Genomic DNA, 72,089 nt, shown 5'->3' on the forward strand with positions numbered 1-72,089 from the left:
AAAATGGTGGCGACGGGGAAAATGGCTTGGTCTTATAGGGCAAGGACATGTGACATACACTGCCAATCACACATGCCCTTGCTTGTGTGAAAAAAAGCACTTCGCTCCGTGTGTGCGCTGCTGATAGGCTGACAGATTGCACCTCCCCACTGCAAATGCGGGAAAGAGAAAAAAAATGGAGATCTTCATTGTTCCTGCAGAGATCCATCCCCTGCCCCTCCCCCCGCCCCGCTGTACACTCAAACTGCGTATTAACATTAATTTTCATCATTACTGAGAAAAAATCCAATTATGATTTTGGTGCACGAACAGTTATCGAACATAACCTCGAACAGCCGAATTTTTCTCAAATTGTTCGTGTTCGCCGACCGGCTCGAACACCGCCCAAAACAGCTCGAATTTGAGATTGGCGAACAGTTCGAGTAGAACAACGCTCATCTCTACAAGGCAGTGCTGCAGTCCTGTCAGATTGTGACTGATGTGGTCATTTCGGAGATGGAGGAAGAGATGCAGGAGCTGAACAATGTGATTACATTGAGATTACATTGGCGATGCTGTTTTTTATACTAAAGAAAGGTCCTATTGTTTGGGGTTTTTTTACGTTATTTTTTAAGACAAATGCATTCACCGGGAAATGTAATTTTAACATTTTACAACCTTATCTGGCAATGTGGTGTGTGACACATCCTGTTTCATTTATTATGGAGGGACTCTGAAAGTCATAAAGCCTATTTTTATATGGCCATCAGGCGGACCTTACTATTCTTAAAAGGCCAGCAGTTGGCCCTCGCTATTGTTAGAGAGCCATCAGCTGGCTATGCTTTATTGTTCCCATTATTAACAAGTGGGTCTCCTATACTGTTATTGTGTATGCAGTGACTGCAAGGGCTGCCAAAAATTCGGAAGCAACCAAATACCCCTTTGAAGACACATAGAGGAGGGTCTCAGTAAAAAAAATGTTCCCATTATAAAGGAGCGGGTCTCCTATAGTGATAATGCCCATGCTCTGACTGCAAGGGCTGCCAAAATTTTGGAAAACCTCCACTAACAATTTAAAGACACATAGAGCAGGGCCACAGTAATGAGTACGACATGTTCCTGTTAGAAAGGAGAGGGTCTACTATGCAGTTATAGGGTATGCAGTGAGTCCAACGACGGACCAATTTTAGGAAAAACCCCACTAAGAATTTAAAGACACATAGAGCAGGGCCACAGTAACAAGTAAGACATGTTCCCATTAGAGAGGAGAGAGTCTGCTATACAGTTATAGGGTATGCAGTGAGTCCAACGGCTGACCAAATTTAGGAAAACCCCACTAAGAATTTAAAGACACACACGTCTCCGCCTTCCACAAGCACGGGTTCCACATTACCTGTGCCCTCCCCAGTGCACTTATTGGGAAGGACCGCCTAACCACAAACACGTGGACAGGTGAATGTGGCCAGGGACAGTACTGAGCCAGTCCACAGCTTTTTTTGCTGAGAGTTGTATTTCACCACAGCCATATTCTTTAGCTCGGTAAAAGGACTGGCATAGAGGGAAACCGTATCTACTCTGGGTGTTATTTCTCCCAGGAAGTCCTCTAATGCAGCTTGTTGCAGAAGCAATGGCAGCCCGTCCAACATCAACTTGCACTTGTCGATGGTGTTTGACACCTAAACATCTTTCTTTGCGCATTTAATTTCATGAGTTGGTCAATGGCGTGATCTGCAATGCGGTTTGAGAAATAACATGCATAAGCACATCTGATCCACATTAAAAAAGCAGCCATAGAGTGTCTGGGATCCTTCCCCCACACTTTTCTTAGCCAGGGCTGCTTCTCGGCAGGGATGGACGGACCTACCAGAAAACCGGAGACTCCTCCGGTGGGCCCTGGCTTCTCCTTCAGGAGAGTTCATAGTGCCAAGGTGAGGCCATGATGATGATAGAAACCACCATCTGCTTAGTTTTCTGTTACTTGGAATGCAAACGCAAGTATGCAGCCAGACAGGCCGCAATACTAAACTGCCAGATTTCTGGGCAGCTGCTTGCACTTGAAATGTGGCCTTTTAGGCTCATGGAGGCGGAAGCTTTTCACAACCTCATGCCTCGTGTCCATGCTCGGTCCCCAGCCGTCACTATTTATCCCGGTATTGTCTCTGCCTTCTACAAGCGCGGGTCCCTGAACATTATTGCTTGTACTTTTCTGTGGGAATTTGCTTGCCTCCTATCAGCCTGGAGTATTTCCAGTAAACTATGGTACGACGCCATGGTATTAGCACTGCCCCCAGTACCAGTAGTGAAGCCACTCCCAATTTCCTTCTCAGGAATTTTATTTGGTAGACTGAGTGGTTGCCCAAATACATTAGTTTCTCACAAAGGAGCTGAAGATAGAGTGGGAATAGGTGCAAGTTTCTCCTGCCTGTTAGATATTAGAAGGTGAATGGCAGCACATTGGATCAGTGGTTAGCACTGAAGCCTTGCAGCGCTGGGATCCTGGGTTCAAATCCCAGCAAGGACAACATCTGCAAGGACTTTGTATGTTCTCCCCGTGTTTGCGTGGGTTTCCTCCTCAGTAACAAAGATTGTCCGGGAACCTTCCCACACACTTTTCTTAGCCAGGACTGCTTCTCGGCAGGGTTGGACGGTCCCACCAGAGAATCCTCTGGTGTGCCCTGGCTTTTACCTCAGGAGAGTTCACGATAGTGCTAACTTTGCAGCTGCTATGGGGCTCTTGAGCAGGGGAGAAAGGTGAGCACTCAGAATCAAATCCTCTAGTGGGCACAATGTTTTTCAATCTGAAACAGCTTCTCAGTGGGAGTTGTATTTCACCACAGCCATATTCTTTAGCTCGGTGAAAAGACTGGCATAGAGGGAAACCGTATCTACTCCAGCTGCCATTTCTCCATCACCAGGTTCTGCCCATTGTCACACATGGCCATGCCTGGCTGTATGTTCAGCGGTGAGAGCCACAGATCAGGCTGCTGTGTTACAGCTTTCAACAACTCTGCAGCGCTGGGCTGTTTGTCACCTAAGCATTCAGCATGTTATCTTCAGCACAGCCTGTTGCCGCTTGGCCAAGGCAGTGCTGCAGTCCTGTCAGATTGTGACTGATGTGGTCATTTCGGAGATGGAGGAAGAGATGCAGGAGCTGAACAATGTGATTACATTGAGATTACATTGGCGATGCTGTTTTTTATACTAAAGAAAGGTCCTATTGTTTGGGGTTTTTTTACGTTATTTTTTAAGACAAATGCATTCACCGGGAAATGTAATTTTAACATTTTACAACCTTATCTGGCAATGTGGTGTGTGACACATCCTGTTTCATTTATTATGGAGGGACTCTGAAAGTCATAAAGCCTATTTTTATATGGCCATCAGGCGGACCTTACTATTCTTAAAAGGCCAGCAGTTGGCCCTCGCTATTGTTAGAGAGCCATCAGCTGGCTATGCTTTATTGTTCTCATTATTAACAAGTGGGTCTCCTATACTGTTATTGTGTATGCAGTGACTGCAAGGGCTGCCAAAAATTCGGAAGCAACCAAATACCCCTTTGAAGACACATAGAGGAGGGTCTCAGTAAAAAAAATGTTCCCATTATAAAGGAGCGGGTCTCCTATAGTGATAATGCCCATGCTCTGACTGCAAGGGCTGCCAAAATTTTGGAAAACCTCCACTAACAATTTAAAGACACATAGAGCAGGGCCACAGTAATGAGTACAACATGTTCCTGTTAGAAAGGAGAGGGTCTACTATGCAGTTATAGGGTATGCAGTGAGTCCAACGGCTGACCAATTTTAGGAAAAACCCCACTAAGAATTTAAAGACACATAGAGCAGGGCCACAGTAACAAGTAAGACATGTTCCCATTAGAGAGGAGAGAGTCTGCTATACAGTTATAGGGTATGCAGTGAGTCCAACGGCTGACCAAATTTAGGAAAACCCCACTAAGAATTTAAAGACACATAGAGCAGGGCCACAGTAACGACAAATTCCCATTAGAAAGGAGAGGGTCTCCCATAGTGTTGGCCTATGCAGTGAATGCAAGAGCTACCAAAAATTGGGGAGCACTCCAATGCCCCTTGAAAGTGACTTAGGGGGCCTCATAAAAAAATGTTCCCATTAGAAAGGAGCGGGTCTCCTATACTTGTAATGCCCATGCACTAAGTGTATGGGCTGACAAACATTTACCCCTGGTGGGTATACATGAACATAATGTTTAAAAAAATTTTGTTACGGGCATCATAAACACCCTTTAAAAAATTATGTGGGTGTTGCATCATGGACCATGGTCACCCTGGTGATATGGTGGTGGAGGATGAGGATGAGGAGAAGGAGGAGGACAAGAGCAAATAGCCAAAATCGGGAAGCGAATACCCATGTGTGCGTGTGAAGAGGTGCATGGGAATACACCTCCCAAAAAAAAGACACTGGATTTGAGTTTATGTTACGCTGCTATCATTCGGTGGTGTTGAGAAGTCTGGCCCAATCCAGCCCTTGTTCATTTTTATAAGAGTCAGCCTGTCAGCATTTTCAGTTGACAGGCAGATGCGCTTATCAGTTATAATTCCACCAGCGGCACTAAAAACCCGCTCTGATAAAATGCTAGCGGCAGGGCAGCCCAGGAACTCCATGGCGTAGAGAGCCAGTTCATTCCACGGATCCAGCTTTATACCCAATAATTATAAGGCACAGAGGAATCACGGAGGACGTTGGTACGGTCGGCAAGGTACTCTCTCAGCATCTTCCCAAACTTTGCACTCCTTGTGAGAGTACCCTCCACCTCAGGGACTGTGCGATGGGAGGGTCTGAGAAAACTGTCCCAGAACTTTGTTCCCCTGCCTCTGCTGGATTGCCCTTGTGTCTCTGTCGCCTGTACTCCTTGGTTGTCCAACGAACTCTGACCTCTGCCGCCAGCGTTCTCAGATGGGAATTTTTTATAATAGTTCCGCAACAAGGGTCTTCTGGTACTGCCCCATTTTTGTAGACCTGTCCGCCTCAGGAATAAGGGATATAAAGTTCTCCTTGTAGTGTGGGTCTAGAAGTGTCACCAACCAGTAATGACTGTCACCCAAAATTTTGAGAACACGAGATCATGGGAAAGGCAACATAACATAACTCAGCCATGCGTGCCAGACTGCTAACAGGCAAGACTTCCGTGTCCTCACCAAGAGGATGACTGACCATGCTCTCCTCCTCATCCTCTCTGTCCTCTGGCCATCCACGCTGAACAGACGGTATGACAGTTGTGCAGGCAGTACTGTCTACAGCGCTTGAAACTAGCTCCTGTTCTTCCTCCTCCTCCTCATCTTCCTCACTGTCACCCAATCCACGTTGGGATGAGATGAGGCTGGGCTGTGTGTAATCACCCTGTATGGTTCCTTGCTCCATCTCATCGTGCTCTGCCTGCAATGCATCCTCTTTGATTGTGAGCAGAGTGCATTTCAGAAGACAGAGAAGTAGGATGGTGATGCTAATTATGGTGTCATCACCGCTCACCATCTTGGTGGACTCCTCAAAGTTTTGGAGGATGGTACATTTGTCTGACATCCATGTCCTCTCCTGAGGTCTTATGTGTGGAGTCTGAAGTGAATACCGATGGTCTTGTTGATGCTGGTACTCAACAACTGCCCTCTTCTGCTCACAAATCCTTCCCAACATCTGCAGTGTAGAGTTCCAATGCATGGAACCGCTGAACCACAAGGTTAAGCACATGGGCCAGGCATGGTATTTGTGTGAGCTCGTCTCGCCTCAGAGCCGCCACCAGGTTCCGGCCATTGTCACACACGACCATGCCTGGCTGTAGGTTCAGCGGTGTGAGCCACAGATCTGCCTGCTCTTTCAGAGCTGTCCACAACTCTTCAGCATTTTGCGGTTTGTCACCTAAGCATATTAGCTTCAGCACAGCCTGTTGCCACTTGGCCGAGGTAGTGCTGCAGTGCTTCCAGCTTGTGACTGATGTGGTCATTTCAGAGATGGAGGCTGAAGAGGAGGAGGAGGCTGAGGAGGATGAGGTGCAGGAGCTGTAGACTGTGGGGGCAACCCTGATTGACCTAGGGCCCGCAATCCTTGGCGTCGGAAGGACATGTTCCGTCCCAAGGTCCGACTGGGTCCCGGCTTCCACTATGTTAACCCAGTGTGCCATCAGCGAGATGTACCGTCCCTGCCCACAAGCACTTGTCCATGTGTCCGTGGTTAGGTGGACTTTCACGTTAACTGCATTGTTGTTAACTGCCGCCGCCATCAGCTTCCATCTCTACGAGCCTAAAAGGCAACATTTCGAGCGCAAGCAGACGTGAAATGTGGGAATTTAGTAGTGTGGCCTTTGGGGCGTTGGCTGCGAATTTGTGCTTGTGTTTAAAGGAGTAGTGTATGGACAACTGAACGCTGCGCTGGGACAAGGACGTGGATGTGCTTCTTGATGCTGCTACTCGAGAGTGTGCAATGACAGGTGCAGGGCAGGAGGCATCTTCGCATGCACCATGGACAGGGGATTGGCTTGCATGCACAACAGAGGAAGAAGCAATGGTGCCACTCGCAGACACTGTTCCTGGACCATGGGGTTCAGCCTACAAAGTCGGGTGCTTTGCTGCCATGTGCCTGATCATGCTGGTGGTGGTCAGGCTGGTCGTTTTGCCACCCCTGCTGATGTTGGCCTGGCAGGTGGTGCAAATTGCTTTTTTTGGGTTATCGGCAGAGTCTTTAAAAAACAATCAGACTCGGGAAGATCTAACAGTTGTACCGGCAACTTCCTTCATGTTGGGGTTACGGGGATCGGTTGCCTGCCTTCTTTCTGTGGCCACCTCACTGCTTCTTCCTGCCTGTTGGGGTGCTCTGCCTCCCTCCCCTTGTGTGCTGCTCTCCTCACTCTGCATGTCCTCCTGCCAGGTTGGGTCAGTTACTATATCATCCACCACTTCCGCACTTACTATATCGTCTTCCACTTCCACACACTGGTCTTCCTCCTGACTTTCTGTCAATTGTGTCTCATCATCGTCCACCTCTTGTGACACTTTCCCACCGTCGTCTTTGTGTGACCGTGGCTGCTCCAATATTTGGGCATTGATAAATGCCAACTTCTCGTGCCCCGCTTCTAGTGGACCGGGCGAGAGGCCCGAATCTATAAATGGAAAAGTGAACAGCTTTTCGGAGTGTCCAAGTGTGGGATCAGTTGTCTCCGGGCACTCGGCATGGTGGGAGTAAAGACGTTCAGGGTGAGGAATATGCGGTCCAGACTCACAGCTACTGAGACTTGACGGTGTGGAAGACAAGGTGGTAGTGGTGGCTAAGTGACTGGAAGCATTATCTGCTATCCAACAAATAACCTTTTCACACTGTTCTGTGTTCAATAGTGGTGTTCTGCGGTCCCATAGTATTTGGGACAGGAAGGTCGAGCGAGAAGATGTGGGTGTTTGTTGTGGCACAATTTCAGCTTGTCCATGGCCTCGGCCTCTGCATGCACCATCATCACCATCACGTCCAGTTCCCCGTCTCTTGCCAGGTGCCTTGCCCATTTTAAATGGAGGACAATATCTTTCACTCTCACAACAAATGGCTGAATTTGGAGCGAACTTATATGTGATCCGTGTGATGGACAAACCACAGTTTTAAATACCTGGCCTGTAGGTAACTATTTTGAACAGCAAACTGGTGTCAATTGCTTCACTGACACACTGAAATTTTTTTTTAATGGAGGTGAAAAATGGCAGTATTTTCTGACAACGTATATGTGATCGGTGTGACGGAGAAAACACAGTTTTAACCCCTTAAGCCCCGTGGGTGGTTTGCACGTTAATGACCGGGCCAATTTTTACAATTCTGACCACTGTCATTTTATGAGGTAATTACTCTGGAACGCTTCAACGGATCCCCCTGATTCTGAGATTGTTTTTTCGTGACATATTGTACTTCATGATTGTGGAAAAATTTCTTCGATATCACTTGCGTTTATTTGTGAAAAAAATGGAAATTTGGCAAAAATTGTGAAAATTTAGCAATTTTCAAAATTTGAATTTTTAAGCCCTGAAATCAGAGCGATATGTCACACAAAAGAGTTAATAAATAACATTTCCCACATGTCTACTTTACATCAGCACAATTTTGGAACCAAAATTTTTTTTTGTTAGGGAGCTATAAGGGTTAAAAGTTGACCAGCGATTTCTCATTTTTCCAACAAAATTTACAAAACCATTTTTTTAGGGACCACATCACATTTGAAGTCACTTGGAGAGGTCTTTTTGACAGAAAATACCCAAAAGTGACACCATTCTAAAAACTTCACCCCTCAAGGTGCTCAAAACCACATTCAAGAACTTTATTAACCCTTCAAGTGCTTCACAGGAATTTTTTGAATGTGGAAGAAAAAAATGAACATTTAACTTTTTTCACAAAAATGTTACTTTAGACTCAATTTTTTTTATTTTCACAGGGGTAACAAGAAAAAATGGACCCCAAAATTTGTTGTGCAATTTCCCCTGGGCACGCAGATACCCAATATTTGGGGAAAAAACACTGTTTGGGCGCACGGCAGGGCTCGGAAGGGAAGGAGCGCCATTTGACTTTTTGATTGTAAAATTTGCTTGAATAATTAGCGGACACCATGTCGTGTTTGGAGAGCCCCTGTGTGCCCAAACTTTGGAGCTCCCCCACAAGTGACCCCATTTTGGAAACTAGACCCCCCAAGGCACCTTTATAGATGCATAGTGAGCACTTGGAACCCCCAGGTGCTTCACAAATTGATTCGTAAAAATGAAAAAGTGAAAAAAAAAACACTTTTTCATTTTTACGAATCAATTTGTGAAGCACCTAGGGGTTCCAAGTGCTCACTATGCATCTAGATAGGTGCCTTGGGGGGTCTAGTTTCCAAAATGGGGTCACTTGTGGGGGAGCTCCAATGTTTGGACACACAGGGACTCTCTAAATACAACATGGTATCCGCTAACAAATTGAATGGAAAATCGGCTCAAATTGTTAGCGGACACCACATTGCGTTTGGAGAGCCCCTCTGTGCCCAAACTTTGGAGCTCCCCCACAATTGACCCCATTTTGGAAACTAGACCCCCCAAGGCACCTTTCTAGATGCATATTGAGCACTTGGAAGCCCCAGGTGCTTCACAAATTGATTCGTAAAAATGAAAAAGTGAAAAAAAAAACACTTTTTCATTTTTATGAATCAATTTGTGAAACACCTGGGGTTCCAAGTGCTCACTATGCATCTAGATAGGTGCCTTGGGGGGTCTAGTTTCCAAAATGGGGTCACTTGTGGGGGAGCTCCAATGTTTGGGCACACAGGGACTCTCCAAATGCAACATGATATCCGCTAACAAATTGAGCCGACAATTTGTTAGCGGATATCATGTTGCATTTGGAGAGTCCCTGTGTGCCCAAACATTTGAACTCCCCCACAAGTGACCCCATTTTGGAAACTAGACCCCCCAAGGCACCTATCTAGATTCAAACTGAGCACTTGGAACCCCAGGTGCTTCATAAATTGATTCATAAAAATGAAAAAGTGTTTTTTTTTTCACTTTTTCATTTTTACGAATCAATTTATGAAGCACCTGGGGGTTCCAAGTGCTCACTATGCATCTAGATAGGTGCCTTGGGGGGTCTAGTTTCCAAAATGGGGTCACTTGTGGGGGAGCTCCAATGTTTGGGCACACAGGGACTCTCTAAATGCAACATGGTATCCGCTAACAAATTGAATGGAAAATCGTCTCAAATTGTTAGCGGTCACCACATTGCGTTTGGAGAGCCCCTCTGTGCCCAAACTTTGGAGCTCCCCCACAAGTGACCCCATTTTGGAAACTAGACCCCCCAAGGCACCTTTCTAGATGCATAGTGAGCACTTGGAACCCCACTTGCTTCACAAATTGATTCGTAAAAATGAAAAAGTGAAAAAAAAACACTTTTTCATTTTTATGAATCAATTTGTGAAACACCTGGGGTTCCAAGTGCTCACTATGCATCTAGATAGGTGCCTTGGGGGGTCTAGTTTCCAAAATGGGGTCACTTGTGGGGGAGCTCCAATGTTTGGGCACACAGGGACTCTCCAAATGCAACATGATATCCGCTAACAAATTGAGCCGACAATTTGTTAGCGGATATCATGTTGCATTTGGAGAGTCCCTGTGTGCCCAAACATTGGAGCTCCCCCACAAGTGACCCCATTTTGGAAACTAGACCCCCCAAGGCACCTATCTAGATTCATAGTCAGCACTTGGAACCCCAGGTGCTTCACAAATTGATTCATAAAAATGAAAAAGTGTTTTTTTTTTTCACTTTTTCATTTTTACGAATCAATTTGTGAAGCACCTGGGGGTTCCAAGTGCTCACTATGCATCTAGATAGGTGCCTTGGGGGGTCTAGTTTCCAAAATGGGGTCACTTGTGGGGGAGCTCCAATGTTTGGGCACACAGGGGCTCTCCAAACGCAACATGGCGTCCGCTAACCATTTGAGCCGATTTTCCATTCAATTTGTTAGCGGACACCATGTCGCGTTTGGAGAGCCCGTGATGTGCCTAAACAGTGGAGCTCCCCCACAAGTGTCCCCATTTTGGAAACTATACCCCTCAAGGATTTTATTAAGGTGTATAGTGAACATTTTTAACCCAGAGGTACGGCACAGAATTTGTTTACATTAGGTCATCATATTGAATAAGTTGTCATTATTCTTGAGCGCAAGTGCTCGCTACTTGAGTTTGCATCGGGTACTCAGGTATGCACCATGTACAGCGTGTGCTCGAGTGACATGCTCGAGTCCCTGCTCCGCATGTTTCACGGTTATTAGACACCCAAAAAAAAACATGCGGGGATCGCTCGTGCATGGCAGGCAATCCCCGTAAAGTTTTTTGGCCGCGAAGCATATGGGGCAGAGACTCGAGCATGTCACTCAAATACCCACGATACTCAATGCATACCAGAGCACCCGATGCAAGCTCAAGTAACGAGCACTTGCTCTCAACTAGTGTTGAGCCACCCCCGTAGTGTTCGAGTTCGGTTCGGTTCATCGAACACCCGTGTGTTCGCCGAACTGTTCGTCGAACTGTTCGTCGAACACCTTCGAACACCGTTAAAACCAATGGCAGGCAAACAAAAACACATAGAAACACATAGAAAACACCTTCAAAGGTGTCCAAAAGCTGACAAACTGCTCAGAAGACACAACTAACACATGGAAAAGTGACAAGTACATATAGTCATGCGAAAAGAAAAGAGGTGGAGGAGTAAAAGGAGGGGGAGACACAGATATAGGCATGTCATGCCCTTCTAAAATCCAAAAAGTGAGAAGCCGACACGTTCAGTCCGCTCCTGCCCGTGCCACCTCCGTGTCGCCGGGTTTGTGCCAGAGCCGCAGTGAACCCTGACGGCCAGCCCCCCTCTCCCAATACTGGTGCCTGTCCACTGGTGGGTCGAGCGAGCCCCCCTGTGGTGGAGGCAGCTCTAAGCTTTTTAATTTAAATTGTCTCTCTAATTTGAATGAATACACTTTAAATCCATTTACAAGGATCTATTGGAGGGCAAGTCTCATGCCAGCAGCCGCGTAATTCCAGCTCCAGTAGCATCCACTAAAGCTGCTGCAGTTAAAAAGCTTTTATAAGGATCAAGCTCGGCTGTCCACCGCAAGGCATCCTACTGCCAGTCCCAGCCCCTATGCCTTGGGGTGCCTCCTGATGCTCTTCACTGAGTATCCCGTGGTCCCGAAGCATTTCCTTTGAAAAAATTAAGTGTCCAAACTACAGGTGGTGTAGCTTGCTTAACAGCCGGGATAATCCGCTGACTAGCAGACACTGCTACTAGGCACAAAGTATTTCCTGGGCTAGATGCAGTTAAAAATTTGTAATTAGATACTCTCGTTGGATGCTGAGAAAGCATTCCATAGAGTCTCCTGGCACGCCATATATGATTCTCTTAAAAAGCTTGGGGTAGGGGTCTAGGGGACCCTTTTATAGCCAAAATCACGGCCCTGTATCACAATACGTCACCTAGGCTGAAGATAAATGGAACTGTAGCACCCTGAGGGCTCGGTTGCTACAGAGGTATTGCACCTCACCCAGAGGTGTGATATCTCACTCTCAGGTAAGGATGGAGTGTGGATCAGGACCCGACACCTGCATGCATTACACCACATTGCCGTGGGGCAGGGCGACCAATATGCCTCTGAGATGGGCACGACAGTCCCAGTCCCTGGCTGGAGTGGGGGGAGGGAACACTGAGGAAGGGGAACCCTGTAGTGCAGGAGCAGGGAGGAAGCAGTTCCTGGGTGCATTGAGAAGGGAGTATAAAAGGTGGGCACCATCTTAGTTCAGTGCAGAGAAGTCTGAGCAGAAGTGGCAGGGAGCAGGGGCTCTGCATGAGCTCTGCTCCGGAGGCGGGCCTAGTAACAGAGGCCCAGGCCTGGAAGAGGGAGAAGGAAGGAAGAGGAGCGGAGAAGGCTCCAGGAACGAGGAATGAAGGGATCCCAGGGGTGCGGCCGGGCGAGTCGCCACCGCACGCCCGAATCCACCTGCGTGGAGGGGTCAGGCCAAAGGGGGAGACCGTTCCCCGAAACTAGTGGAGGCAGGAAACGACCCTCAGCTAGAAATCGGAGGCTGTGACATTTTATGTGGCGCAGTCCCTCGCTACACCCGCTAGGAAGGCACCACATAGGGTCAGGGAAACTGGCGCCAAGTTTACCAAGAGGAGGCCCGAGGCAGCCGGACAGAAGGGTTGGTAAGAAAGGCCAGACAAAGGACACACAAAGGGGGTCCTGTGAAGCCCTCCAAAGTTATCTGGGAGTTGTCTGAGCCCCTCACCTGGTGAGCACAGTACGACGTGGGCAGCCGTTACCTGCAGACGTGGTCTGGATAATAAGAACTGTGAGTAAAGGCCCTGGACTGCATCACCGACTCCGTGTCGTTACTGCTGCTGCCCTGCACCATCACCCCCATCCTCCGCATAGACTGCCCTGAGGCTATACTCCTCCCGTGGGGAGTTATGCTACGCTCTGCTGCACCCACAACACCAGCCTCAGCGGTCTGCCCTGCAGCGGCGGTTCACTCTGACCGCAATCCACGGGTGGCGTAGTCGGACATTTAAACATCAAAACCACATAAATAGTTCCGCCACTGGTTTGACCACCCTGAGCCACGGAACCAGGTCGCCGCCACGAAGACTACAACCACCAGCATCCACCAAAAAGGGTCCGGCTCCGGGTGTCCCAAGGCCCAGGGGGTGCATCAGAACATTTTCATCACCTTTCACAATCACCAATGGGACAAGGCAGGGATGTCCTCTGTCCCCTCTCTTATACATCCTAGTGACGGAACACCTGCTCTCATCAATTCGCCATAACCCCAATATTAGGTGGATTGAGGTGGGAGGCACCGAGTACAAGTGCTCTTTATTTGCTGATGATGTCCTAGTATATATCACTCAATCACATATATCCATCCATGCTGTTATGGCTGAAATAGATCACTTTGTTACATGGTCAAATTTTAAAATCAATGCAGCGAAGTCTGAGGCCCTCGATGTCTCCCTCCCCAAATCCATATAGGATTCCATCCAGTCCAACTTTCCCTTTGCCTGGCCCTCACAAGGTATCAAATACTTAGGAATTCCTATTCATAGAGACCTCTCCCATCTATGTTATCTTAATTTTGGGCCCTTTATTGAACAACGCCATACAGACCATGGTTGGCAAGTTAGAACTGTAAGATTCACTACGTGAACCACTGGTGTTTTGTGGAAAAGCACATGTACACTGTGTTCCAAATTATTATGCAAAAAGTGTTTAGGAGTGATAACGGAAGAATTTGTTTGTTTATCAGTTAAACTCATTGATGGTGATGTGTGTCAGGGCTCTTTATATCACTGTAAGCAATTGCAGACACCTGTGCTGATTAGTTTGGCAGGTGTGTCCAATGAAAGGCAAGACTACTTAAGAAGGCTGTCTCACATTATTAAGCAGCCTACATTTTCTGCCAAAATGGGAAAGAAAAAGGATGTGTCGGCTGCTGAGAAGCAACAAATTGTGGAGTGTTTAGGTCAAGGCATGACTACAATCAACAGTGTGCGATGATCAGGATGAAGTGTCTTGGCAATCAAGAAGTATGTAGCTGATTCACAGTACACACGTGTGCGTGCTGATAAGGGCAAATTGAGGACTCTTTCCTACAGGCAATTAAGTCAGGTTAAAAGAGCAGCGGCAAAAAAGCCTTGTCATAGCAGCAGACAAGTTTTTGAAGCTGCTGGTGCCTCCAACGTCCCCCGAACAACAAGATGCAGGGTCCTTCAGAGGTTTGCAGCTGTGCATACGCCATCCTGTCGACCCCCTCTATCCACTTCACACAAGCAGAAACGGCTCCAGTGGGCTAAACATTACATGAAGACTGATTTCAAAACTGTTTTGTTCACGGATGAGTGCCGTGCAGCGCTCGATGGTCCAGATGGTTGGAGTGGAGGATGGCTGGTTGATGGACACCCCACGCAAACACGGCTACAGCGCCAACAAGGAGGAGGTGGAGTAATGTTTTGGGCTGGAATCATGGGGAGAGAGATTGTCATCCCCTTTAGGATTCCTGAAGGCGCTAAAGATGAACTCCATAATGTATGTGGATTTTCTCAAACAGCACTTCCTGCCATGGTTCAAGAAGAAGAAGCAAGATCATTTTTTTGCATGATAATGCACCATCTCATGCTGCACATAAAACATCTGCATCTCTGGCTGATATGGGCATAAAAGGGGACAAACTTATGGTGTGACCTTCATGCTCCCCTGACCTCTACCCCATTCAGAACCTCTGGAGCATCATCAAAAGGAGTGTCTATGATGGCGGGAGGCAGTTCACATCTAAGCAACAGCTCTGGGAGGGTATTCTGTCCTCATGCAAAACAATTGAAGCAGAAACCATCCAAAACCTGACAAATTCAATGGACGAGAGAGTTCAGAAGCTCCTTTCGAACAAGGGGTCCTATGTGAAAATGTAACATCACCTAGAATAAAGTTTTGAGTTGAAAACTGTTTGATTTCAGTTTCTAATAACCTGCTAATGCTTATAATTTTAAAAATGACAATTTTTTTGGTCTTTATTAAAATGAAAAGGTTGATCGAAAAGTTTGGGGGATCTAAGAGTGTGGCAACCCAGTAGTCATGATTTCTTCGAATTCTGACAATATGAGGGTCATGTTGCAGGTAGTGCAGCAAGAAGGCACTTATGTGTCTTGCGCATCTCGGAGCCCCAAAATTATTTTCCGGGCTAGATGCAGCTAAAAATTATTATTAATTTTAAATCTGGTGGAGCTTAGTATAGATGGCCTAATAGGATCAGTGCTGCACACTGCTACAAAGCCCAAATTATTTTCCAGCCAAGATACAGATAAACATGATTAGTAATTTGAAAGCTTAAAACGGTTGGTAGGGTGATTTTAACCAATCATCAAGCTTTTACTCTCCCCAGGATGACACAGGGGTAGAAAAGTCGTTTCGGATCCATGATTTGTTCATCTTTATGAACGTGAGTCTGTCTACATTATCAGTGGAGAGCCGCGTGCACTTATCTGTCAGCACACCACCAGCAGCGCTGAACACACGTTCAGACAGAACGCTGGCTGCGGGGCATGACAAGATCTCCAAGGCGTAAATGGCTAGCTCCGGCCATTTATCCAGATTGGAAGCCCAAAAAGAGCAAGGGTCCAGTGACACAGTCATGGCTTCAATGTTTACTTGGAGATACTCCTGTACCATCGTCTCTAGGCGTTGACTATGTGTCAGACTTCTTGTCTCCTGTGGCCTTGCAAAGGATGGGCTAAAAAAGTGGTGAAATGATTCCGCAAAATTGATGTTACCAGCAGATACTGTGGTTCTGTTACGGTTTGAGTGCTGAACACTTGACGGTCCCACGGTTGGCAAGTTGGAACTGTGAGATTCACTACGTGCACCACTGGTGTTTTGTGGAAAAGCACATGTAAGATTCTGCAACAGTCTCTGCTGATACTCCTGCATGCGTGCATCCCTTTCTATGGCAGGAATAATTTCTGCAAATTTACTTTTGTACCGGGGATCTAACAGTGTGGCAACCCAGTAGTCAGGATTATTTCTAATTCTCACAATTCGAGGGTCATGTTGCAGGTAGTGCAGCAAGAAGGCACTCATGTGTGTTGCGCATCCAGGAGCACCAAGTCCCTGTTGTGTTGGTGGCGAGGTAACAATCATGCTTCCTTCCTCTGTCCTCTCCCCCCAACCTCGCACAACAGAAATGTGATCAAGTTCTCCCTCATCTGATGAGTCTTCCATCAGTTCGTCCTCCACTTCTTCCTGGGCTCCTGCACCTTCCTCACTAGTTTGGCTGCTACCATGCGCCCTGGTAAAACCATCTCCCCCACCCTCACATGCCTGCCGCCTTGGTGCTGCCGACCGTCTGGACCTTGCAGATGTTAGCCCTTCCGCATTCAACTCCTCCTCCTCTACTTCCTCCACCTCCTCTTGTGCCACCACCTGACTCCGAATTCTGTTTAACATGTGCTCCAGCATGTAAATCACCGGAATAGTCATGCTGATAATGGCATCGTCAGCACTAAACATCTTCGTCGCCATTTCAAAACTGTGCAGAAGGGTGCATAGGTCCCTGATCTGAGACCACTCCTCCAGCGTGATTTGCCCCACCTCTGGATCTCGTTGGCCCAGGCTATACGTCAGAACGTATTGCACCAGGGCTTGTCGGTGCTGCCACAGTCGCTGCAACATGTGCAGAGTTGAATTCCACCGGGTAGGCACATCGCATTTTAGCCGGTGAAGTGGCAGGCCCAACGACTTCTGTAGAGATGTAAGTCGCTGAGCTGCGGGATGCGAACGGCGGAAGTGAGCACACAGCGACCGTGCCCTCTGCAGAAGGCCATCTAGTCTGGGATAGTGGGCTAAAAATTGCTGGACAACCAGGTTCAACACGTGAGCCATACAAGTGGAAACAACCATTCATGAAATTGGTTCTCCAGAGCTGACCACAACTCCTCAGCTGTGTGACTCACATTTCCCAGACATTTCAAAGTAAAAACCGCCTGATGACGTTGAGCCCTACTGCCATCATAGTAAGGAGGTGTGCAGGATCCCTTCTGCGCAGTTAGAAAGCTTGTGGCATGACCAGACAGGCTTTGGGTGCAGGTGGAAGACCGAGAGGAGGTTGAGGAGGCAGAAACAGTGGAGGAACTTTGACATAAAGAGGATTGACGCACAACTCGTGGGGACGGCAAGACTTGGACAGCAGCCCCTTGTCCTGCTGTCACCATAGTTACCCAGTGCCCAGTCAGCGACATGTAACGCCCCTGTCCATGCCTACTCGTCCAAGTGTCTGTGGTGAAATGCACCCTGTCACACACAGAGTTTCTCAAAGAAGCGGTGATGTTGTGTGCGACATGCTGGTGGAGCGCAGGCACACCTTTCTTTGAGAAGTAGTGCCGACTGGGCATCTGGTACTGGGGCACTGCGACGGACATAAGGTCTCGCAAATCCTCTGTGTCCACCAGGCGGAAAGGCAGCATTTCTGTAGCCAAGAGTTTGCAGATGGTGAAATTCAACCTCTTAGCTTTCTCATGGCTAGGAGGAAATGGTCTTTTACTTGTCCACATCTGAGGGACCGAGGGCTGGCTATTGTGCTTAGACGGGGTTGATAAGGGTGTCCCCGGCAAACTGCCGGTCTGTGAGGAAGATGCAGGCGGACATGTTAGGTTGCCTTGATCCAAAGGTGGTGCTATCGATGTCGGACAGCGCTCAACACCAGCTGGTGTTACCACCTCCAAAGAAAATGATGACCTGCCAATCACGCTGGCTGTTGCGGGTAAAGAGGTGGCAGGTCTGCGCCCCAAAACAGGTGTGACTGCTGTCCCCCCAGTCACAGAGGATGAAGAGGCCGCGGATGCACAAGATATGGCAGACGGTGGTTGGCCCGGCCGGCTAGGCCGCATTGTAGCACACTGAGCTTCCCACTGCAACTTATGCTTCATGTCCATGTGCCGGTTCATGCATGAAGTACTCAAACTATGTATTTTTTGGCCTCTACTTAGCTTTTGCTGACAAATGTTACAGATAACACGAGTTGGGTCATCTTTATCGATCTGAAAAAATGCCCAGGCTATGCAAGGCTTAGCACCCATGCGACCTGAAGAGCCACCACGACTTGTGGTGAGAGGCAGAGTTGTGTTTGAGGATGCAGTTGTTGACGTGCTTCCAGTACTACGTCTCTGTCCAGGAAGGCGCAACCTGACCTCGTCGTCACTAGTATCTTCCTCCACCTCCTCTGCTGACCTCATCTCTTGGCTGACTGTGGGTTGACAGTAAGTGGGATCTCCAACCTCATCATCATCACCCTGTGCGTTATCACACCCGTCGTCCTCAGAGCCAACCTGTTCCTGCCCTGACAAAAAACTAAAGTTGTCGCTCCAATCAGGTATTTGAGTCTCATCATCGTCTTCCTCATTGTCTCCACCAACAGGAGTTACAGTTTGGGAATGAGGGTCTACATTATGGTCAGAACCTTCTGCGTCTGGTCCTGGATCCGACTCATAAAGATTCTGGGCATCAGTGCAGATCATTTCCTCGTCTGGATTCACAGAAGCGCTGGAGTCGACCTCTGATTCCCAGGCTATAGTATGAGTAAACAGCTCTGCAGACTCAACCATCTGTTCTACCTCATACTCAGACGGGCAGCTGGAGATTTGGGAGCTGTGAGGAAGCAAGTGCGATTGGGGTGACACCTTTGAGGACTGGAGTATTTGTGATGTTGAAGTTGATGTGGAGGAGAGCCCACTTAAAGGAGCACTTGATATCCGTTGAAGCACCTGCTGTTTTTGTGCCTCATCTGGAATTTGTAGCGATTGGCGTGGCCGTAAGAAAGGGATCTTATCACATTGTCCGCTAAAAGAAGTAGACATTTTAGTTTGGCTGGAAGATGGTCTTTCTTCTGCAGATGTTACTGTTGCTTTAACACCTACCCCACGGACACAACCTTTTTTCCCCTTCCCAACACGCCTATTCCCCTTTCCACCAGCAGCAGGCCTTTTTCCACTCATTTTGGTGGTTAACTAATTCACAACTCTGGAGTTTTTTGCACAAAAAAACAATGGATGGGAACCGAGCAGAGCTGAGTGGCCAAACTGTGGTATTAGGCCAAAACTATTGGCTGGGTTAGATGCAGAAAAAAATTATATTCGATTTGCAACCTGATGGAGGTCAGTATAGATGGACTAATAGAACAAGTCCCACACACAGCTAGAAGCCCAAATATTTTTTCAGAGGTAGATGCAGAAAAAAAATATATTCAGTTTGCAACCTGATGGAGGTCAGTATAGATGGACTAATAGAGAAAGTCCCACACACTGCTAGAAGGCCAAATATTTTTTCAGAGCTAGATGCAGACAAAAAATTATTTTGAATTTGCAACCTGATGGAGGTCAGTATAGGTGGACTAATAGAACAAGTCAAACACACTGCTAGAAGGCCAAATATTTTTTCAGAGCTAGATGCAGAAAAAAATTATATTCAGTTTGCAACCTGATGGAGGTCAGTATAGATGGACTAATAGAACAAGTCCCACACACAGCTAGAAGCCCAAATATTTTTTCAGAGGTAGATGCAGATAAAAATTATTTTTAATTTGCAACCTGATGGAGGTCAGTATAGATGGACTAATAGAGAAAGTCCCACACACTGCTAGAAGGCCAAATATTTTTTCAGAGCTAGATGCAGAAAAAAATTATATTCAGTTTGCAACCTGATGGAGGTCGGTATAGATGGACTAATAGAACAAGTCCCACACACAGCTAGAAGCCCAAATATTTTTTCAGAGGTAGATGCAGATAAAAATTATTTTTAATTTGCAACCTGATGGAGGTCAGTATAGATGGACTAATAGAGAAAGTCCCACACACTGCTAGAAGGCCAAATATTTTTTCAGAGCTAGATGCAGATAAAAATTATTTTTAATTTGCAACCTGATGGAGGTCAGTATAGATGGACTAATAGAGAAAGTCCCACCACTGCTAGAAGGCCAAATATTTTTTCAGAGCTAGATGCAGAAAAAATTATATTCAGTTTGCAACCTGATGGCGGTCAGTATAGATAGACTAATAGAACAAGTCCCACACACAGCTAGAAGCTCAAATATTTTTTCAGAGGTAGATGAAGATAAAAATTATTTTTAATTTGCAACCTGATGGAGGTCAGTATAGATGGACTAATAGAGAAAGTTCCACACACTGCTAGAAGGCCAAATATTTTTTCATAGCTAGATGCAGATAAAAATTATTTTTAATTTGCAACCTGATGGAGGTCAGTATAGATGGACTAATAGAGAAAGTCCCACACACTGCTAGAAAGCCAAATATTTTTTCAGAGCTAGATGCAGAAAAAAATTATATTCAGTTTGCAACCTGATGGAGGTCTGTATAGATGGATTAATAGAACAAGTCCCACACAAAGCTAGAAGCCCAATTTTTTTTCAGAGGTAGATGCAGAAAAAAAATATATTCAGTTTGCAACCTGATGGAGGTCTGTATAGATGGATTAATAGAACAAGTCCCACACACAGCTAGAAGCCCAATATTTTTTCAGAGGTAGATGCAGAAAAAAAATATATTCAGTTTGCAACCTGATGGAGGTCAGTATAGATGGACTAATAGAGAAAGTCCCACACACTGCTAGAAGGCCAAATATTTTTTCAGAGCTAGATGCAGAAAAAAATTATATTCATTTTGCAACCTGATGGAGGTCAGTATAGATGGACTAATAGAACAAGTCCCACACACAGCTAGAAGCCCAAATATTTTTTCAGAGGTAGATGCAGATAAAAATTATTTTTAATTTGCAACCTGATGGAGGTCAGTATAGATGTACTAATAGAGAAAGTCCCACACACTGCTAGAAGGCCAAATATTTTTTCAGAGCTAGATGCAGATAAAAATTATTTTTAATTTGCAACCTGATGGAGGTCAGTATAGATGGACTAATAGAGAAAGTCCCACACACTGCTAGAAGGCCAAATATTTTTTCAGAGCTAGATGCAGAAAAAAATTATATTCAGTTTGCAACCTGATGGAGGTCAGTATAGATGGACTAATAGAACAAGTCCCACACACAGCTAGAAGCCCAAATATTTTTTCAGAGGTAGATGCAGATAAAAATTATTTTTAATTTGCAACCTGATGGAGGTCAGTATAGATGTACTAATAGAGAAAGTCCCACACACTGCTAGAAGGCCAAATATTTTTTCAGACCTAGATGCAGATAAAAATTATTTTTAATTTGCAACCTGATGGAGGTCAGTATAGATGGACTAATAGAGAAAGTCCCACACACTGCTAGAAGGCCAAATATTTTTTCATAGCTAGATGCAGAAAAAAATTATATTCAGTTTGCAACCTGATGGAGGTCAGTATAGATGGACTAATAGAACAAGTCCCACACACTGCTAGAAGCCCAAATATTTTTTCAGAGCTAGATGCAGAAAAAAATTATATTCAATTTGCAACCTGATGTAGGTCAGTATAGATGGACTAATAGAATGATGCTATGCCCAAAAGATTTTACTTCACTAGGTGCAGTATAAAAATTGGTATTCTATACACAGGTGGTATATCTTGCAACACAGATAGGCTACTCCACTGACTAACACACTCTGCAATAGGCCAAAAAGAGGATTAGCTTTGCTAGATTCAGCCAAATGCTGTGAAAAAAACTTGCACAGCACTGGCACAGACCTGCCTGGCAAAAACTGATAGGAACTGATGTAACCTAGTCCTGAAAAGGACTGCAATTACAATTAGTCTTTACTCCCACAATCTATCTATTTAAGAGCACAGACCTGCCTGATAAAAGTCATAGGAAATGCTGTAACCTAGTCCTTAAAAGGACTGCAATCACAACTATTCCCTATTCCCAAGCTATCTGTAGATTTGTGCGAAAATTGGCTTGAAATTAACAAGGTATAGCGCACACAGCAACAGCGGTGTCGTCTAACACGCAGCTGCAGCAGTGAGAAAATGGTGGCGACGGGGAAAATGGCTTGGTTTTATAGGGCAAGGACATGTGACATACACTGCCAATGACACATGCCCTTGCTTGTGTGAAAAACACCAGTTTGCTCCGTGTGTGCGCTGCTGATAGGCTGACAGACTGCACCTCCCCACTGCAAATGCGGGAAAGAGAAAAAAAAATGGAGATCTTCATTATTCCTGCAGAGATCCATCCCCTGCCCCTCCCCCACCCCGCTGTACACTCAAACTGCGTATTAACATTAATTGTCATCATTACTGAGAAAAAATCCAGTTATGATTTTGGTGCACGAAAAGTTATCGAACATAACCTCGAACAGCCGAATTTTTCTCAAATCGTTCGTGTTCGCCGAAGGGCTCGAACACCGCCCAAAACAGCTCGAATTTGAGATTGGCGAACAGTTCGAGTAGAACAACGCTCATCTCTACTGTCAACAATAGTCGCCATATCGTCATCTTTTTTTCTTACTTTTGATAAAAATCCCAACCCCAGCCCTAACCCTAGCACAACCCTAGCCCTAGCACAACCCTAGCCCTAGCACAACCCTAGCCCCAGCACAACCCTAGCCCCAGCACAACCCTAGCCCCAGCACAACCCTAGCCCCAGCACAACCCTAGCCCCAAACCCAGCCCAATCCTAACCCAAGAGTTTATTTTTGACGCCGTTCCTTGTGCGGTATAAGTGATTAGACGACTTTATTCTTCGGGTCGGTGTGATTACAGCAATGCCAGAATCATATGGGGTTTTTATGACTGACAGCTGTCACACACTAAAAGACGCATTTTTTGAAAAATCTAGTTTTTGCATCGCCATATTTTGAGAGCTATAATTTTTCCAGATTTTGGCAGACAGTCATGTGACGGCTCGTTTTTTGCGGGATGACTTGACGTTGTTATTGGTGCCATTTTCAGGCACGTGACATTTTTTGATCGCTTTCTATTCCGATTTTTGGGAGGCAGAATAAACAAAAACCAACAATTCAGGAATTGTTTTTTTTTTTAATTTTATTCTGTTCCGCGTGTGGTAAAATTGATGAGGTAGCTTTATTCTTCGGGTCAGTACTTTTGCAGCGGTACCACATTTGTATCATTTTTCTATGTTTTGGCGCTTATACACAATAAAAGCTTTTTTATAGAAAAAAATATTTTTTAGCATCGCTTTATTCTGAGAGCTATAACTTTTTTATTTTTCGGATGATGGAGCTGTATCGCAGCTTGTTTTTTGCGGGACGAGATGACGTTTTCAGCGGTATCATTTTTATTTATATGCGTCTTTTTGATCGCGTGTTATTCCACTTTTTGTTTGGCGGTATAGTGATAAAGCATTGTTTGCTTCGTTTTTTTTTTTTTTTTTTTTACCGTGTTCACTGAAGGGGTTAACTAGTGGGACAGTTTTATAGGTCAGGTTGTTCCGGACGCGGCGTTACCAAATATGTGTACTTTTATTGTTTTTTTTTTTTTTTTTTTTTATAATAATATTTATTGATGGGTACATTATATTTTTATTTTTGGTGCATTATTTTTTTTATTTTTTTATAATATTTTTGCACATTTTTTTTTTTTTTTCCACTTTCACACAGTTTATACACTTTATTACTTTGTCCCACTCTGGGACTTTCACTTTTTTTTTTCTGATCGCCTGCATTGCACAGGAATGAAGCACCATCCCTATGCCATGAAGGCTGTCAGAAGTGCACAGTGTGAAAATTGCTTGGAGATGCACTGCGCATGCCCAAGCAATCTTCCTGCTCTCTGGTGACCCGGATGTTGTCATGACGACATCGGGTCGTCATGGCAACACCCGGGAAGCCTTTGCAGACTGCGCTGGAAGCCGGAAGAGGAGGTGAGTATCGCCGATCACCTCCCCTTACCCCCGCAATGCCGCGATCGACTTCGATCGCAGCATCGCGGGGATTAATGTGCTGGGAGCGGTGCAGGACTGTGTGCGCGCGCGATCGCCATGACGTACTAATACGGGTCTGGCTCTTAAGTCCCAGGGCACAGACGCGTATTAGTACGTCAGATGTTATTAAGGGGTTAAATACCTGGCCTGTAGGTAACTATTTTGAACAGCCAACCGGTGTTAAAAACTTTTCTGACACACTGAAAAAATTTTTTAATGGAGGCCAGAAATGGCAGTATTTTCTGAAAACGTATATGTGATCCGTGTGACGGAGAAAAGTAACTATTTTGAACAGCAAACTGGTGTCAATTGCGTCACTGACACACTGAAATTTTTTTTAATGGAGGCCAGAAATGGCAGTATTTTCAGTGCAAATATATGTCATCTGTGTGACGGACAAACCTCAGTTTTAAATAGCTGGATTTTTAGCGCTGTAATATGGAAAGGACCTTGCTGTATTATGCAGTGCCAACAAGCAAATGGCGCAGAAAAACTGTGTTTTCTGGATTGCTTTTTAAGCAAATAATGAGGATTAAGATCCAAAAAAAATTATTCCTGGCCCCTGAGACCTGGGCCTATTTCTAGAAATATCTAACAGCAGCAGCAGACAGAACTGGAATGGAGCCTCTTGCCCTATATGCACTGCGGTCTGCTGTTTGGTACACCTACACTAACTAGAAACAAGCAAATTTGTCCCTAGCTCAGCAGCACCTCTCCCTACACTGTCTGATTGCGGAGTGAAAGTTACGAGCATGGCGGCGCCAGGTCTGACATAGACCTGATGACACTGTGTGGCCAGCCAGTCACTGTAATGCCACAACCAACATGGCTACGGCATTACAGTGAGTGGAAGGCAATCCCTGCATGCTCATTTGCGCTCTAACAAGCACCAAACATGCAGGGAGGAGACCCCAGCTCCCGCCGAGCAACCCCGGAAATACTCGGCGAGCACCGAGCAGTAGCGAACTTGCTCGCTCATCACTAATGACCAATAGACAATGCCAGAAGCATCTTACCTAGGCCAATGAGAAAAAGACCTGGACTGTTGCTCAGTGGTCCAAGGTGTTGTTTTCAGATGAAAGTAAATTTTGTATTTCATTTGGAAATCAAGGTCCCAGAGTCTCAAGGAAGAGTGGAAAGGCACACAATCCATGCTGCTTGAGGTCTAGTGTGAAGTTTCCACAATAAGTGATTGTTTGGGGGGGCCATGTCATGTGCTGGTGTAGATCCACTGTGTTTTATCAATATCAAAGTCAGCGCAGCCGTCTACCAGGAAATTTTAGAGCACTTAATGCTTCCCTCTGCCGATTTGGAGATGGAAATTTCATTCTCCAGCAGGACTTGGCACTAGTGGTGAGCAAACATGCTCGCCACTGCTTGGTACTCACCTGAGCATCACTGTGCTCGATGAGCTCAGCGAGTATTTCCGGGTTGCTCGGGTGAGAACTCGAGCCCCCTTCTTGCATGTTTGGCGCTCTTTAGAGAGCCAATGAACATGCAGGAATTGCCTGCCATGCACAGTAATGCCGTAGCCATGTTGGTTGTGGGCATTACAGTGATTGGCTGGCCGCACAGCATCATCAGGTGTATATCAGACCTGGCGACGCCATGCTCATCACAGTCTACTCCGGAACCAGGAAGAGTAGGGAGATTTGCTGCTGCGTCAGAAATTTGCTTCTTCATAGTTAGTATAGGTATTTCACAACATATATATATCCATCTGAACTAACAGTCCTTCTGAACACTAATCCAGCTGCATATATTCAGTGGTGATAGCAGGAGTTAGGCAGGCAGGCAGTGTATATGGCAGACTGCAGTGCATGATACAGCACAAGAGGGTCCATTGAACATCGTGTTAGTATAGGTATTCCACAACATATGTACACTGCTCAAAAAAATAAAGGGAACACTCAAATAACACATCCTAGATCTGAATAAATGAAATATTCTCATTGAATACTTGGTTCTGTACAAAGTTGAATGTGCTTACAACAAAATCACACAAAAATCATTAATGGAAATCAAATTTATTAACCAATGGAGGCCTGGATTTGGACTCACCCCAAAAATTAAAGTGGAAAAACACACTACAGGCTGATCCAACTTTGATTTAATGTCCTTAAAACAAGTCAAAATGAGGCCTGTATGACCTCCCTACAATGCCTGGGCATGCTCCTGATGAGGTTGCGGATGGTCTCCTGTGGGATATCCTCCCAGACCTGGACTAAAGCATCCGCCAACTTCTGGACATCCTGTGGTGCAACGTGACGTTGGTGGATGGAGCGAGACATGATGTCCCAGATGTGCTCAATCGGATTCAGGTCTGGGGAACGGGCGGACCAGTCCATAGCTTCAATGCTTTCATCTTGCAGGAAATGCTGACACACTCCAGCCACATGAGGTCTGGCATTGTCCTGCATTAGGAGGAACTCAGGGCCAACTGCACCAGCATATGGTCTCACAAAGGGTCTGAGGATCTCATCTCGGTACCTAATTGCAGTCAGGCTAACTCTGGTGAGCACATGGAGGGCTGTGAGGCCCTCCAAAGAAATGCCACCCCACACCATTACTGACTCACTGCCAAACCAGTCATGGTGAACGATGTAGCAGGCAGCAGATCGCTCTCCACGGCGTCTACAGACTCTGTCACGTCTGTCACATGTACTCAGCGTGAACCTGGTTTCATCTGTGAAGAGCACAGGGTGCCAGTGGCGACTTTGCCAATCCCGGTGTTCTGTGGCAAATGCCAAGCATCCTGCACGGTATTGGGCTGTGAGCACAACCCCCATCTGTGGACGTCGGGCTCTCATACCACTCTCTTGGAGTCGGTTTCTAACTGTTTGTGCAGATACATGCACATTTGTGGCCTCCTGGAGGTCATTTTGCAGGGCTCTGGCAGTGCTCCTCCTGTTCCTCCTTGCACAAAGGTGGAGGTAGCGGTACTGCTGCTGGGTTGTTGCCCTCCTACGGCCCCCTCTACGTCTCCTGGTGTACTGGCCTGTCTCCCAGATATCAGGGGCCAGGGGAAAAAAAATTTTGATTTAAATCCTGGTTATTTGCTTAAAAAGCAATACAGAATACACCATTTTCTGCTCCATTTGCTTGTTCTCCCTGCAGAATAAAGCCAGATCTGTTCCATATTTCAGCGATAAAAATCCAGAAATTTAAACTAAACATGGAAAATATTGGCCTCCTTTTTCATTCTGTTGCAGTGTGTCGGTCAAGCTATTCACACTAGGTGTCTGTGAAGGATAGTATTAGAAAATTACAGGCCTGCTATTTTAAATTATGGTTCACTGTCAGACGTATCAAATATAACTGCATTCCAAAATCAGCCATTTCTCGTGAACTTGAAAAATATTGTCCTCCATTTAAAATGGGCAAGGTGCGTGGCAAGGGACGGGGAAGTGGATGTGATGGTGATGGTGCATGCAGAGGCCGAGGCCAAGGACGTGGCCGTGGGCAAGCCAAAATTGTGCGACCACAAACACCCACATCTTGTCGCTCGACCTTCCAGTCCCAATTACTAGGGGACCGCAGAACACCACTATTGAACACAGAGCAGTATGAAAAGGTTATTGGTTGGATAGCAGATAATGCTTCCAGTCACTTAGCCACCACCCTGTCTTCCACACGGTCAAGTCTCAGTAGCCGTGAGTCTGGAACGCATATTCTTCACCCTGATCCTCCTTCCTCCCACCATGCTGAGTGCATGGAGACAACTGATCCCACACTTGGACACTCAGAAGAGCTGTTCACTTTTCCATTTGTAGATTCCGGCCCCTCGCCCGGCCAGTTTCAAGCGAGTCAAGAAAAGAACGCATGTAGTGATGCCCAAATATTGGAGCAGCCACAGTCACACAAAGGCGGTGGTGGGAAAGTGCAATTACTGTTGCAAGACGTGGATGATGATGATGATGAGACACAATTGCCAGAAAGTCAGGAGGAGGACCAGGGTGCGGAAGTGGAAGACAAGGTGGTGGATGATATAGTAACTGACCCAACCTGGCAGGTGGACGTACAGAGTGAGGACAGCAGCAAATAGGGGGAGTGAGGCGTAGCACCACAACAAGCAGGAAGAAGCAGCATGGTGGCCGCAGACACAAGGCAGGAAAGCGTTCCTCGTAACGCCAACATGACGGAAGTTGCCAGTACAACTGTTAGGTCTTCTCTAGTCTGGTTCCTTTTTGGCCTTTCTGCAGATAACCCCAAAAAGGCCATTTGCACCACCTGCCAGGCCAGCATCTGCAGGGGTAGCAAAACTACCAGCCTGACCACCACCAGCATGATCAGGCACATGGCAGCAAAGCACCCAACTAAGTGGGCCAAACCCCAGGGTCCAGTAACAGTGTCTGTTGGTGACACCACTGCTTGTTCCGCTGCTGTGCCAATCCCCTGATCTTAGCGCATGCCCAGATGCCTCCTGTCCTGCACCTGTCGTTGCACACTCTAAACTAGTGAAGTGTTCCGTTGTCCCTACCCCAGTCCTTAAAACGCAAGTGCAAATACGCAGCCAATGCCCCACAGACCACTTTTCTAAATTCACACATTTCGCGAATGCTTGCGCTTGAAATGTTGCCTTTTAGGCTCGTGGAGACGGAAGCTTTACGCAACCTGATGGTGGCGGCCGTCGCTCGGTACTCGGTCTCCAGCCGCCACTATTTCTCCCAGTGTGCCGTGCTTGCATTACACGAGCACGTGTCCAACATTAGATGTGCCCTCAACAACGCAGTTACATTTTAGAAAGTCAGCTACAGCTTCCGCTGCCCTTGCTGTGCTTCAGCAGCATTTTCAGCTTCCAGCTCCCCAACTGATTTGCGATTTCCCCACATGTTGGAACTCTAAATTGCAGATGTTGGGAAGGATTTGTGAGCAGAAAAGGGCAGTTGTTGACTACCAGCATCAACAAGGCCGTCGGTATTCAAGTCAGACTATACACATAAAATCTCAGGAGTGGACATGGATGTCAGACATACAGGTGCATCTCACTAAATTAGAATATCATCTTCTACCATGCGTTTTTGAAGCGTTTCTGCAACGTTTTTGCCGCTGCGGAAATGCTTAAAAATCGCATCGTGGGCACACAGCCTAAGGGTCTTTTTTAAGGGCTTAAGCCTTTGCAGGTGTTTTTTGTTAATTATTTTAATTTACTGAGATAATGACTTTTGTGTTTTCATTGGCTGTAAGCCATAATTATCAACATTATCAGAAATAAACACTTGAAATAGATCACTCTGTTTGTAATGACTCTATATAATATATGAGTTTCACTTTTTGTATTGAAGAATAGTGTTGAGCTACCCCCGTAGTGTTCGAGTTCGGTTCGGTTCGTCGAACACCCGTATGTTCGCCGAACTGTTCGTCGAACTGTTCGTCGAACACCTTCGAACACCGTTAAAACCAATGGCAGGCAAACAAAACACATAGAAACAGATAGAAAACACATAGAAAACACTTCAAAGGTGTCCAAAAGCTTACAAACTGCTCAGAGGACACAACTAACACATGGAAAAGTGACAAGTACATATAGTCATGCGAAAATAAAAGAGGTGGAGGAGTAAAAGGAGGGGGAGACACAGATATAGGCATGTCATGCCCTTCTAAAACCAAAAAAGTGCGAAGCCGCCACGGCCAATCCGTTCCTGCCCGTGCGACCTCCGTGTCGCCGGGTTTGTGCCAGAGCTGTGGTGGACCCGGACGGCCAGCCCCCCTCTCCCAATACTGGTGCCTGTCCGCTGGTGGGTCAAGCGAGCCCCCCTGCGGTGGAGGCAGGTCTAATCATTTTAATTTAAATTGTCTCTCTAATTTGAATGAGTACACTTTAAATCCTTTTAAAAGGATCTATTGGAGGGCAAGTCTCATGCCAGCAGCCGTGGTAATTCCAGCTCCAGTAGCGTCCACTAAAGCTGCTGCAGTTAAAAAGCTTTTATAAGGATCAAGCTTGGCGGTCCACCGCAGGGCGTCCTACTGCCAGTCCCAGCCCCTGTGCCTTGGGGTGCCTCCCCAATGCTCTTCACTGAGTGTCCCGGGGGCCCGAACCATTTCCTTTGAAAAAATTAAGTGTCCAAACTACAGGTGGTGTAGCTTGCTTAACAGCTGGGTTAATCCGCTGATTAGCAGACACTGCTACTAGGCCCAAAGTATTGCTTGGGCTAGATTCAGTTAAAAATGTGTAATTAGATACTCTCGTTGGATGCTGAGAAAGCATTCCATACAGTCTCCTGGCACGCCATATATTATTCTCTTAAAAAGCTTGGGGTAGGGGACCCTTTTATACCCAAAATCATGGCCCTGTATCGCAATCCGTCAGCTAGGCTGAAGATAAATGGAACATTATCATCACCTTTCATAATCACCAATGGGACAAGGCAGGGATGTCCTCTGTCCCCTCTCTTATACATCCTAGTGATGGAGCACCTGCTCTCATCAATTCACGATAACCCCAATATTAGGGGGATTGAGGTGGGAGGCATTGAGTACAAGTGCTCTGCATTTGCTGATGATGTCCTAGTATATATCACTTAACCACATATATCCATCACTGCTGTTATGGCTGAAATAGATCACTTTGGTACATGGTCAAATTTTAAAATCAATGCAGCGAAGTCTGAGGCCCTCGATGTCTCCCTCCCCAAATCCATACAGGAATTCATATTCATAGAGACCTCTCCCATCTATTTTATCTTAATTTTGGGCCCTTTATTGAACAACTCCATAGAGATCTTACTTCTTGGACGGTGAAGGATTTTTCCTGGTTCTGCAGAATATTCTAAAATATACTAAAAATGAACGTCCTACCTAAACTCTTATACCTCTTCCAAACCATTCCCATGGTAATTCCCTCAAATGTTTGGAAAAGACTACGCAGTAGCTTTTGCAGATTTATCTGGGCAAGTGGGCGTCCACGCATTCGGGGGGACGTTCTGATCAGAAACAAGCAAAAGGGGGTCTTAGCCTTCCGGATTGTAGAAGGTATTACATGACAGCAGTACACGCTTGAATCCTGGACTTCTTCCATCATTCGGAGTGGATATTGTGGGTCAAAATAGCTCAATCCATTTGTCCTAAAGTTCTTACCACTCTCCCATGGTGCGCCCATTTAATTGTCCCCTCTCGTGGCCTCATGTCATATAGTACTTATGCCACTGCTTTGGCTTTGAGATCCCCAAAAAAAAGCTTATCCTCAATTGACCCCCAGGGCCCCTTGCTCCCGATTTCAGATAATCCAGATTTCCCACCAGGACTATCTGCAAATAGATTTCTCGGTTCAAATAAATCCCATCCGATATTATTTTCTTATTTCATCTCCAATACTTCGCTGCTCCCCCTCAATGACTTGTTACAGGGAAAAGCCACTTCCCCGATTGCTAATTTTGAATATAGCCAGTTACAACACTTCTATTCAACTGTGAAGAAGTGCACACATCTTCATAGGGATCTCACAAACTTTGAAAAATTGAGCCTATCATTGTCACCCCCTACACACTCCATCTCCCTACTGTATAATCTGCTCATTGCCCAGGTAACTAACAATAGGCCAGGATTCTGCGGTGCATGGGAAAGGGAACTGGGGAAGTCCTTCTCTGACTCACAATGGGATAAATGTTTCTTCCTAACACATAAAACCTCAATAGGGTCCAAAGCTCAGGAAACCGTCTTCAAAATTATCTCTAGATGGTACTGGGTACCAGCAGTCCTTCATAGATGGTATCCAGTGGTCTCAGATAGATGTTGGAGATGTGGGGAGGGGGAAGGGACAATGTCACACATATGGTGGGCATGCCCTATAATAAATGCATTTTGGGCCAAGGTGGTTCCCATGATTGAGAAAATAACTGGTTTGACTATCCCTAATACGCCAGAAGCTCTCCTTTTATCAATGTTACCAATAAGTAAACGTAGTTATAAAAGGTCATCAATAGGCTACCTAATACAGGCGGCTAAGAATGTCATTCCACGACACTGGAAAAGCAGAGACCCACCCACTGTGGAGGAATGGTTTGCGGAGATCTCCCTCCTTAATAAGGCAGAGCATCTGATTGCCATCTCATCGGCTGATGTTGATAGATACTGTGTGATTTGGAGGGATTGGATTGATTTGCCAAACTCTGACGCCTACCATCTAGCCCCCAACTAAAGTTATCCGTGATGTCGGCACAACAATGATCATAATCGCACTCTATTGATTGGTGGTCTGCCGTGGTCCGCTCCCTCTCTCTCTATCTTTCATATGGAAAAATACATGCTTGATCTGGATATTGATGGAAAACCCTCCCTGTACCCCCCAATGTAGTGTCGTTATGCATAGATTTATAGTTATACTACCCCTTTTACTATGTATATTGTATTTTCTTGTACCTCTTCAACACAAAAATAAAAAAAAACTTGAATTTGAAAAAAAAAATTGTAATTAGATCTACAGGCGGTGGCGACTCCGCTGACTAGCAGACACTGAAGCTTTGTAGCAGACCTCTGATTCCCAGGCTATAGTATGAATAAACAGCTCTTCAAACACAACCATCTGTGTTACCCCAAGCCATAGTGTATGTAGTTTCTTACGGTTAAAAGGGGGGGGGGAGACCTGACCCACCTGGAATTAACGATGGCAACATCATGTAAAATACAGCAAGGGGACTCCAAAAAGAGTCTCCATTTTTTCCCAAAATTGTGGCACAGACACCACTTAAGTGGCATCAATTGTCCCAGGGTTGCTTAAAATGGTTGGTGAGGTAATTTTCCAAAATCCTCAAGCTTTTAGTCTCAACAGAATGACACAGGTGGGGCAGATGGTGGTTGTCCCGGCCCGCTAGGCCGCATTGTAGCACAGTGAGCTTCGCACTGCAACTTATGCTTCTTATCCATGTGACGGTTCATGCATGAAGTACTCAAACTATGGATTTTTTGGCCTCTACTTAGCTTTTGGTGACAAATGTTACAGATAACACGAGTTGGGTCATCCTTATTGATCTGAAAAAATGCACAGGCTATGCGAGGTTTAGAGCCCATGCGACTCTGCTACTAGCAATACTATCAAATGATTGGCTGGGTTAGATGCAGAGCGTCTGGGTTTGGTTGGGGGTCCCCACAGTCTGCCTAGGCTAGATGCAGTTAAAAATTATTATTAGATGCATAGGCGGTGCAGCTTGCTTCGCAGCTGGGCTAATACGCCCAAAGTATTGGTAGACTCTGTACTAAATAAGGAAGGATTCACTGACTGTTGTGGCCCCTCCGTGGGCCGTGGCGATTGGTGGAGATTTGCTGGATGATTATAGGAGAAAGCTCCTTAATAGAGAAAGTTGGTGGATTTATACTTTAAATACACGTGTACCAGCGGGTTTAAACATCAGACATGATTTGATATATCATTATGAATGATCATTTATAGATTATTATTATTATTATATATATGTTCCTTTTTTCTTCTGTTCTTTTTCTTTTGGATTATTTACATTTATATGCATTGTTTCTATGCTATAAGATTTTAACATGGTATGTGTGTTTAAATTTCTGATTAACTCAGCCTTGAACAGGTGCATAGCAGGACACGACATATAAATACCACTTCCTTGCTGTTTTTTGGCTATGCAATGATTAAGAACCTTTAGTTCGAAACGCGTTTGCTGTTCTTCTCCAAGGTGGACTTTTAAAATATTTTTTGTATGACCCAATAAAAGTGGATTTTAGAAGATTTGTTCAGCTGGATCTTCCCGGTTCCTCATGTTCGTCTGGTAGCACTCCTGGCTCCGTGCTGTTGATCTTCTAGGTGGGTGAGCTGATTTTTTCCTTTCTTTTTCTGCCATGTGGCGATTGGTCATCCACTTTCGCTGCCCCTTACTCAATGAATTCACAAACATCACCCGTCGGTTTGGAGTCCCATTATGCCCAACCAAAAACATAGGCTCCACAACTAAAAAAAATCATTCTTAGGCATCGAAATCGACACCACAGCAAGGTTGTTCCGCCTCCCATGGGAAAAAATACCAAAACATTACACCTGATCAAGGTTTTTTGCGCAGTATGGAAAGTAACACTACAGCAGATGCAAGTATTATTAGGTCTCCTCGTGTTTGCGAGCCGGGTGATGCCAGTCGGAAGGGTTTTTTCTCTTCATTTATCGCCCGCAACAAAAGGGGCATCTAAACCGAGTCATACAATCAGAATCAGCAGGCAGCTACGGGCTGACTTAGAGGTGTGGAAAACCTTCTTATAATCATTCAACGGTCACACGTTATGTATGTCAGCAGAACAGTCCAACATTCAACTAAGATTATTCACCGGGGCGGCAGAATCAGGCGGATATGCAGCGATACTAAATAACCAATGGTGCACAAGCTTATGGCCTCCGTATTGGGCAGAACAAGTGCTTACAAAAAAACAGACAGTCCTGGAACTGTTTCCAAAAGTGGTAGCAATAGAAATATGGAGCGCGCGCCTGGCTAACAAAAATATACTCTTCATAACAAAAAACACCAGACTAGCGCACTTCATTAATAATATGGCATCATCGACTCTCCCAGTGCTAGGCCTACTACGCCGGCTAGCATTCCTGTGCCTAAAACACAATGTATGGGTCCGCGCTAGCCACGATGCTGAGGGGTCTAACGCTGCTGCTAACGCTTTATCACAATTCAATTGGCAGATTTTCACAGAGCTGCTCCCCAACGCCCACCAATCGGGCAACAGTTGCCCAGCCTCCCTATGGGATCTAGTGGAGAAGAGTTGATGCCATTAATCAGAGCGTCAGTTGCCCCGTCGATGTGGCAAGCATACGATAAGGTATGGGAACAGTGGACACGACTAGTAGCAGGCAGACGGGTTGACCAATGTGAACAAGCCAGATTACAAGTCACCATAGAATTTCTCCACCAGCTAATGATGAGGGGCATATCAGGAGCGTCAGCGCAGCAGTGGCTGACCGGAGTAACATTTCACTTCCAACTACTGAATTGGGGACATGTGACAAAGAGATTCATCATCAGACAATCCATAAAAGTGTGGAAAAGGGGTCAGCCAAGTCAGGAGTGTAGACGTCCCGTGCCGTGTCACTAAAACTGATTTCTCGCATCATATCCCTAACACCATTAACATGATACTCACAATTCAAAGCAACACTACTGTCTACTGTGTTTGCGATCGCCTTCTTCGGGGCGCTATGCATAAGCGAATTAGTCCCTCAATCCAAAATTAACACCAGTGGAGGCTTATTACACCAGGACGTAGTCATAGCCAATAATGCAATACGTCTACGCATACGCAAATCGAAAACGGTTCCAGCGGGCAGGGGCACTTGGGTACTTCTACAACCCACAAATGGTACGCTGAGTCAGGTAACAATAGTAAAAACATATATAACCATCAGATCACAAAGTAATTTCTTCCTATCACACATTGATGGAATGCCATTATCAAGATACCAGTTCCAAGCTATATTTAATAAATGCATAACATCGGCAGGGAACCACCCCAAAGATTATGGGACACACTCATTTCGCATAGGCGCAGCCACGGAAGAAGCAAGAGCAGGACTGTCACAAACGGAAGTTCAGAGGATAAGGAGATGGCGAGATACAGTACATAAGACCGGACTTGTTATCCTAACGTGGTTTGTTTCTTTTACAGGTGACGCTAAGCCAACAGTGTGGGTGATAGGCCACTCGTATATATATTGTGCAGAAAAAAGGGTGAAAGTCCGCCCAGGCGGGAGGAAATTAGAGTTTCATAACACATATTTCAACTGTAGAGGTATTAGAGGCCTGCAATGGCCACAGGTACTAATTGAGGTAATCAAGGTAGGGAGAGAGGCAAGAGGTCCGGTCATCTTAGTTATACAGGCCCGGGGAAACGACCTAGGTTATCACAAGAGCACATAACTAATGGCAATAATGAAACTAGACACTGAGCGCTTCAGAGAATTTTTCACAAAAATAGTCAGAGATTGTTCCGAGCGCAAGGTGCCCGAGACATCACGGCCATCGAACGGACAAGGCGGCTAATAAATATTTGGATGCCAAAATTTATAAGAGACAGAGGCGGACAACTGGAAGGAGATAAAGCAGGCCTCATACGGCCCGACTGTGTTCACTTAATGGATATTGGACTGGACATATTCCTGTCAGGACTCCAGGACGGAGTGGAACAAGCGTTAAGAGTGATGGATGGGGGTCAGAGTCCTGCATACGAGTACGCAGGATCCTCCGTGGCCTGGAAATAGAAAGGACATGTTGGAGAGTTACACTTGTTGGCCAACCTGCCGTTGTGGAGACTGGAGACACAGGGCATGCTGCAACAAGCTGAATTATTTTAGAAATAAAATGCCTTTCTAATGTAATGAGTATAAACAGTTAATAAAGCTGTGACCGATCCTCACCCATCCAGTTGTAAGAAATACATGATTGTATTGTCAATGAAAGGGGGGCAGTAGGGGGCTGAGCGTCTGGGTTTGGTTGGGGGTCACCACAGTCTACCTAGGCTAGATGCAGTTAAAAATCATTATTAGATACACAGGCGGTGCAGCTTGCTTCGCAGCTGGGTTACTTCGCTGACTAGCAGACCCTGAAGCTTTGGAGAAGACCTCTGAGTAAACAGCTCTTCAGACTCAACCATCTGTGTTACCCCAAGCCTTAATGTATGTAGTTTCTTATGGTTAAAAGGGGGGGGAGACCCAACCCACCTGTAATTGACGATGCCAACGTCACGTAAAACACAGCAAGGGGACTCCAAAAAGAGTCTCCATTTTTTCCAAAAATTTGGGGCACAGACACCACTTAAGTGTCATCAATTGCCCCAGAGTTGCTTAAAACGGTTGGTGAGGTGATTTTAACAAATCCTCAAGCTTTTACTCTCCCCAGGATGAAACAGGGGTAGAAAAGTCCTTGCGGATCCATGATTTGTTCATCTTTATGAACGTGAGTCTGTCTACATTGTCAGTGGACAGTCGCGTGCGCTTATCTGTCAGCACACCACCAGCAGCGCTGAACACACGTTCAGAGAGAAAAAAATTATTATTAATTTGAAACCTGGTGGAGCTTAGTATAGATGGTCTAATAGAATGAGTACCACACACTGCTACTTTGCCCAAAATTATTTTCCAGACAAGAGGCAGCTAAAAATTATTATTAATTTGAAAGCTGGTGGAGCTTAGTATAGATGGCCTAATAGAATGAGTACCACACACTGCTACAGGTACAAAATTATTTTCCAGACAAGATGCAGCTAAAAATTATTAGTAATTTGAAAGCTGGTGGAGCTTAGTATAGATGGCCTAATAGAATGAGTACCACACACTGCTACAGGCCCAAAATTATTTTCCGGGCTAGATGCAGCTAAAAATTATTATTAATTTGAAAGCTTAAAACGGTTGGTGAGGTGATTTTAACTAATCCTCAAGCTTTTACTCTCCTCAGCATGACACAGGGGTAGAAAAGTCCTTGCGGATCCATTATTTGTTCATCTTTATGAACGTGAGTCTGTCTACATTTTCAGTGGACAGCCGCGTGCGCTTATCTATCAGCACACCACCAGCAGCGCTGAACACACGTTCAGAGAGAACGCTGGCTGCAGGGCATGACAAGATCTCCAAGGCGTGAGTGGCGAGCTCCGGCCATTTTTCCAGATTGGAAGCCCAAAATGAGCAAGGGTCCAGTGACACAGTCATGGCTTCGATGTTCACTTGGAGAAACTCCTGTACCATCCTCTCTAAGCGTTGACTATGTGTCAGACTTCTTGTCTCCTGTGGCCTTGCAAAGGATGGGCTAAAAAAGTGGTGAAACGATTCCACAAAATTGCTGTGACCAGCAGATACTGTGTTACTATTACGGTTTGAGTGATGAAGACTTGACAGTCCCACGGTTGGCAAGTTAGAACTGTGAGATTCACTACGTGCACCACTGGTGTTTTGTGGAAAAGCACATGTAAGATTCTGCAACAGCCTCTGCTGATACTCCTGCATGCGTGAATCCCTTTCAATAGCAGGAATTATTTCGGCAAATTTACTTTTGTACTGAGGATCTAAGAGTGTGGCAACCCAGTAGTAGGGATTACTTCGAATTCTGACAATCCGAGGGTGATGTTGCAGGTAGTGCAGCAAGAAGGCACTCATGTGTCTTGCGCATCCAGGAAGACCAAGTCCTTGTTTTGTTGGTAGCGAGGTAAGAATCATGCTTCCTTCCTCTGCCCTCTCCCCCCAACCTCGCACAACAGAAATGTGATCAAGGTCTCCCTCATCTGATGAGTCTTCCATGCCCATCGCCAGTTCGTCCTCCACTCTTCCTCGGCTCCTGCACCTTCCTCAACAGTTTGGCTGCTACCATGCGCCCTGGTTAATCCCTCTCCCCCACCCTCCCATGCCTGCCGCCTTGGTGCTGGCGACCGTCTGGACCTTGGAGATGTTATCCCTTCCGCATACGACTCCTCCTCTACTTCCTCCACCTCCTCTTGTGCCACCACCTGACTCCGAATTCTGTTTAACGTGTGCTCCAGCATGTAAATCACGGAACAGTCATGCTGATAATGGCATCGTCAGCAGTAAACATCTTCGTCGCCATTTCAAAACTGTGCAGAAGGGTGCATAGGTCCCTGATCAGAGACCACTCCTGCAGCGTTATTTGCCCCACCTCTGGATCTTGTTGGCCCCGGCTATACGACAGAACGTATTGCACAAGGGCTTGTCGGTGCTGCCACAGTCGCTGCAACATGTGCAGAGTTGAATTCCACCATGTCAGCACATCGCATTTCAGCCGTTGAACTGGCAGGCCCAACGACTTCTGTAGAGATGTAAGTCGTTGAGCTGCAGGATGCGAACGGCGGAAGTGAGCACACAGCGACCGTGCCCTATGCAGAAGGCCATCTAGTCCGGGATAGTGGGCTAAAAATTGCTGGACAACCAGGTTCAACACGTGAGCCATACAAGGCACGTGTGTGACATTGCCCCGGCAAAGGGCCGCACCCAGGTTTGCAGCATTGTCGCACACGGCCTTCCCTGGTTGCAGGTCCAGTGGAGACAACCATTCATGAAACTGGGTCTCCAGAGCTGACCACAACTCCTCAGCTGTGTGATTCACATTTCCCAGACATTTCAAAGTAAACACCGCCTGATGCCGTTGAGCCCTGCTGCCAGCATAGTAAGGAGGTGTGCAGGATTCTTTCTGCACAGTTAGAAAGTGGGTGGCATAACCAGACAGGCTTTGGGTGCAGGTGGAGGACCGAGAGGAGGTTGAGGAGGCAGAAGCAATGGAGGAACTTCTAGATAAAGAGGATTGACGCACAACTCGTGGGGACGGCCCCTTGTCCTGCTGTCACCATAGTTACCCAGTGCCCAGTCAGCGACATGTAATGCCCCTGTCCATGCCTACTCGTCCAAGTGTCTGTGGTGAAATGCACCCTGTCACACACAGAGTTTCTCAAAGAAGCGGTGATGTTGTGTGCGACTTGCTGGTGGAGCGCAGGCACACCTTTCTTTGAGAAGTAGTGCCGACTGGGCATCTGGTACTGGAGCACTGCGACGGACATAAGGTCTCGAAAATCCTCTGTGTCCACCAGGCGGAAAGGCAGCATTTCTGTAGCCAACAGCTTGCAGATGATGAAATTCAATCTCTTAGCTTTGACATGGCTAGGAGGAAATGGTCTTTTACTTGTTCACATCTGAGGGACCGAGGGCTGGCTGTTGTGCTTAGACGCGGTTGAGTAGGGTGTCCCCGGCAAACTTCTGGTCTGTGAGGAAGATGCAGGCGGAAAAATTAGGTTGCCTTGATCCAAAGGTGTTGCTCTCGATGTCGGAGAGCGCTCAACACCAGCTGGTGTTTCCACTTCCAAATGAAATGATGACCTGCCAATCACACTGGCTGTTGCGGGTAAAGAGGTGGCAGGTCTGCGCACAAAAACATGTGTGACTGCTGTCCCCCCAGTCACAGAGGATGAAGAGGCCACGGATGCACAAGATGGGGCAGACGGTGGTTGGCCCGGCCCGCTAGGCCACATTGTAGCACAGTGAGCTTCCCACTGCAACTTATGCTTCATATCCATGTGACGGTTCATGCATGAAGTACTCAAACTATGGATTTTTTGGCCTCTACTTAGCTTTTGGTGACAAATATTACAGATAACACGAGTTGGGTCATCCTTATCGATCTGAAAAAATGCCCAGGCTATGCAAGGCTTAGAGCCCATGCGTCCTGAAGAGCCACCACGACTTGTGGTCAGAGGCAGAGTTGTGTTTGAGGATGCAGTTGTTGACGTGCTTCCAGCACTCCGTCTCTGTCCAGGAAGGCGCAACCTCACCTCGTCGTCAATAGCATCCTCCTCCACCTCCTCTGCTGACCGCATCAACTGGCTGACTGTGGGTTGACTGTAAATGGGATCTCCAACCTCATCATCATCACTATGTGTGTTCTCACACCCGTCGTCCTCAGAGCCAACCTCTTCCTGCCCTGACCGAAAAGTCAAGTTGTCGCTCCAATCAGATATTTGAGTCTCATCATCGTCTTCATCATTGTCTCTACCAACAGGAGTTACAGTTTGGGAACGAGGGTCTACATTATGCTCAGAACCTTCTTCAACTGGTCCTGGATCCGACACATAAAGATTCTGGGCATCAGTGCAGATCATTTCCTCATCTGGATTAACAGAAGCTCTGGAGCAGACCTCCGTTTCCCAGGCTATAGTATGAGTAAAGAGCTCTGCAGACTCAACCATCTGTGTTACCCCATACTCAGACGGGCAGCTGGAGACTTGTGAGCTGTGAGGAAGCAAGTGCGATTGGGGTGACACCTCTGAGGACTGGAGTATTTGGGATGTTGAAGTTGAGGTGGAGGAGAGCCCACTTGAAGGAGCACTTGATATCCGTTGAAGCACCTGCTGTTTTTGGCCTCATCTGGAATTCGTAGCGATGGGCGTGTCCGTAAGAAAGGGATCACATCACATTGTCCACGAAAAGAAGTAGACATCTTAGTTTGGCTGGAAGATGGTCTTTCTTCTGCAGATATTACTGTTGCTTTAACACCAACCCCACGGACACAACCTTTTTTTCCCTTTCCAACACGCCTATTCCCCTTTCCACCAGAAGCAGGCCTTTTGCCACTCATTTTGGTGGATAACTAATTGACGACTCTGTAGTTGTTTGCACAAAAAAGAATGGATGGGAACCGAGCAGAGCTGAGTGGCCAAACTGTGGTACTAGCCCAAAGGATTTGCTGGGTTAGATGCAGTAAAACAATTTTATTAGATACACAGGTGGTGTATCTTGTTACAGATGGGCTACTACAATGAGTAATAGGCACTGCTACAGGCCCCAAAGTATTTACTGGGCTAGATGCAGTAAAAAATTGTTATTTAATACAAAGGTGGTGTAGCTTGGTACAGATGGGCTACTACAATGAGTAACAGACACTACTACGGGCCCAAAAGTATTTACTGGGCTAGATGCAGTAAAAAATTGTTATTAAATACAAAGGTGGTGTAGCTTGGTACAGATGGGCAACTACAATGAGTAACAGACACTGCTACAGGTGCAAAAGTATTTACTTGGCTAGATGCAGTAAAAAATTGTTATTAAATACAAAGGTGGTGTAACTTGGTACAGATGGACTACTCCAATGAGTATCAGACACTGCTACAGGCCCAGAAGATTTTACTTGGCTAGATGCAGTAAAAAATTGTTATTAAATACAAAGGTGGTGTAGATTGAAACAGATGGGCTACTCCAATGAGTAACAGACACTGCTACAGGCCCAAAAGGTTTTACTTGTTAGATGCAGTAAAAAATAGTTATTAAATACAATGGTGGTGTAGCTTGGTACAGATGGGCTACTACAATGAGTAACAGACACTGCTTCAGGCCCAAAAGTATTTACAGAGCTAGATTCAGTAAAAAATTGTTATTAAATACAAAGGTGGTGTAGCTTGGTACAGATGGGCTACTACAATGAGTAACAGACACTGCTACAGGCCCAAAAGTATTTACTGGGCCAGATGCAGTGAAAAATTGTTATTAAACACAAAAGTGGTGTAGCTCGGTACAGATGGGCTACTACAATGAGTAATATACACTACTAAAGGCCCAAAAGGTTTTACGTGGCTAGATGCAGTAAAAAATTGTTATTAAATACAAAGGTGGTGTAGCTTGGTACAGATGGGCTACTCCAATGAGTAACAGACACTGCTACAGGCCCAAAAGGTTTTACTTGTTTAGATGCAGTAAAAAATTGTTATTAAATACAAAGGTGGTGTAGCTTGGTACAGATGGGCTACTCCAATGAGTAACAGACACTGTTACAGGCCCAAAAGTATTTACTTGGCTAGATGCAGTAAAAAATTGTTATTAGATACAAAGGTGGTGTAGCTTGGTACAGATGGGCTACTCCAATGAGTAACAGACAATACTACTATTTCCAAAAGGTTTTACTTGGCTAGATGCAGTAAAAATTGTTATTAAATACAAAGGTGGTGTAGCTTGGTACAGATGGGCTACTCCAATGAGTAACAGACACTGCTACAGGCCCAAAAGTATTTACTTGGCTAGATGCAGTAAAAAATTGTTATTAGATACAAAGGTGGTGTAACTTGGTACAGATGGGCTACTCCAATGAGTAACAGACACTGATACAGGCCCAAAAGGTTTTACTTAGCTAGATGCAGTAAAAATTGTTATTAAATACAAAGGTGGTGTAGCTTGGTACAGATGGGCTACTGCAATGAGTAACAGACACTGTTACAGGCCCAAAAGTATTTACTGGGCTAGATGCAGTAAAAAATTGTTATTAAATACAAAGGTGGTGTAGCTTCGTACAGATGGGCTGCTACAATGAGTAACAGACACTGCTTCAGGCCCAAAATTATTTACTGGGCTAGATGCAGTAAAAAATTGTTATTAAATACAAATGTGGTGTAGATTGGTACAGATGGGCTACTACAATGAGTAACAGACACTACTGCTATGGCCAAAAGGTTTTACATGGCTAGATGCAGTAAAAAATTGTTATTAAATACAAAGGTGGTGTAGCTTGGTACAGATGGGCTCCTATAATGAGTAACAGACACTGCTACAGTCCCAAAAGTATTTACTTGGCTAGATGCAGTAAAAAATTGTTATTAAATACAAAGGTGGTGTATTTTGGAACAGATGGGCTACTAAAATGAGTAACAGACACTACTACTATGCCCAAAATGTTTTACTTGGCTAGATGCAGTAAAAAAATGTTATTACATGCAAATCTGGTGTAACTTGGTACAGATGGGCTACTACAACGAGTAACAGACACTGCTACAGGCCCAAAAGTATTTACTGGGCTAGATGTGGTAAAAAATTGTTATTAAATACAAAGGTGGTGTAGCTTGGTACAGATGGGCTACTACAATGAGTAACAGACACTACTACAGGTCCAAAAGTATTTACTGAGCTAGATGTAGTAAAAAATTGTTATTAAATACATAGGTGGTGTAACTTGGTACAGATGGGCTACTACAATGATTAACAGACACTGCTTCAGGCCCAAAATTATTTACTGGGCTTGATGCAGTAAAAAAATGTTATTAAATTTGAAGGTGGTGTAGCTTGGTACAGATGGGCTACTACAATGAGTAACAGACACTTCTACAGGCCCAAAAGTATTTACTGGGCTAGATGCAGTAAAAAAATGTTATTACATACAAAGCTGGTGTAACTTGGTACAGATGGGCTACTACAAAGAGTAACAGACACTGCTACAGGCCCAAATTTTTTTACTGGGCTAGATGCGGTAAAAAATTGTTATTAAATACAAAGGTGGTGTAGCTTGGTATAGATGGGCTCCTCCAATGAGTAACAGACACTGCTACAGGCCCAAAAGATTTTACTTGGCTAGTTGCAGTAAAAAATTATTATTAAATACAAAGGTGGTATAGCATGGTAAAGATGGGCTACTACAATGAGTAACAGACACTGCTACAAGCCCAAAAGATTTTACTTGGCTAGATGCAGTAAAAAATTGTTATTAAATACAAAGGTTGTGTAGCTTGGTACAGATGGGCTACTACAATGAGTAACCGACACTGCTTCATGTCCAAAAAAATGTACTGGGCTAGATGCAGTAAAAAATTGTTATTAAATCCAAAGGTGGTGTAGCTTGGTACAGATGGACTACTGCAATGAGTAACAGACACTACTACAGGCCCAAAAGTATTTACTGAGCTAGATGAAGTAAAAAATTGTTATTAAATACAAAGGTGGAGTAGCTTGGTACAGATGGGCTACTACAATGAGTAACAGACACTGCTTCAGGCCCAAAATTATTTACTGGGCTTGATGCAGTAAAAAATTGTTATTAAATATGAAGGTGGTGTAGCTTGTTACAGATGGGCTACTACAATGAGTAACAGACACTTCTGCGGGCCCAAAAGTATATACTGGGCTAGATGCAGTAAAAAATTGTTATTAAATACAAAGGTGGTGTAGCTTGGTACAGATGGGCTACTACAATGTGTAACAGACACTGCTTCAGGCCCAAAATTATTTACTTGGCTAGATGCAGTAAAAAATTGTTATTAAACATGAAGGTGGTGTAGCTTGGTACAGATGGGCTACTACAATGAGTAACAGACACTTCTACAGGCCAAAAAGTATTTACTGGGCTAGATGCAGTAAAAAATTGTTATTAAATACAAAGGTGGTGTAGCTTGGTACAGATGGGCTACTGCAATGAGTAACAGACACTGCTGCAGGCCCAAAAGAATTTACTGGGCTAGATGCAGAAAAAAAATTGTTATTATATACAAATGTGTTGTAGCTTGGTACAGATCGGCTACTACAATGAGTAACAGACACTGCTTCAGGCCCAAAAGTATTTACTGGGCTAGATGCAGTAAAAAATTGTTATTAAATACAAAGGTGGTATAACTTGGTACAGATGGGCTACTACAATAAGTAGCAGACACTGCTACAGGCCCAAAAGTATTTACTGGGCTAGATGCAGTTAAAAATTGTTATTAAATACAAAGGTGGTGTAGTTTGGTACACATGGGCTACAACAATGAGTAACAGACACTGCTACAGGCCCAAAAGTATTTACTGGGCTAGATGCAGTAAAAAATTGTTATTAAATGCAAAGGTGGTGTAGCTTGGTACAGATGGGCTACTACAATGAGTAACAGACACTGCTGCTATGCCCAAAAGGTTTTACTTAGATAGATGCAGTAAAAAAAATTTATTAAATACAAAGGTGGTGTAGCTTGTTACAGATGGGCTACTACAATGAGTAACAGACACGGCTACAGGCCCAATAGAATTTACTGGGCTAGATGCAGTAAAAAATAGTTATTAAATACAAAGGTGGTGTAGCTTGGTACAGATGGGATACTACAATGAGTATCAGACACTGCTACAGGCCCAAAAGTATTTACTGGGTTAGATGCAGTAAAAAATTGTTATTAAATACAAAGGTGGTGTAGCTTGGTACTGATGGGCTACTACAATGAGTAACAGACACTGCTTCAGGCCCAAAAGGTCTTACTTGGCTAGATGTAGTAAAAATTCTTATTAAATACAAAGGTGGTGTAGCTTGGTACAGATGGGCTACTACATCGAGTAACAGAAACTGCTACAGGCCCAAAAGTATTTACTGGGCTAGATGCAGTAAAAAAAGTTATTAAATACAAAGGTGGTATAGCTTTTTACAGATGGCCTACTACAATGAGTAGCAGACACTGCTACTTTGCCCAAAAGGTTTTACTTGGCTAGATGCAGTACAAAATTGTTATTAAATACAAAGGTGGTGTAGCTTGGTACAGATGGGCTACTACAATGAGTAACAGACACTGCTACAGGCCCAAAAGTATTTACTGGGCTAGATGCAGTAAAAAATTGTTATTAAATACAAAGGTGGTGTAGCTTGGTACAGATGGGCTGCTACAATTAGTAACAGAAACTGCTACAGGCCCAAAAGTATTTACTGGGCTAGATGCAGTAAAAAAGTTATTAAATACAAAGGTGGTGTAGCTTGGTACAGATGGGATACTACAATGAGTAACAGATACTGCTACAGTCCCAAAAGTATTTACTTGGCTAGATGCAGTAAAAAATTGTTATTAAATACAAAGGTGATGTAGCCTGGTGCAGATGGGTCACTACAATAAGTAGCAGACACTGCTACAGGCCCAAAAGTATTTAGTGGGCCAGATGCAGAAAAAAAATTGTGATTAAATACAAAGGTGGTGTAGCTTGGTACAGATGGGCTACTGCAATGCGTAACAGACACTGCTACAGGCCCAAAAGGTTTTACTTGGCTAGATGCAGTAAAAAATTGTTATTAAATACAAAGGTGGTGTAGCTTGGTACAGAAGGGCTACTACAATGATTAACAGACACTGCTGCAGGCCCAAAAGGTTTTACTTGGCTAGATGCAGTAAAAAATTGTTATTAAATACAAAGGTGGCATAGCTTGGTACAGATGGGCTACTACAATAAGTAACAGACACTGCTACAGGCCCAAAAGTTTTTACTGGGCTTGATGCAGTAAAAAATTGTTATTAAATACAAACTTGGTGTAGCTTGGTACAGATGGGCTACTACAATGACTAACAGACACTGCTACCGGCCCAAAAGTATTTACTGGGTTAGATGCAGTAAAAAATTGTTATTAAATACAAAGGTGGTGTAGCTTGGTACAGATGGGCTACTACAATGAGTAAGAGACACTGCTACAGTCTGAAAAATATTTACTGGGCTAGATGCAGTAAAAAATTGTTATTATATACAAAGGTGGTGTAGCTTGGTACAGATGGGCTACTACAATGAGTAAGAGACACTTCTACAGGCCCAAATGTATTTACTGGACCAGATGCAGTAAAAAATTGTTATTAAATACAAAGGTGGTGTAGCTTGGTACAGATGGGCTACTCCAATGAGTAACAGACACTGCTACAGGCCCAAAAGGTTTTACTTGGCTAGATGCAGTAAAAAATTGTTATTAAATACAAAGGTGGTGTATCTTGGTACAGATGGGCTACTACAATGAGTAACAGACACTGCTTCAGGCCCAAAAGTATTTACTGGGCTAGGTGCAGTAAAATTTTTTATTAAATACAAAAGTGATGTAGCTTGGTACAGAGGGGGTACTACAATGAGCAACTGACACTGCTGCAGGCCCAAAATGTTTTACTTGGCTAGATGCAGTAAAAAAATTGTTATTAAATACAAAGGTGGCGTAGCTTGGTACAGATGGGCTACTACAATGAGTAACAGACACTGCTACAGGCCCAAAAGTATTTACTGGGCTAGATGCAGTAAAAAATTGTTAATAAATACAAAGGTGGTATATCTTGGTGCAGATGGGCTACTACAATGAGTAACAGACACTAACACAGGCCCAAAAGTATTTACTGGGCTAGATGCAGTAAAAAATTGTTATTAAATACAAAGGTGGTGTAGCTTGGTACAGATGGGCTTCTCCAATGAGTAACAAACACTGCAACAGGCCCAAAAGGTTTTACTTGGCTAGATGCAGTAAAAAAATGTTACTAAATACAAAGGTTGTGTAGCTTGGTACAGATGGGCTACTACAGTGAGTAACAGACACTGCTACAGGCCCAAAAGTATTTACAGGTCTAGATGCAGTAAAAAATTGTTATTAAATACAAAGGTGTTGTAGCTTGGTTCAGATGGGCGAATACAATGAGTAACAGACACTTCTACAGGCCCAAAAGGTATTACTTGGCTAGATGCAGTAAAAATTGTTATTAAATACAAATGTGGTGTAGCTTGGTACAGATGGGCTACTACAATGAGTAGCAGACACCGCTTCAGGCCCAAAAGTATTTACTTGGCTAGATGCAGTAAAAAAATGTTATGAAATACAAAGGTGGTGTAGCCTGGTGCAGATGGGCTACTACAATGAGTAGCAGACACTGCTACAGGCCCAAAAGTATTTAGTGGGCCAGATGCAGTAAAAAATTGTTATTAAATACCAAGGTGGTGTAGCTTGGTACAGATGGGCTACTACAATGAGTAACAGATTCTGCTACTATGCTCCAAAGGTTTTACTTGGCTAGATGCAGTAAAAAATTGTAATTAAATACAAAGGTGGTGTAGCTTGGTACAGATGGGCTGCTATCATGAGTAATAGACACTGCTACAGGCCCAAAAGTATTTACTGGGCTAGATGCAGTAAAAAATTGTTATTAAATAAAAAGGTGGTGCAACTTTGTACAGATAGGCTACTCCAATGAGTAACAGACACTGCTACAGGCCCAAAAGGTTTTACTTGGCTAGCTGCAGTAAAAAAATGTTATTAAATACAAAGGTGGTGTAGCTTGGTACAGATGGACTACTACAATGAGTAACAGACACTGCTTCAGGCCCAAAAGTATTTACTTGGCTGGATGCAGTAAAAAATTGTTATTAAATACAAAGGTGGTGTAGCCTGGTGCAGATGGGCTGCTACAATGAGTAGCAGACAATGCTACAGGCCCAAAAGTATTTAGTGGGCCAGATGCAGAGAAAAAATTGTGATTAAATACAAAGGTGGTGTAGCTTGGTACAGATGGGCTACTGCAAGGCGTAACAGACACTGCTACAGACCCAAAAGGTTTTACTTGGCTAGATGCAGTAAAAAATTGTTATTAAATACAAAGGTGGTGTAGCTTGGTACAGATGGGCTACTACAATGAGTAACAGACACTGCTTCAGGCCCAAAAGTATTTACTGGGCTAGATGCAGTAAAAAATTATTATTAAATACAAAGGTGGTGTAGCTTGGTACAGATGGGCTACTACAATGAGTAACAGACACTGCTAGATGCCCAAAAGTATTTACTGGGCTAGATGCAGTAAAAAATTGTTATTAAATACAATCTTGGTGTAGCTTGGTACAGATGGGCTACTACAATGACTAACAGACACTGCTACCGGCCCAAAAGTATTTACTGGGCTAGATGCAGTAAAAAATTGTTATTAAATACAAACGTGGTGTAGCTTGGTACAGATCGGCTACTACAATGAGTAAGAGACACTGCTACAGGCCGAAAAATATTTACTGGGCTTGATCCAGTAAAAAATTGTTATTAAATACAAAGGTGATGTAAATTGGTACAGAACGGCTACTACAATGAGTAAGAGACACTGCTATAGGCCCAAATGTATTTACTGGACCAGATGCAGTAAAAAATTGTTATTAAATACAAAGGTGGTGTAGCTTGGTACAGATGGGCTACTCCAGTGAGTAACAGACACTGCTACAGGCCCAAAAGGTTTTACTTGGCTAGGTGCAGAAAAAAATTGTTATTAAATACAAAGGTGGTGTAGCTTGGTACAGATGGGCTACTACAATGAGGAACAGACACTGCTTCAGTCCCAAAAGTATTTACTGGGCTAGGTGCAGTAAAAAATTGTTATTAAATACAAAAGTGATGTAGCTTGGTACAGAGGGGGTACTACAATGAGCAACTGACACTGCTGCAGGTCCAAAAGGTTTTACTTGGCTAGATGCAGTAAAAAAATTGTTATTAAAGACAAAGGTGGCGTAGCTTGGTACAGATGTGCTACTACAATGAGTAACAGACACTGCTACAGGCCCAAAAGTATTTACTGGGCTAGATGCAGTAAAAAATTGTTAATAAATGCAAAGGTGGTATAGCTTGGTGCAGATGGGCTACTACAATGAGTAACAGACACTGACACAGGCCTAAAAGTATTTACAGGGCTAGATGCAGTAAAAAATTGTTATTAAATACAAAGGTGGTGTAGCCTGGTGCAGATGAGCTACTACAACGAGTAGCAGACACTGCTACAGGCCCAAAAGTATTTAGTGGGCCAGATGCTGTAAAAAATTGTTATTAAATACAAAGGTGGTGTAGCTTGGTACAGATGGGCTACTACAATGAGTAACAGACACTGCTACAGACCCAAAAGTATTTACTGGGCTAGATGCAGTAAAAAATTGTTATTAAATACAAAAGTGATGTAACTTGGTACAGATTGGCTACTCCAATGAGTAACAGACACTGCTGCAGGCTCAAAAAGTGTTACTTGGCTAGATGCAGTAAAAAATTGTTATTAAATACAAAGGTGGCGTAGATTGGAACAGATGGGCTACTACAATGAGTAACAGACACTGCTACAGGCCCAAAAGAATTTACTGGGCTAGGTGCAGTAAAAAATTGTTATTAAATACAAAAGTGATGTAGCTTGGTACAGATTGGCTACTCCAATGAGTAACAGACACTGATGCAGGTCAAAAAGTGTTACTTGGCTAACTGCAGTAAAAAATTGTTATTAAATACAAAGGTGGCGTAGCTTGGTATAGATGGGCTACTACAATGAGTAACAGACACTGCTACAGGCCCAAAAGCATTTACTGGGCTAGATGCAGTAAATAATTGTTATTAAATACAAAGGTGGTATAGCTTGGTACAGATGGGCTACTACAATGAGTAACAGACACTGCTACAGGCCCAAAAGTTTTTACTGGGCTAGATGCAGTAAAAAATTGTTATTAATTACAAAGGTGGTGTAGCTTGGTACAGATGGGCTACTACAATGAGTAACAGACACTGCTAGATGCCCAAAAGTATTTACTGGGCTAGATGCAGTAAAAAATTGTTATTAAATACAAAGGTGGTGTAGCTTTGTACAGATGGGCTACTACAATGAGTAACAGACACTGCTACAGGCCGAAAAGTATTTACTAGTCTAGATGCAGTAAAAAATTGTTATTAAATACAAAGGTGGTGTAGCTTGGTACAGATAGGCTCCTACAATGAGAAACAGACACTGCTACAGCCCAAGAAGTATTTACTGGGCTAGATGCAGTAAAAAATTGTTATTAAATAGAAAGGTGGTATACCTTGGTACAGATGGGCTACTACAATGAGTAACAGACACTGCTACTATGCCCAAAAGGTTTTACTTGGCTAGATGCAGTACAAAATTGTTATTAAATGCAAAGGTGGTATAGCTTGGTACAGATGGGCTACTACAATGAGTAACAGACACTGATACAGGCCCAAAAGTATTTACTAGGCTAGATGCAGTAAAAAAATGTTTTAAATACAAAGGTGGTGTAGCTTGGTACAGATGGGCTACTACAATGAGTAACAGACAATGCTAATATGCCTAAAAGGTTTTACTTGACTAGATGCAGTAAAAATTTGTTATTAAATACAAAGGTGGTGTAGCTTGGTACAGATGGGCTACTACAATGAGTGACAGACACTGCTACTCTGCGCTAAAGTATTAACTGGGCTAGATGCAGTAAAAAAATGTTATTAAATGCAAAGGCGGTGTAGCTTGGTACAGATCGGCTACTCCAATGAGTAACAGACACTGCTACAGGCCCAAAAGGTTTTACTTGGCTAGGTGCAGTAAAAAATTGTTATTAAATAGAAAGGTGGTGTACCTTGGTATAGATGGGCTACTCCAATGAGTAACAGACACTGCTACAGGCCCAAAAGTATTTACTGGGCTAGCTGCAGTAAAAAAAATGTTATTAAATGCAAAGGTGGTATAACTTGGTACAGATGGGCTACTACAATGAGTAACAGACACTGCTACAGGCCCAAAAGTATTTACTGGGCTAGATGCAGTAAAAAAAGTTATTAAATACAAAGGTGCTGTAGCTTTGTACAGATGGGTTACTACAATGAGTAACAGACACTGCTACTATGCCCAAAAGCTTTTACTTGGCTAGATGCAGTAAAAAATTGTTATTAAATACAAAGGTGGTGTAGCTTGGTACAGATGGGCTACTACAATGAGTAACAGACACTGATACAGGCCCAAAAGTATTTACTGGACTAGATACAGTAGAAAAATGTTATTAAATACAAAGATGGTGTAGCTTGGTACAGATGGGCTACTACAATGAGTAACAGATTCTGCTACTATGCTCAAAAGGTTTTACTTGGCTAGATGCAGTAAAAAATTGTAATTAAATACAAAGGTTGTGTAACTTGGTACAGATGGACTATTATAATGAGTAGCAGACACTGCTACTATGCGCTAAAATTTTTACTGGGCTAGATGCACTAAAAAAATGTTATTAAATACAAAGGCGGTGTAGCTTGGTATAGTTGGGCTGCTCCAATGAGTAACAGACACTGCTACAGGCACAAAAGGTTTAACTTGGCTAGATGCAGTAAAAAATTGTTATTAAATCCAAAGGTGGTGTAGCCTGGTACAGATGGGCTATTACAATGCGTAACAGACACTGCTACAGGCCCAAAAGTATTTACTGGGCTAGATGCAGTAAAAAATTGTTATTAAATACAAAGGTGGTGTAGCTTGGTACAGATGTGCTACTACAATGAGTAACAGAAACTGCTACTATGCCCAAAAGGTTTTTCTTGGCTATATGCAGAAAAAAATTGTTGTTAACTTCAAAGGTGGTGTAGCTTTGTACAGATGGGCTGCTATCATGAGTAATAGACACTGCTACAGGCCCAAAAGTATTTACTTGGCTAGATGCAGTAAAAAATTGTTATTAAATACAAAGGTGGTGTAGCTTGGTACAGATGGACTACTACAATGAGTAACAAACACTGCTACAGGCCCAAAAGTATTTAATGGGCTAAATGCAGTAAAAAATGTTATTAAATACAAAGGTGGTGTAGCTTGGTACAGATGGGCTACTCCAATGAGTAACAGACACTGCTACAGGCCCAAAAGGTTTTACTTGGCTAGATGCAGTAAAAAATTGTTATTAAATACAAAGGTGGTGTAGCTTGGTACAGATGGGCTACTACAATGACTAACAGACACTGCTTCAGGCCCAAAAGTATTTACTTGGCTAGATGCAGTAAAAAATTGTTATTAAATACAAAGGTGGTGTAGCCTGGTGCAGATGGGCTACTACAATGAGTAGCAGACACTGCTACAGGCCCAAAAGTATTTAGTGGGCCAGATGCAGAAAAAAAATTGTTATTAAATACAAAGGTGGTGTAGCTTGGTACAGATGGGCTACTGCAATGCGTAACAGACACTGCTACAGGCCCAAAAGGTTTTACTTGGCTAGATGCAGTAAAAAATTGTTATTAAATACAAAAGTGGTGTAGCTTGGTACAGATGGGCTACTACAATGAGTAACAGACTCTGCTTCAGGCCCAAAAGTATTTACTGGGCTAGGTGCAGTAAAAAATTGTTATTAAATACAAAAGTGATGTAGCTTGGTACAGATTGGCTACTCCAATGAGTAACAGACACTGCTGCAGGCCCAAAAGGTTTTACTTGGCTAGATGCAGTAAAAAATTGTTATTAAATACAAAGGTGGCGTAGCTTGGTACAGATGGGCTACTACAATAAGCAACAGACACTGCTACAGGCCCAAAAGTTTTTACTGGGCTAGATGCAGTAAAAAAATGTTATTAAATACAAAGGTGGTGTAGCTTGGTAGAGATGGGCTACTACAATGAGTAACAGACACTGTTAGATGCCCAAAAGTATTTACTGGGCTAGATGCGGTAAAAAAATTGTTATTAAATACAAACTTGGTGTAGCTTGGTACAGATGGGCTACTACAATGACTAACAGACACTGCTACCGGCCCAAAAGTATTTACTGGGCTAGATGCAGTAAAAAATTGTTATTAAATACAAAGGTGTTGTAGCTTGGTACAGATGGGCTACTACAATGAGTAAGAGACACTGCTACAGGCCGAAAAATATTTACTGGGCTAGATGCAGTAAAACATTGTTATTAAATACAAAGGTGGTGTAGCTTGGTACAGATGGGCTACTATAATGAGTAAGAGACACTGCTTCAGGCCCAAATGTATTTACTGGACCAGATGCAGTAAAAAATTGTTATTAAATACAAAAGTTGTGTAGCTTGGTACAGATGGGCTACTCCAATGAGTAACAGACACTGCTACAGGCCCAAAAGGTTTTACTTGGCTAGATGCAGTAAAAACTTGTTATTAAATACAAAGGTGGTGTAGCTTGGTACAGATGGGCTTCTCCAATGAGTAACAGACACTGCTTCAGGCCCAAAAGTATTTACTGGGCTAGGTGCAGTAAAAAATTGTTATTAAATACAAAGGTGGTATAGCTTGGTGCAGATGGGCTACTACAATGAGTAACAGACACTGACACAGGCCCAAAAGTATTTAGTGGGCTAGATGCAGTAAAAAATTGTTATTAAATACAAAGGTGGTATAGCTTGGTACAGATGGGCTTTTCCAATGAGTAACAAACACTGCTACAGGCCCAAAAGGTTTTACTTGGCTACATGCAGTAAAAAAATGTTACTAAATACAAAGGTTGTGTAGCTTGGTACAGATGGGCTACTACAGTGAGTAACAGACACTGCTACAGGCCCAAAAGTATTTACAGGGCTAGATACAGTAAAAAATTGTTATTAAATACAAAGGTGTTGTAGCTTGGTACAGATGGGCGAATACAATGAGTAACAGACACTGCTACAGGCCCAAAAGGTATTACTTGGCTAGATGCAGTAAAAATTGTTATTAAATACAAAGGTGGTGTACCTTGGTACAGATGGGCTACTACAATGAGTAGCAGACACTGCTTCAGGCCCAAAAGTATTTACTTGGCTAGATGCAGTAAAAAATTGTTATTAAATACAAAGGTGGTGTAGCCTGGTGCAGATGGGCTACTACAATGAGTAGCAGACACTGCTACAGGCCCAAAAGTATTTAGTGGGCCAGATGCAGTAAAAAATTGTTATTAAATACCAAGGTGGTGTAGCTTGGTACAGATGGGCTACTACAATGAGTAACAGATTCTGCTACTATGCTCAAAAGGTTTTACTTGGCTAGATGCAGTAAAAAATTGTAATTAAATACAAAGGTTGTGTAACTTGGTACAGATGGGCTACTATAATGAGTAGCAGACACTGCTACTATGCGCTAAAGTATTTACTGGGCTAGATGCACTAAAAAAATGTTATTAAATACAAAGGCGGTGTAGCTTGGTATAGTTGGGCTACTCCAATGAGTAACAGACACTGCTTCAGGCACAAAAGGTTTAACTTGGCTAGATGCAGTAAAAAATTGTTATTAAATAGAAAGGTGGTGTACCTTGGTACAGATGGGCTACTCCAATGAGTAACAGACACTGCTACAGGCCCAAAAGTATTTACAGGGCTAGCTGCCGAAAAAAAATGTTATTAAATCCAAAGGTGGTGTAGCCTGGTACAGATGGGCTATTACAATGCGTAACAGACACTGCTACAGGCCCAAAAGTATTTACTGGGCTAGATGCAGTAAAAAATTGTTATTAAATACAAAGGTGGTGTAGCTTGGTAGAGATGTGCTACTACAATGAGTAACAGAAACTGCTTCTATGCCCAAAAGGTTTTACTTGGCTATATGCAGTAAAAAATTGTTGTTAAATTCAAAGGTGGTGTAGCTTATTACAGATGGGCTGCTATCATGAGTAATAGACACTGCTACAGGCTCAAAAGTATTTACTGGGCTAGATGCAGTAAAAAATTGTTATTAAATACAAAGGTGGTGCAACTTGGTACAGATGGGCTACTCCAATGAGTAACAGACACTGCTACAGGCCCAAAAGGTTTTACTTGGTTAGCTGCAGTAAAAAATTGTTATTAAATACAAAGGTGGTGTAGCTTGGTACAGATGGACTACTACAATGAGAAACAAACACTGCTACAGGCCCAAAAGTATTTAATGGGCTGGATGCAGTAAAAAATGTTATTAAATACAAATTTGGTGTAGCTTGGTACAGATGGGCTACTCCAATGAGAAACAGACACTGCTACAGGCCCAAAAGGTTTTACTTGGCTAGATGCAGTAAAAAATTGTTATTAAATACAAAGGTGGTGTAGCTTGGTACAGATGGGCTACTACAATGAGTAACAGACACTGCTTCAGGCCCAAAAGTATTTACTTGGCTAGATGCAGTAAAAAATTGTTATTAAATACAAAGGTGGTGTAGCCTGGTGCAGATGGGCTACTACAATGAGTAGCAGACACTGCTACAGGCCCAAAAGTATTTAGTGGGCCAGATGCAGAGAAAAAATTGTGACTAAATACAAAGGTGGTGTAGCTTGGTACAGATGGGCTACTGCAATGTGTAACAGACACTGCTACAGGCCCAAAAGGTTTTACTTGTCTAGATGCAGTAAAAAATTGTTATTAAATACAAAGGTGGTGTAGCTTGGTACAGATGGGCTACTACAATGAGTAACAGACACTGCTTCAGGCCCAAAAGTATTTACTAGGCTAGGTGCAGTAAAAAATTGTTATTAAATACAAAAGTGACGTAGCTTGGTACAGATTGGCTACTCCAATGAGTAACAGACACTGCTGCAGGCCCAAAAGGTTTTACTTGGCTAGATGCAGTAAAAAATTGTTATTAAATACAAAGGTGGCGTAGCTTGGTACAGATGGGCTACTACAATAAGTAACAGACACTGCTACAGGCCCAAAAGGTTTTACTTGGCTAGATGCAGTAAAAAATTGTTATTAAATACAAATTTTGTGTAGCTTGGTACAGATGGGCTACTACAATGACTAACAGACGCTGCTACTGGCCCAAAAGTATTTACTTGGCTAGATGCAGTAAATTTTTTTTATTAAATACAAAGGTGGTGTAGCTTGGTACAGATGGGCTACTACAATGAGTAAGAGACACTGCTACAGGCCGAAAAATATTTACTGGTCTAGATGCAGTAAAAAATTGTTATTAAATACAAAGGTGGTGTAGCTTGGTACAGATGGGCTACTACAATGAGTAAGAGACACTGCTACAGGCCCAAATGTATTTACTGGACCAGATGCAGTAAAAAATTGTTATTAAATACAAAGGTGGTGTAGCTTGGTACAGATGGGCTACTCCAATGAGTAACAGACACTGCTACAGGCACAAAAGGTTTTACTTGGCTAGATGCAGTAAAAAATTGTTATTAAATACAAAGGCTACTACAATGAGTAACAGACACTACTTCAGGCCCAAAAGTATTTACTGGGCTAGGTGCAGTAAAAAATTGTTATTAAATACAAAAGTGCTGTAGCTTGGTACAGAGGGGGTACTACAATGAGCAACTGACACTAATGCAGGCCCAAAAGGTTTTCCTTGGCTAGATGCAGTAAAAAAATTGTTATTAAATACAAAGGTGGCGTAGCTTGGTACAGATGGGCTACTACAATGAGTAACAGACACTGCTACAGGCCCAAAAGTATTTACTGGGCTAGATGCAGTAAAAAATTGTTAATAAATACAAAGGTGGTATAGCTTGGTGTAGATGGGCTACTACAATGAGTAACAGACACTGACACAGGCCCAAAAGTATTTACTGTCCTAGATGCAGTAAAAAATTGTTATTAAATACAAAGGTGGTGTAGCTTGGTACAGATGGGCTTCTCCAATGAGTAACAAACACTGCTACAGGACAAAAAGGTTTTACTTGGCTAGATGCAGTAAAAAAATGTTACTAAATACAAAGGTTGTGTAGCTTGGAACAGATGGGCTACTACAGTAAGTAACTGACACTGCTACAGGCCCAAAAGTATTTACAGGGCTAGATGCAGTAAAAAATTGTTATTAAATACAAAGGTGTTGTAGCTTGGTACAGATGGGCGAATACAATGAGTAACAGACACTGCTACAGGCCCAAAAGGTATTACTTGGCTAGATGCAGTAAAAATTGTTATTAAATACAAACTTGGTGTAGCTTGGTACAGATGGGCTACTACAATGAGTAGCAGACACTGCTTCAGGCCCAAAAGTATTTACTTGGCTAGATACAGTAAAAAATTGTTAATAAATACAAAGGTGGTGTAGCTTGGTGCAGATGGGCTACTACAATGAGTAGCAGACACTGCTACAGGCCCAAAAGTATTTAGTGGGCCAGATGCAGTAAAAAATTGTTATTAAATACCAAGGTGGTGTAGCTTGGTACAGATGGGCTACTACAATGCGTAACAGACACTGCTACAGGCCCAAAAGGTTTTACTTGGCTAGATGCAGTAAAAAAATGCTATTAAATACAAAGGTGGTGTAGCTTGGTACAGATGGGCTACTACAATGAGTAACAGACACTGCTTCAGGCCCAAAAGTATTTACTGGGCTAGGTGCAGTAAAAAATTGTTAGTAAATACAAAAGTGATGTAGCTTGGTACAGATTGGCTACTCCAATGAGTAACAGACACTGCTGCAGGCCCAAAAGGTTTTACTTGGCTAGATGCAGTAAAAAAATGTTACTAAATACAAAGGTTGTGTAGCTTGGTACAGATGGGCTACTACAGTGAGTAACAGACACTGCTACAGGCCCAAAAGTATTTACAGGGCTAGATGCAGTAAAAAATTGTTATTAAATACAAAGGTGTTGTAGCTTTGTACAGATGGGCGAATACATTGAGTAACAGACACTGCTACCGGCCCAAAAGTATTTACTGTGCTAGATGCAGTAAAAAATTGTTATTAAATACAAAGGTGGTATAGCTTGGTACAGATGGGCTACTACAATGAGTAACAGACACTGCTTCAGGCCCAAAAGTATTTACTTGGCTAGATGCAGTAAAAAATTGATATTAAATACAAAGGTGGTGTAGCCTGGAGCAGATGGGCTACTACAATGAGTAGCAGACACTGCTACAGGCCCAAAAGTATTTATTGGGCCAGATGCAGAAAAAAAATTGTGATTAAATACAAAGGTGGTGTAGCTTGGTACAGATGGGCTACTGCAATGCGTAACAGACACTGCTACAGGCCCAAAAGGTTTTACTTGGCTAGATGCAGTAAAAAATTGTTATTAAATACAAAGGTGGTGTAGCTTGGTACAGATGGGCTACTACAATGAGTAAAAGACTCTGCTTCAGGCCCAAAAGTATTTACTGGGCTAGGTGCAGTAAAAAATTGTTATTAATTACAAAAGTGATGTAGCTTGGTACAGATTGGCTACTCCAATGAGTAACAGACACTGCTGCAGGCCCAAAAGGTTTTACTTGGCTAGATGCAGTAAAAAATTGTTATTAAATACAAAGGTGGCGTAGCTTGGTACAGATGGGCTACTACAATAAGTAACAGACACTGCTACAGGCCCAAAAGTTTTTACTGGGCTAGATGCAGTAAAAAATTGGTATTAAATACAAAGGTGGTGTAGCTTGGTACAGATGGGCTACTACAATGAGTAACAGACACTGCTAGATGCCCAAAAGTATTTACTGGGCTAGAGGCAGTAAAAAATGTTATTAAATACAAAGGTGGTGTAGCTTGGTACAGATGGGCTACTCCAATGAGTAACAGACACTGCTACAGGCCCAAAAGGTTTTACTTGGCTAGATGCAGTAAAAAAATGTTATTAAATACAAAGGTCGTGTAGCTTGGTACAGATGGGCTACTACAATGAGTAACAGACACTGCTTCAGGCCCAAAAGTATTTACTTGGCTAGATGCAGTAAAAAATTGTTATTAAATACAAAGGTGGTGTAGCCTGGTGCAGATGGGCTACTACAATGAGTAGCAGACACTGCTACAGGCCGAAAAGTATTTAGTGGGCCAGATGCAGAGAAAAAATTGTGACTAAATACAAAGGTGGTGTAGCTTGGTACAGATGGGCTACTGCAATGTGTAACAGACACTGCTACAGGCCCAAAAGGTTTTACTTGGCTAGATGCAGTAAAAATTAGTTATTAAATACAAAGGTGGTGTAGCCTGGTGCAGATGGGCTACTACAATGAGTAGCAGACACTGCTACAGGCCCAAAAGTATTTAGTGGGCCAGATGCAGTAAAAAATTGTTATTAAATACCAAGGTGGTGTAGCTTGGTACAGATGGGCTACTACAATGCGTAACAGACACTGCTACAGGCCCAAAAGGTTTTACTTGGCTAGATGCAGTAAAAAAATGCTATTAAATACAAAGGTGGTGTAGCTTGGTACAGATGGGCTACTCCAATGAGTAACAGACACTGCTTCAGGCCCAAAAGTATTTACTGGGCTAGGTGCAGTAAAAAATTGTTAGTAAATACAAAAGTGATGTAGCTTGGTACAGATTGGCTACTCCAATGAGTAACAGACACTGCTGCAGGCCCAAAAGGTTTTACTTGGCTAGATGCAGTAAAAAATTGTTATTAAATACAAAGTTGGAGTAGCTTGGTACAGATGGGCTACTACAATGACTAACAGACACTGCTACCGGCCCAAAAGTATTTACTGTGCTAGATGCAGTAAAAAATTGTTATTAAATACAAAGGTGGTGTAGCTTGGTACAGATGGGCTACTACAATGAGTAACAGACACAGCTTCAGGCCCAAAAGTATTTACTTGGCTAGATGCAGTAAAAAATTGATATTAAATACAAAGGTGGTGTAGCCTGGAGCAGATGGGCTACTACAATGAGTAGCAGACACTGCTACAGGCCCAAAAGTATTTAGTGGGCCAGATGCAGAAAAAAAATTGTGATTAAATACAAAGGTGGTGTAGCTTGGTACAGATGGGCTACTGCAATGCGTAACAGACACTGCTACAGGCCCAAAAGGTTTTACTTGGCTAGATGCAGTAAAAAATTGTTATTAAATACAAAGGTGGTGTAGCTTGGTACAGATGGGCTACTACAATGAGTAAAAGACTCTGCTTCAGGCCCAAAAGTATTTACTGGGCTAGGTGCAGTAAAAAATTGTTATTAATTACAAAAGTGATGTAGCTTGGTACAGATTGGCTACTCCAATGAGTAACAGACACTGCTGCAGGCCCAAAAGGTTTTGCTTGGCTAGATGCAGTAAAAAATTGTTATTAAATACAAAGGTGGCGTAGCTTGGTACAGATGGGCTACTACAATAAGTAACAGACACTGCTACAGGCCCAAAAGTTTTTACTGGGCTAGATGCAGTAAAAAATTGGTATTAAATACAAAGGTGGTGTAGCTTGGTACAGATGGGCTACTACAATGAGTAACAGACACTGCTAGATGCCCAAAAGTATTTACTGGGCTAGATGCAGTAAAAAAATTGTTATTAAATACAAACTTGGTGTAGCTTGGTACAGATGGGCTACTACAATGACTAACGGACACTGCTACCGGCCCAAAAGTATTTACTGGGCTAGATGCAGTAAAAAATTGTTATTAAATACAAAGGTGGTGTAGCTTGGTACAGATGGGCTACTACAATGAGTAAGAGACACTGCTACAGGCCGAAAAATATTTACTGGGCTAGATGCAGTAAAAAATTGTTATTAAATACAAAGGTGGTGTAGCTTGGTACAGATGGGCTACTACAATGAGTAAGAGACACTGCTACAGGCCCAAATGTATTTACTGGACCAGATGCAGTAAAAAAATGTTATTAAATACAAAAGTGGTGTAGCTTGGTACAGATGGACTACTCCAATGAGTAACAGACACTGCTACAGGCCCAAAAGGTTTTACTTGGCTAGATGCAGTAAAAAATTGTTATTAAATACAAAGGTGGTGTTGCTTGGTACAGATGGGCTACTACAATGAGTAACAGACACTGCTTCAGGCCCAAAAGTATTTACTTGGCTAGATGCAGTAAAAAATTGTTATTAAATACCAAAGTGGTGTAGCTTGGTACAGATGGGCTACTACAATGAGTAACAGATTCTGCTACTATGCTCAAATGGTTTTACTTGGCTAGATGCAGTAAAAAATTGTAATTAAATACAAAGGTTGTGTAACTTGGTACAGATGGGCTACTATAATGAGTAGCAGACACTGCTACTATGCGCTAAAGTATTTACTGGGCTAGATGCACTAAAAAAATGTTATTAAATACAAAGGCGGTGTAGCTTGGTATAGTTGGGCTACTCCAATGAGTAACAGACACTGCTACAGGCACAAAAGGTTTAACTTGGCTAGATGCAGTAAAAAATTGTTATTAAATAGAAAGGTGGTGTACCTTAGTACAGATGGCTACTCCAATGAGTAACAGACACTGCTACAGGCCCAAAAGTATTTACTGGGCTAGCTGCAGTAAAAAAATGTTATTAAATCAAAAGGTGGTGTAGCCTGGTACAGATGGGCAATTACAATGCGTAACAGACACTGCTACAGGCCCAAAAGTATTTACTGGGCTAGATGCAGTAAAAAATTGTTATTAAATAGAAAGGTGGTGTAGCTTGGCACAGATGTGCTACTACAATGAATAACAGAAACTGCTACTATGCCCAAAAGGTTTTACTTGGCTATATGCAGTAAAAAATTGTTGTTAAATTAAAAGGTGGTGTAGATTGGTACAGATGGGCTGCTATCATGTGGAATAGACACTGCTACAGGCCCAAAAGTATTTACTGGGCTAGATGCAGTAAAAAATTATTATTAAATACAAAAGTGATGTAGTTTGGTACAGATTGGCTACTCCAATGAGTAACAGACACTGCTGCAGGCCCAAAAGGTTTTACTTGGCTAGATGCAGTAAAAAATTGTTATTAAATACAAAGGTGGTGTAGCTTGATACAGATGGGCTACTACAATAAGTAACAGACACTGCTACAGGCCGAAAAGTTTTTACTGGGCTAGATGCAGTAAAAAATTGTTATTAAATACAAAGGTGGTGTAGCTTGGTACAGATGGACTACTACAATGCGTAACAAACACTGCTACAGGCCCAAAAGTATTTACTTGGCTAGATGCAGTAAAAAATTGTTAATAAATACAAAGGTGGTGTAGCTTGGTACAGATGGGCTACTGCAATGTGTAACAGACACTGCTACAGGCCCAAAAGGTTTTACTTGGCTAGATGCAGTAAAAAATTGTTATTAAATACAAAGGTGGTGTAGCTTGGTACAGATGGGCTACTACAATGAGTAACAGACACTGCTACAGGCCCAAAAGTTTTTACTGGGCTAGATGCAGTAAAAAATTGTTATTAAATACAAAAGTGACGTAGCTTCGTACAGATTGGCTACTCCAATGAGTAACAGACACTGATAGATGCCCAAAAGTATTTACTGGGCTAGATGCAGTAAAAAATTGTTATTAAATACAATTTGGTGTAGCTTTGTACAGATGGGCTACTACAATGACTAACAGACGCTGCTACTGGCCCAAAAGTATTTACTGGGCTAGATGCAGTAAAAAATTGTTATTAAATACAAAGGTGGTGTAGCTTGGTACAGATGGGCTACTACAATGAGTAAGAGACACTGCTACAGGCCAAAAAATATTTACTGGGCTAGATGCAGTAAAAAATTGTTATTAAATACAAAGGTGGTGTAGCTTGGTACAGATGGCCTACTACAATGAGTAAGAGACACTGCTACAGGCCCAAATGTATTTACTGGACCAGATGCAGTAAAAAAATGTTATTAAATACAAAGGTGGTGTAGCTTGGTACAGATGGGCTACTCCAATGAGTAAAAGACACTGCTACAGGCCCAAAAGGTTTTACTTGGCTAGATGCAGTAAAAAATTCTTATTAAATACAAAGGTGGTGTAGCTTGGTACAGATGGGCTACTACAATGAGTAACAGACACTGCTTCAGGCACAAAAGTATTTACTGGGCTAGGTGCAGTAAAAAATTGTTACTAAATACAAAAGTGATGTAGCTTGGTACTGAGGGGGTACTACAATGAGCAACTGACACTGCTGCAGGCCCAAAAGGTTTTTCTTGGCTAGATGCAGTAAAAAAATTGTTATTAAATACAAAGGTGGCGTAGCTTGGTACAGATGGGCTACTACAATGAGTAACAGACACTGCTACAGGCCCAAAATTATTTACTGGGCTAGATGCAGTAAAAAATTGTTAATAAACACAAAGGTGGTATAGCTTGGTGCAGATGGGCTACTACAAAGAGTAACAGACACTGACACAGGCCCAAAAGTATTTACTGGGCTAGATGCAGTAAAAAATTGTTATTAAATACAAAGGTGGTGTAGCTTGGTACAGATGGGATTCTCCAATGAGTAACAAACACTGCTACAGGCCCAAAAGGTTTTACTTGGCTAGATGCAGTAAAAAAATGTTACTAAATTCAAAGGTTGTGTAGCTTGGTACAGATGGGCTACTACAGTGAGTAACAGACACTGCTACAGGCCCAAAAGTATTTACAAGTATTTACAGGGCTAGATGCAGTAAAAAATTGTTATTAAATACAAAGGTGTTGTAGCTTGGTACAGATGGGCGAATACAATGAGTAACAGACACTGCTGCAGGCCCAAAAGGTTTTACTTGGCTAGATGCAGTAAAAAATTGTTATTAAATACAAAGGTGTTGTAACTTGGTACAGATGGGTTACTACAATGAGTAACAGACACTGCTTCAGGCCCAAAAGTTTTTACTTGGCTAGATGCAGTAAAAAATTGTTATTAAATACAAAGGTGGTGTAGCCTGGTGCAGATGGGCTACTACAATGAGTAGCAGACACTGCTACAGGCCCAAAAGTATTTAGTGGGCCAGATGCAGAAAAAAAATTGTGTTTAAATACAAAGGTGGTGTAGCTTGGTACAGATGGGCTACTGCAATGCGTAACAGACACTGCTACAGACCCAAAAGTTTTACTTGGCTAGATGCAGTAAAAAATTGTTATTAAATACAAAGGTGGTGTAGCTTGGTACAGATGGGCTACTACAATGAGTAACAGACTCTGCTTCAGGCCCAAAAGTATTTACTGGGCTAGGTACAGTAAAAAATTGTTATTAAATACAAAAGTGATGTAGCTTGGTACAGATTGGGTACTCCAATGAGTAACAGACACTGCTGCTGGCCCAAAAGGTTTTACTTGGCTAGATGCAGTAAAAAATTGTTATTAAATACAGAGGTGGCGTATCTTGGTACAGATGGGCTACTACAATGAGTAACAGTCACTGCTATATGCCCAAAAGTATTTACTGGGCTAGATGCAGTAAAAATTTGTTATTAAATACAAACTTGGTGTAGCTTGGTACAGATGGGCTACTTCAATGACTAACAGACACTGCTACCGGCCCAAAAGTATTTACTGGGCTAGATACAGTAAAAAATTGTTATTAAATACAAAGGTGGTGTAGCTTGGTACAGATGGGCTACTACAATGAGTAACAGACACTGCTATATGCCCAAAAGTATTTACTGGGCTAGATGCAGTAAAAATTTGTTATTAAATACAAACTTGGTGTAGCTTGGTACAGATGGGCTACTACAATGACTAACAGACACTTCTACTGGCCCAAAAGGTTTTACTTGGCTAGATGCAGTAAAAAAATGTTACTAAATACAAAGGTTGTATAGCTTGGTACAGATGGTCTACTACAGTGAGTAACAGACACTGCTACAGGCCCAAAAGTATTTACAGGGCTAGATGCAGTAAAAAATTGTTATTAAATACAAAGGTGGTGTAGCTTGGTACAGATGGGCTACTACAATGAGTAAGAGACACTGCTACAGGCCCAAATGTATTTACTGGACCAGATGCAGTAAAAAATTGTTATTAAATACAAAAGTGGTGTAGCTTGGTACAGATGGGCTACTCCAATGAGTAACAGACACTGCTACAGGCCCAAAAGGTTTTACTTGGCTAGATGCAGTAAAAAATTGTTATTAAATACAAAGGTGGTGTAGCTTGGTACAGATGGGCTTCTCCAATGAGTAACAAACACTGCTACAGGCCCAAAAGGTTTTACTTGGCTAGATGCAGTAAAAAAATGTTACTAAATACAAAGGTTGTATAGCTTGGTACAGATGGTCTACTACAGTGAGTAACAGACACTGCTACAGGCCCAAAAGTATTTACAGGGCTAGATGCAGTAAAAAATTGTTATTAAATACAAAGGTGTTGTAGCTTGGTACAGATGGGCTACTACAATGAGTAACAGATTCTGCTACTATGCTCAAAAGGTATTACTTGGCTAGATGCAGAAAAAAATTGTAATTAAATACAAAGGTTGTGTAACTTGCTACAGATGGGCTACTATAATGAGTAGCAGACACTGCTACTATGCGCTAAAGTATTTACTGGGCTAGATGCACTAAAAAAATGTTATTAAATACAAAGGCGGTGTAGCTTGGTATAGTTGGGCTACTCCAATGAGTAACAGACACTGATACAGGCCCAAAAGTATTTACTGGGCTAGCTGCACTAAAAAAATGTTATTAAATCCAAAGGTGGTGTAGCCTGGTACAGATGGGCTATTACAATGCGTAACAGACACTGCTACAGGCCCAAAAGTATTTACTGGGCTAGATGCAGTAAAAAATTGTTATTAAATACAAAGGTGGTGTAGCTTGGTACAGATGTTCTACTACAATGAGTAACAGAAACTGCTACTATGCCCAAAAGGTTTTACTTGGCTATATGCAGTAAAAAATTGTTGTTAAATTCAAAGGTGGTGTAGCTTGGTACAGATGGGCTACTATCATGAGTAATAGACACTGCTACAGGCCCAAAAGTATTTACTGGGCTAGATGCAGTAAAAAATTGTTATTAAATACAAAGGTGGTGCAACTTGGTACAGATTGGCTACTCCAATGAGTAACAGACACTGCTGCAGGCCCAAAAGGTTTTACTTGGCTAGATGCAGTAAAAAATTGTTATTAAATACAAAGGTGGTGTAGCTTGGTACAGATGGGCTACTACAATGAGTAACAGACACTGCTTCAGGCCCAAAAGTATTTACTGGGCTAGGTGCAGTAAAAAATTGTTATTAAATACAAAAGTGACGTAGCTTGGTACAGATTGGCTACTCCAATGAGTAACAGACACTGCTGCAGGCCCAAAAGGTTTTACTTGGCTAGATGCAGTAAAAAATTGTTATTAAATACAAAGGTGGCGTAGCTTGGTACAGATGGGCTTCTACAATAAGTAACAGACACTGTTACAGGCCCAAAAGTTTTTACTGGGCTAGATGCAGTAAAAAATTGTTATTAAATACAAAGGTGATGTAGCTTGGTACAGATGGGCTACTACAATGAGTAACAGACACTTCTAGATGCCCAAAAGTATTTACTGGGCTAGATGCAGTAAAAAATTGTTATTAAATACAAATTTAGTGTAGCTTGGTACAGATGGGCTACTACAATGACTAACAGATGCTGCTACTGGCCCAAAAGTATTTACTGGGCTAGATGCAGTAAAAAATTGTTATTAAATACAAAGGTGGTGTAGCTTGGTATAGATGGGCTACTACAATGAGTAAGAGACACTGCTACAGGCCGAAAAATATTTACTGGGCTAGATGCAGTAAAAAATTGTTATTAAATACAAAGGTGGTGTAGCTTGGTACAGATGGGCTACTACAATGAGTAACAGACACTGCTACAGGCCCAAAAGGTTTTACTTGGCTAGATGCAGTAAAAAATTGTTATTAAATACAAAGGTGGTGTAGCTTGGTACAGATGGGCTACTACAATGAGTAACAGACACTGCTTCTGGCCCAAAAGTATTTACTGGGCTAGGTGCAGTAAAAAATTGTTAATAAATACAAAAATGATGTAGCTTGGTACAGAGGGGGTACTACACTGAGCAACTGACACTGCTGCAGGCCCAAAAGGTTTTACTTGGCTAGATGCAGTAAAAAATCGTTATTAAATACAAAGGTGGCGTAGCTTGGTACAGATGGGCTACTACAATGAGTAACAGACACTGCTTCTGGCCCAAAAGTATTTACTGGGCTAGGTGCAGTAAAAAATTGTTAATAAATACAAAAATGATGTAGCTTGGTACAGAGGGGGTACTACACTGAGCAACTGACACTGCTGCAGGCCCAAAAGGTTTTACTTGGCTAGATGCAGTAAAAAATCGTTATTAAATACAAAGGTGGCGTAGCTTGGTACAGATGGGCTACTACAATGAGTAACAGACACTGCTACAGGTCCAAAAGTTTTTACTGGGCTAGATGCAGTAAAAAATTGTTATTAAATACAAAGGTGGTATAGCTTGGTACAGATGGGCTACTACAATGAGTAACAGACACTGCTAGATGCCCAAAAGTATTTACTGGGCTAGATGCAGTAAAAAATTGTTATTAAAAACAAAGTTGGTGTAGCTTGGTACAGATGGGCTACTACAATGACTAACAGACACTTCTACCGGTCCAAAAGTATTTACTGAGCTAGATGCAGTAAAAAATTGTTATTAAATACAAAGGTGGTGTAGCTTGGTACAGATGGGCTTCTCCAATGAGTAACAAACACTGCTACAGGCACAAAAGGTTTTACTTGGCTAGATGCAGTAAAAAAATGTTACTAAATACAAAGGTTGTGTAGCTTGGTACAGATGGGCTACTACAGTGAGTAACAGACACTGCTACAGGCCCAAAAGTATTTACAGGGCTAGATGCAGTAAAAAATTGTTATTAAATACAAAGGTGTTGTAGCTTGGTACAGATGGGCGAATACAATTAGTAACAGACACTGCTACAGGCCCAAAATTTATTACTTGGCTAGATGCAGTAAAAATTGTTATTAAATACAAAGGTGGTGTAGCTTGGTACAGATGGGCTACTACAATGAGTAGCAGACACTGCTTCAGGCCCAAAAGTATTTACTTGGCTAGATGCAGTAAAAAATTGTTATTAAATACAAAGGTGGTGTAGCCTGGTGCAGATGGGCTACTACAATGAGTAGCAGACACTGCTACAGGCCCAAAAGAATTTAGTGGGCCAGATGCAGTAAAAAATTGTTATTAAATACCAAGGTGGTGTAGCTTGGTACAGATGGGCTACTACAATGCGTAACAGACACTGCTTCAGGCCAAAAAGGTTTTACTTGGCTAGATGCAGTAAAAAATTGCTATTAAATACAAAGGTGGTGTAGCTTGGTACAGATGGGCTACTACAATGAGTAACAGACACTGCTTCAGGCCCAAAAGTATTTACTGGTCTAGGTGCAGTAAAAAATTGTTAGTAAATACAAAAGTGATGTAGCTTGGTACAGATTGGCTACTCCAATGAGTAACAGACACTGCTGCAGGCCCAAAAGGTTTTACTTGGCTAGATGCAGTAAAAAATTGTTATTAAATACAAAGTTGGTGTAGCTTGGTACAGATGGGCTACTACAATGACTAACAGACACTGCTACCGGCCCAAAAGTATTTACTGGGCTAGATGCAGTACAAAATTGTTATTAAATACAAAGGTGGTGTATCTTGGTACAGATGGGCTATTACAATGAGTAAGAGACACTGCTACAGGCCCAAAAATATTTACTGGGCTAGATGCAGTAAAAAATTGTTATTAAATACAAAGGTGGTGTAGCTTGGTACAGATGGGCTACTACAATGAGTAAGAGACACTGCTACATTCCCAAAAGTATTTACTGGAACAGATGCAGTAAAAAATTGTTATTAAATACAAAGTTGGTGTAGCTTGGTACAGATGGGCTACTAAAATGAGTAACAGACACTGCTACAGGCCCAAAAGGTTTTACTTGGCTAGATGCAGTAAAAAATTGTTATTAAATTCAAAGGTGGTGTAGATTGGTACAGATGGGCTACTACAATGAGTAACAGACACTGCTACAGGCCCAAAAGTATTTACTGGGCTAGATGCAGTAAAAAATTGTTATTAAATACAAAGGTGGTATAGCTTGGTGCAGATGGGCTACTACAATGAGTAACAGACACTGACACAGGCCCAAAAGTATTTACTGGACCAGATGCAGTAAAAAATTGTTATTAAATACAAAAGTGGTGTAGCTTGGTACAGATGGGCTACTCCAATGAGTAACAGACACTGCTACAGGCCCAAAAGGTTTTACTTGGCTAGATGCAGTAAAAAATTGTTATTAAATACAAAGGTGGTGTAGCTTGGTACAGATGTGCTACTACAATGAGTAACAGACACTGCTTCAGGCCCAAAAGTATTTACTGGGCTAGGTGCAGTAAAAAATTGTTATTAAATACAAAGGAGGTATAGCTTGGTGCAGATGGTCTACTACCATGAGTAACAGACACTGACACAGGCCCAAAAGTATTTACTGGGCTAGATGCAGTAAAAAATTGTTATTAAATACAAAGTTGGTGTAGCTTGGTACAGATGGGCTTCTCCAATGAGTAACAAACACTGCTACAGGCCCAAAAGGTTTTACTTGGCTAGATGCAGTAAAAAAATGTTACTAAATACAAAGGTTGTGTAACTTGGTACAGATGGGCTACTACAGTGAGTAACAGACACTGCTACAGGCCCAAAAGTATTTACAGGGCTAGATGAAGTAAAAAATTGTTATTAAATACAAAGGTGTTGTAGCTTGGTACAGATGGGCGAATACAATGAGTAACAGACACTGCTACAGGCCCAAAAGGTATTACTTGGCTAGATGCAGTAAAAATTGTTATTAAATAGAAAGGTGGTGTAGCTTGGTACAGATGGGCTACTACAATGAGTAGCAGACACTGCTTCAGGCCCAAAAGTATTTACTTGGCTAGATGCAGAAAAAAATTGTTATTAAATACAAAGGTGGTGTAGCCTGGTGCAGATGGGCTACTACAATGAGTAGCAGACACTGCTACAGGCCCAAAAGTATTTAGTGGGCCAGATGCAATAAAAAATTGTTATTAAATACGAAGGTGGTGTAGCTTGGTACAGATGGGCTACTACAATGAGTAACAGATTCTGCTACTATGCTCAAAAGCTTTTACTTGGCTAGATGCAGTAAAAAATTGTAATTAAATACAAAGGTTGTGTAACTTGGTACAGATGGGCTACTATAATGAGTAGCAGACACCTCTACTATGCGCTAAAGTATTTACTGGGCTAGATGCACTAAAAAAATGTTACTAAATACAAAGGCGGTGTAGCTTGGTATAGTTGGGCTACTCCAATGAGTAACAGACACTGCTACAGGCACAAAAGGTTTAACTTGGCTAGATGCAGTAAAAAATTGTTATTAAATAGAAAGGTGGTGTACCTTGGTACAGATGGGCTACTCCAATGAGTAACAGACACTGCTACAGGCCCAAAAGTATTTACTGGGCTAGCTGCAGTAAAAAAATGTTATTAAATACAAAGGTGGTGTAGCTTGGTACAGATGGGCTACTACAATGAGTAACAGACACTGCTACAGGCCCAAAAGTATTTACTGGGCTAGATGCAGTAAAAAATTTTTATTAAATACAAAGGTGGTGTAGCTTGGTACAGATCGGCTACTACAATGAGTAACAGACACTGCTTCAGGCCCAAAAGTATTTACTGGTCTAGGTGCAGTAAAAAATTGTTAGTAAATACAAAAGTGATGTAGCTTGGTACAGATTAGCTACTCCAATGAGTAACAGACACTGCTGCAGGCCCAAAAGGTTTTACTTGGCTAGATGCAGTAAAAAATTGTTATTAAATACAAAGTTGGTGTAGCTTGGTACAGATGGGCTACTACAATGACTAACAGACACTGCTACCGGCCCAAAAGTATTTACTGGGCTAGATGCAGTAAAAAATTGTTATTAAATAGAAAGGTGGTGTACCTTGGTACAGATGGGCTGCTCCAATGAGTAACCAGACACTGCTACAGGCCCAAAAGGTTTTACTTGGCTAAATGCAGTAAAAAAATGTTATTAAACACAAATGTGGTATAGCTTGGTACAGATGGGCTACTACAATGAGTAAGAGACACTGCTACAGGCCCAAAAGTATTTACTGGACCAGATGCAGTAAAAAATGTTATTAAATACAAAGGTGGTGTAGCTTGGTACAGATGGGCTACTCCAATGAGTAACAGACAATGCTACAGGCCCAAAAGGTTTTACTTGGCTAGATACAGTAAAAAATTGTTATTAAATACAAAGATGGTGTAGCTTGGTACAGATGCGCTACTACAATGGGTAACAGACACTGCTTCAGGCCCAAAAGTATTTACTTGGCTAGATGCAGTAAAAAATTGTTATTAAATACAAAGGTGGTGTAGCCTGGTGCAGATGGGCTACTACAATGAGTAGCAGACACTGCTACAGGCCCAAAAGTATTTAGTGGGCCAGATGCAGAGAAAAAATTGTGACTAAATACAAAGGTGGTGTAACTTGGTACAGATGGGCTACTGCAATGCGTAACAGACACTGCTACAGGCCCAAAAGGCTTTACTTGGCTAGATGCAGTAAAAAATTGTTATTAAATACAAAGGTGGTGTAGCTTGGTACAGATGGGCTACTACAATGAGTAACAGACACTGCTTCAGGCCCAAAAGTATTTACTGGGCTAGTTGCAGTAAAAAATTGTTATTAAATACAAAAGTGACGTAGCTTGGTAGAGATTGGCTACTCCAATGAGTAACAGACACTGCTGCAGGCCCAAAAGGTTTTACTTGGCTAGATGCAGTAAAAAATTGTTATTAAATACAAAGGTGGCGTAGCTTGGTACAGATGGGCTACTACAATAAGTA

Source organism: Phyllobates terribilis, unplaced genomic scaffold (genome assembly GCF_046119375.1).
Source record: "Phyllobates terribilis strain yellow unplaced genomic scaffold, ASM4611937v1 Scaffold_2__4_contigs__length_985480577, whole genome shotgun sequence".
Lineage (NCBI taxonomy): Eukaryota > Metazoa > Chordata > Amphibia > Anura > Dendrobatidae > Phyllobates > Phyllobates terribilis.